At 31.8% G+C, this 51,451-nt stretch overlaps 4 long non-coding RNA genes across 5 annotated transcripts; 3 read left to right on the top strand and 1 right to left on the bottom strand.

Annotated features, from left to right (window-relative positions):
- Nucleotides 1-18,945: 18,945 nt before the first annotated feature.
- LOC127711818 (uncharacterized) lies at nucleotides 18,946-22,932 on the bottom strand. The gene is made up of 2 exons (XR_007986892.1): nucleotides 22,086-22,932; nucleotides 18,946-19,487 (listed from the first exon to the last, which is right to left on the bottom strand). It is a non-coding gene; the product is annotated as an uncharacterized LOC127711818 (long non-coding RNA).
- A 16,763-nt stretch (nucleotides 22,933-39,695) lies between these two features.
- Nucleotides 39,696-41,993, top strand: LOC127711817 (uncharacterized). Its single transcript, XR_007986891.1, has 3 exons — nucleotides 39,696-39,754; nucleotides 40,118-40,181; nucleotides 40,440-41,993. It is a non-coding gene; the product is annotated as an uncharacterized LOC127711817 (long non-coding RNA).
- An 87-nt stretch (nucleotides 41,994-42,080) lies between these two features.
- LOC127711821 (uncharacterized) lies at nucleotides 42,081-43,960 on the top strand. Its single transcript, XR_007986896.1, has 3 exons — nucleotides 42,081-42,150; nucleotides 42,865-42,928; nucleotides 43,873-43,960. It is a non-coding gene; the product is annotated as an uncharacterized LOC127711821 (long non-coding RNA).
- A 1-nt stretch (nucleotide 43,961) lies between these two features.
- On the top strand, nucleotides 43,962-51,239 carry LOC127711819 (uncharacterized). 2 transcript variants are annotated; one of them, XR_007986894.1, is made up of 5 exons: nucleotides 43,962-45,434; nucleotides 46,879-46,948; nucleotides 47,768-47,818; nucleotides 48,175-49,248; nucleotides 49,379-51,239. It is a non-coding gene; the product is annotated as an uncharacterized LOC127711819 (long non-coding RNA). The 2 variants fall into 2 exon arrangements; XR_007986893.1 differs by having other exon boundaries at nucleotides 48,175-51,239.
- The last annotated feature ends 212 nt before the right edge of the window (nucleotides 51,240-51,451 follow it).

The raw sequence follows: 51,451 nt of genomic DNA, 5'->3' as shown, positions 1-51,451 counted from the left end.
TTGACTTAAAATGTAAGGTTTGAATCAATATACATGTATGATATCTGTATATATAAAAAAAAAGATGTGGTATGATTGCCAATAAGACAACTCTTCACAAGAGACCAAATAACACAGAAATTAACAACTAAAGGTCACCGTACGGCCTTCAACAATGAGCAAAGCCCATACCGCATAGTCAGCTATAAAAGGCCCCGAAATGACAAATGTAAAACAATTCAAAAGAGAAAACTAACCGCCTAATTAATGTACAAAAAAATGAGCGAAAAACAAATATGTAACACAGCAACAAACGACAACCACTTAATTACAGGCTCCTGACTTGGGACAGGCACATACATACATAATGTGGCGGGGTTGAACATGTTAGCGTGATCCCAACCCTCCCCTAACATGGGACAGTGGTGTAACAGTACAACATAAGAACAAACTATAATCAAAGTACTGAAGTACTGAACATCGGATGACCACAAGTTGTTGAGGATGGTCAAAAGCACTTGTCTCAGAAAAAAACAACATATCTCTTTACCTAAAACTGAGGTTAATGTACAGAGATATATTTTTTTCTGAGACAAGTTCGTGCGTGGATGATGAATAAATGACAGGAAATTCAACTTCACCGTAATAACTATTATATTGTAGTGATACAAATCAGTATACACTGAGTTGTTGTTTATATTATATTAAAATAACAGTAACATATATATATGATTTGAATCCATTTGTATATCATTCTATTCTACTATTCTAAAAATAGTGCAATGCAAGTGCATGGTGGACACTTTTCTGTAAAAATTCGATTTTTCTAAGATTGGATACGAGTAGGCATTCATATTTTCCCGCAAAATCAATTACAGAGTTACCGGTCCTTGACGGTATTTTCACAAAACGTTCTTTGAGATATTCTTCCGCATGCTTTAACACAATTTTTCGGTACGTGTGCATTGATATTATCAATGATTTTTTACTTATATATATATATCTAACTACAAAACATTTTCATATTATTAATTTATGTTGTAAACAAAAATATTTTTATCAGTATTCATTGAAGAGATGTATTTATATCAAACGATAAGGAATGTTATTTTGCACTCGTTTATGTGCGCGTATTTATCATGTTTATAGATCGGTTACAAACCCAAAACTAATTTACATAATGGAAATCTAGGCGATAGCAATACATCGGGATGACCTCAAGGTCATCGCGATGTAAAAATCAGTTGAAAAAGGCTAAACTCATCAGATGGTACAAATAGAAATACAACTGACAAAAACACAGAGTGGACGTGCCTGGGTACTTGTACATCATCCCAACAACAAAAAGACACGAAGTATAGATTTGAGAGTACTCGCAGTTACTGACAGCTAGTTCAAAGCCAATAAGTACATGTTATCTGGTTGTGGATATATAGATATAGAAAAATATCAGCCCGCGAGCCAGAATATGAAGCTAAATGTCGAGTGAGCGTAGCGAACGAGCCATTTAGCTTCATATTCTGTCGAGCGGGCTGATATTTATCAATATCTATACAATCCACATTCAGATAACATTTTTATCATCTTTCAAAGCAATGTTTTTGATCAAAATTTCCTTTTCTAATAATTTCGCGGGAATTGTTATTACCGGGGAGTCTCTGTTATTACTAGGCAACACACGTCATCGACATATTACACCGCGGAACACCTTGCGGCCAAAATACGCAGGGTAAAATATTCCCATTAACTACATGAAGAAAAATGTTTTTTGTACATTATAATGCATATATGGATGTATAATATTTGAAGATGATACAAAAAAAGAAGAAACAAGGCTTAATGATAGATTGAAAGATCGAAGTATTTCATATCACCAGACGAAGAAAATTTCTACTCGCTGACTGCTGAACAACTTCTAAGCATACGCTGCACACAAAAAAATCCAGAAATATCGCATCAAAATGTTGTTTGTATCAAGTCTGAGACTACATAAATATTAAGGAGTTCATGTAAGGTCACAGAGTTCAATTTAAAAAAAAAGTAGTCCCGGCAGACGTTATTAAGAATCCGGTGGGACACGTTTTTACATAAAAATTGCACAATGAAAAAATTGGTATGCAAGTGTAATTTATTTGGTCAAGTCATCTTTGTAAGTGACATGATATCATTACAATGATGGAATAAATGTTGGGAGAATTTGTTGATATTTCCTCCTCAAGTTGCATGAGTTGATAATGTCTCCTCAGAGCACGCGCTATCGTGATACGAGTTTTACGGATACGTTGAAGAAACACATATAGCCGTAGGGAAGGATGATAACAACTAATAAACACAATCATGCATCTAAGACTAGATTATCAATCAGTACACATCCAACATCCAATGGAATTAGTGTAAAGACGTCATAAACAGTAAGAGAAAAACATGACCTTGTGCAATGCCAAGATACAGGTACCGACAGATTGTAGATCCATGAAAGTGCATATGTATATAACATTAATATTTAGTTTGCTTTTAATTCATCGATAACAAAATCAATATTAAAACCAATAAAAACAATATACAAAGATCTAATTACAGTGTTGGATTGGTAACCTTTTAGAATAAGTTTATTTAAAGGATTGATAAGTTTACCAGGATCGTTTCTAAATTTCCGGGCACGGCAAACAACATCTCTGTAAAAATGAGGATGTGCTATCCCGTTTGAAATAAGTTTTCTATAGATACAACCAAACTTCAAAACCAAATCTTTATATCTATGGAAGAATTTAGTAAAGGTTCTAAGTAATTTGTGGTAACAAAATCCCTGACATTAAAATCTAAAACGTCACAACAGACACGGGCATAGCGAACGAGTTGTGAAATATAAACACCGTAAGATTGTGCGAAAGGAACATCACCATCCAAAAAAGGAAAATTAACAATAGGGAACGAAAAATCGTCCCTTTTGTCGTAAATTTTAGTGTGGAGTTTCCCGTGTAAAACTGAAATATCTAAATCTAAGAAAGGACAGTTATTACTGTTTACATTTGATTTATTTAAAGTAAGTTCCTTTGGGTAAATTTCGGCAGTATATATAGAAAATTCTTGATTATTTAAAGAAAAAATATCATCAAGATAACGGTAAGTGTTGTTGAATTTATCAATTAAATGCAATTTAGACGGGTCTATACTGAGTTTGGTCATAAACTGTGATTCATAACAGTACTAAAACAAGTCTGCTATTAAAGGAGCGCAATTAGTGCCCATAGGAATACCTACAACCTGTCGATAAACTTTGTTGCCGAAACGTACATAAATATTATCAAGGAGAAAATTAACAGCTTCAATCATCTCATCACACCTCCAGTAAGTATATCTAGCATATTTATTTTTCTCATTAGAGAAGAAGGCTTTCGGCTGTTCGGTGTGAGCCAAGGCTCCGTGTTGAAGACCGTACTTTGACCTATAATGGTTTACTTTTTTAAATTTTGACTTGGATGGAGAGTTGTTTCTTATATCTATTTAAATGAGTTGCAGCAAATATATTTGCATTCAGATAGTCTTCTTGTAAAGTTTTTATCATGCAATTACATTAAGACTTGCTTCAAGCGCATGCATATCGAACAAATCAGAAAGAATTTTCCATGAGAAGGAGTCAAAAGAATATTAATATTAAGGCAAGGAAAAGTTACGAATAGGTCAATAGGGCCGGACACCTTGTCCTTTTGTCATACATGATGGTATAATGCTAATATTGGGGTCTTAAAAGGGACAACGATCACAAAGAAGAAGCTGATGTTTCCAAATCATCAATGTTATAATTTATTTTGTTAATTCTTTATGATGTTGTAGCTAATTTGAAAACAACTGTATTAATTTTTTAAGGTGATGTAAAAACTCATTTTTTAACTATAAAAAAATTCCAAAAAGTTGTGCCAAACACGGCTACGGCAATCTATATATGAGGGTAGAAATACCTCAGCGTTTCGAATAATTCAACATTTTACATTTTACATAAAGAGAACACATCAACTATATTTCATATCAACACAAAAGTGCTGACTATGGGCTAGTGATACCCTGGGGGACCAAACGTCCAGCTGACTATGGGCTAGTGATACCCTGGTGGACCAAACGTCCAGCTGCCGTCAAATCGATCCAGTAGTTATAAAAACTCGTCAAAGATATCAGGCTTATAATATTGTACGCGAGACTCGCGTTTCGTCTACATAGGGCACAGCAGCGCTCGATTATAAGCAGTTGATAGGCCAAATGAAATACGACGCTGTAAAATTTGTTCCAAATACGGCTACTATACTAAGGCAATCTTTTATACCTAAGGAAAGAAAAACCCTAAGTGTTTCGAAAAACTCCACATTTTATATACAGTAATTTTACAATAAAACAACATATCAATGATATTTCATATCAACACACACGTGATGATTACTGGGCTAGCGATACCATCAGAGACGAAACGTCCACCAAGCAGAAGCATTGACTCAGCGGTTGTAAACACTCATCAAAGATTCCAGGCTTTTAATTATATACGCCAAACGCGCGTTTCGTCTACATAAGACTCATCAGCGGCGCTCGAATTATAAGAGGTTGATATGCCAAATCTAATATGAAGTTGTAAAGCATTACTTACCGAAAATTTCGTTTTTGTTTGTTTTGTTCATGTATATCATCCCTCGAGAATATCGATCTCTGACACTATGTCGCTTTTGTAATCATCTTTTAGAATGATACATTTCCCCTTACCACATTACTGTACATATATGAATATATTATTTATAGAATGAAAATCATTTTGTTTCAGGGAAGAATGGAAGAAACAATTCTACCCAAATGATTTAAAAGCTGTTGCTGTCAATCCTTTATTGATTTATCCGTCATGGTGGTTCGGGGAGACCAAATATATATCGGACACTGAAGACTCTCGCAAACTTGCTTTTTCCTGGGAAACTTAATACTTTGTGTATGAAATTGCAATTTCTTCGAGGTTTTCAATCAAATGTTTCTACTATTAACAATTTTTGTTAATTTCTCTGTCACTGAAGTACGCAAAATCGTTATCCTGTTACAACAATTTATAGAATTACCTTTTACTTCATTTTGTATAATCACTGATCAACCAGTTCCAATTTGGATAGGAAGCATCAGGATGATAGAGTATTCTATAGTCAGGCTAATTTTGAAATGTGGTATGAGATAAAATCTTTTAATACAATGATAAAACCTAAAATTTATCTTGTTTTTCTATTTTCTATTTCGACATTTATCCAGATTTATATGTATTTTGGAGAGCTTTGAAATATGATTAGATCGCGACTTTAATTAAAGTTTATACATCATAAACTCAACCATAACTTCCGCTTGAAAAGGCCTCCTTCTGATATAGAACATCAAAATACATCAAACCAATCAAAAAATCATATAAATGTTACAACAAAATTTGTCGTTAAGAAATCAGTTTTTTTTTTTTTTTTTAATTTTGTCTCTGAAAGTTGCTTAAAGCTTTTATGTACCTGTATTATGATAAGGAAACACCGCAAAACCAACAAAATAGCGACAGTTCGAGATCTTGTGAGAATGCTAATTCGTCAAGTCTTCTACAAAGATTTTGACGTGAGTGAATAAATATCTTGGGAGGAGGGATAAGAGTATTATTCTTATCTAATTTAACCGACAACTAAAGTAGTAACGTCATTAAGGTGGTACCCAACACCTTGACTAATATTAATTTGGCTCGTTTAATTTTCATAAAATTTTGACAAAATGTTTACTTTGACCCTTTGACAAAAATATAAAAATTTCAAAAAATTTGAACCAACCACTTTATCAGAAAAATTTCATTGGTTATATAGCAGTTTGACAAACACTAATTTTGATCATTGAGAAGCTTAATATTTCCTTAACAATACAACGTAATTAAAACGTTTAGTTGATTTTTACAGAGTTATCTCCCTGTAGTGTTAGGTACCACCTTAAGAAGCCTTTTATGCATAGATTTTTGGGAAATTTTGTATACACCAAAAACATTCAAAACCTACGTCCTTTGAATACTTCAAGAATGGCTCCTTAATTTTTGTCTTATTATTTTCTGTCATATAGCCTCAATGACGTCATAAGAATAAGGATTTTGTTCACATTTTTGAAGTTTTCTGGCAATTTAATTTTAGATATTGTCATATTTGTACAGTTAACGCCAAACATCATAATTTTGATATGTTTCTGACATCTTTGTTACTTCACAAATGCCATTAAGGCACTGAAATAGCCAAAAAGTATCATATTACGATGAAATTACATGATTCCTAGAGATTAGGACGATTGTACGTTAATGTCTTTAAGATGTCGATTTATAAGAAACAGCTAAGGTTTTACTACACTATTAATAAATATCTTTAAGCATATAAGACACACATTTTGCAATTTTTGGTTTTTAATGCTCTTCAAATTCGTATATGATTTTGGTATTCCAGCTGTTTTGATTCGAGTGCAGCTCGGATTTGTCTTATGTATACGACACGCGTATCTGGTGTACCAAATTATTATAAAAATAAAAATAAGAAGATGTGGTATGGTTGCCAATGGGACAATGTTCCACCCGAGACAAAATAGCATAAAATTTAACAAATATAGGTCACCGTATTGTCTTTAAGCGTGAGGAAAAGCCATACCAAAAGCTATAGGCGTAAAAGGTGCCGACAAAATTAAACAATTAAATGAGAAAACTAACAGCCTGATTTCTGAAGAATAAAAAATAAACGAAAAAACAAACATGATATACAGAAACAAACGACAACCTCGGAATTACAGGCTCCTGACTTGGGAAGGGCACATTAGTGTAACAGCACAACATATGAACATACAATAGAAATCAGTTGAAAAGGGCTTGAATTATCTGATGGACAACAAAAACACACACAAAAATAATTAAAAAATGCAGACACAAAGTACCGATCCGGGAGTACTCGCAGTTACTGAAAGCAAGGTCAAAGCCAATAACAACTAATATACAAACCATTTTTTCGAAGACTAAAATGTCAATCAGTGCACGTCCAATGGATTTAGTGTGAAGACGCCATATATAGTCATTATTTTGTGCAATGATAAATTATAAGTATCGACAGAATATAGGACTGTAAATGTTCATATAATGATCATACTGGTATCTCCAATGAGGTTACGCAATTTCTATTCCTAATAATAATAGCGCTCGTCCTACCATCTTCTTCAGAGGATGGTTCAGTTATTGGAAAGAAAATGCTGGTTCATCTAATATATATATATATATACATATAAAAACAATTGATTTAATAACGGCTCAAAAAAATTGTTAGAAGATGCCAATTAAGAGGACATTCAAACTCATAAGTCAAAATAAACCGACAACGACACTGCAAAAAACCAAGGACGACAAAACACAAACAATTTTACAAACCACTACATATGAAACTAAAAAGACTGAGTAACAGCACCAAAGAATTGGGTATGCTATCGTGTGATCCGGAAGGGTATGAAAATCATGTTCCACTATAGTGACATTAGTCATGTTTCTTCTAGAAAATACGATGATTAAGTTATATTAATTGATTAGGGATCACGCAAATGAGAATTGTTGATTGACTCTTATCTAAACCTGAAACATCACCAAATTTAACTTATGGCACGCCGCTCTCGTCAAAGTGTTGTTGATTTTTCTGAACAAAAAGTGCATACCTAAATGCAAAATAAACACAGCTAGAATATAAAATATACACAACTAGATTTGAAAATCAACCCATAGATTTCGAGGATTATGAATCTTAACTATATTATGTATATTGAAAGAAATATTGAAGGTTAAAGTGGGTGATGATTCACCGTTCATGTTTGTGTTTAGCTATTCATCGTGGGAAATGTCAACACACAATGTTTCCCCTTTCACAAAATGTCTTATACTGAATTTAATCATATTAAATTGTCAATTTAAGTGAACATATTTTGAAAAAAAAATGACATTCTTACGTTTTGGGCGTAAAGAACTCCTGATGACATGCGTCATCTGGTTATTTCTTTAAAAGAGAGGCGAAAGATATCAAAGGGACATTCAAACTCTTAAATCGAAAATAAACTGACAACGCCATGGCTAAAAAAGAGAGAGACAAACAGAAAAATATTAGTACACAAAAAAAACAACATAGAAATCTAAAGACTGAGCAACACGAACCCCGCCAAAAGCTGGGGGTGATCTCATGTGCTCGGGAAGGGTAAGCAGATCCTGCTCAACATGTGACACCCGTCGTATTGCTCATGTTAGTACAAACTCTGTAATAAATCTAATTCGGTAGGTCACATTCGGGAAAAAGGGGGCGGGATTGTAGCTACGGCAATTGGAACATACCGGGGTATCCGCTATCATCTGTGAAACGGATATACCATAACGGTCAACCAACTCGTGATGGCGTCCGTAAAATTTATGAAGGGGTGATTTCAACTTCACCACTTGGAACTCTTGGTTTAATAGCTTCCTTGTGAGCAGCAACCCTCATTCAAGGAAAGCATGATGGGAAATACAAGCCCTGGAATGTCGTATTTATGGGAGTTATATACTTCGTATGGAGGCACTGCTGGAATGTTGCTACATAGAAATGGAAGGTTCACAATTGGGGAGCTGAAATCATCTCTTTTGTCGTAAAGTTTTGTTTTCAACCGACCATCATTGTCAATTTCTAGGTGCAAGTCAAGATATGAGGCAGACTTTGATAAGTATTTAGTATGACGATAAATTTTCATTTCTGTACTCGTACTGTGAACAACAAATGTATTAATTTGGTAAAAACATGTTTCTGTACTTCTAACAACAAAATTATTATATCTAAATTTATCTGTGTACGTTATTTTATTTAACGCCATTTTGTCCCAGGGTAGAGTTGTCTTTTTGACACTGTTGCTACGTCTGTTTTATTAATATTGTATTTATATTGTGTCATAGATCAAACTTATTCGTTCAATGTATGTTTACTTGTTTTTGTTTATATGTCTTTTTGATCGAGTTGAGCCATTTCAATTGATATTTTATAGTGTGTCTTTTTATGTTGTAATGCTACACTACTATCTCAGGTTAAGGTGAAGGTTGGCGCCTGGTAAAACGTTTAAACCCGGTGCATCTGTATGCACCTGTCCTAAGTCAGGAGCCTGTTGTTCAGTGGTTGTCGTTTGTTGATTTGGTTCATAAGTGTTTCTCGTTTCTCGTTTTTTTTATATAGATTAGACCGTTGGTTTTCCTGTTTGAATTGTTTTACACTAGTCATTTTTTGGGCCCTTTATAGCTTGCTGTTCGGTATGAGCCAAGGCGCCGTGTTGAAGGCCGTAGTTTGACCTATAATTGTTTACTTTTCATACATTGTGACTTGGATGGAGAGTTGTCTCATTGGCACTCATACCACATCTTCTTATTTATATTAATTGTATCTGGTGTATCCTTTATCCCAAGTTTTATGGGATTGATGCGCTCTACATATATAGTCACCAAATTTTGAATTATTTAGTGAGAGAACATCATCTATACAGCGGAAAGTAAAGTTAAAGGATACTGCTAACTTCTTTTCTTTCTTCCTAATAAGTTCCTGTATGAAGTCAGTCTCAAATGAATAAAGGAACAAGTCGGCTAGAAGAGGAGCACAGTTGGTTCCCATGGGAATGCCGATTATTTGTTGACAAACACGTCCTCCAAACGTTACAAAAATATGTTGTCAATCAAGAAATCAAGCATTTTGATAATGTCAGTTTCAGCGAATTTTTTGTTTGAATCAGAGTGATTTTTTACAAAGTAAGATTTATCCCTCCCTAAGACAAGATACTTGTATCTACGTTGGCCATTCTTTTTAATGAAACAAAGCAGGACCAACTTTTTCAATTTGTCTTTTAGTTTGGAATGGGGAATACTTTTGTAAAGTGTAGAAAAGGGCAAATGTTTAATACTATTGCAAGATGAAAGAGTCTTAGATTGTATGTACTCTAAAAGATCTTTGGATTTTTTTAGTATCCACATCTGATTCACGCCACATCTAGAATAGGTAGTTTCACAATAACTTTGAAGCCAGGCTTTGATTGCTGATAAAATTGATGTTAATAGTTTAGAAAGAGGTTTCGTGGAACACTTGGAAGACCCAGCAATATAACGCTGCTTGTAAGGACACTTATGAAGTTTAGGTATCCAATACAGTGATGGAAGATCCAGTTCTTCATCTTTGGTTGAAATTCCAAAGGAACATAGAACAGACCTAAGATTATCCAGGATTCCATCCTTGGTAAGTGTCGTTGGGGTATATGTTTGTCAAGTGAATTGTCAATACCTAATTTATATATCAAGCAGTTTATGTAATGTGATTTACACACAAAAACGATGTTGTTTGGGGCTTTATCTGTGGGGACAACAACATATTTGTCATTGGAGGTAGGAAATGAGGTGGAAAGAGGATAATATTTTACCCAAGAATGATATCATAATTTTCTTTTCGAGGCCGTAAGTGGAAGTCAATTTAATTGTCTCTGGTTAGATGACCTTGTTTTCAGCGAATTAAAAGTTAATATTTTTTTTTATTATGTGAATCCTCCTGTTTTCCCAATGTCTATATAGGCTGCATATTTAGACATAGCAGATGCATCTCTTATATGTTATCAGTTCATTACAAATTGTCGTCCACTGTATAGTTTCATTGAATGGGAGCGTCTTTGTCAAGTACATTTCAAACTTGCGTTTAGTCTATGCTTAATTATTTGCCAAACCGATGCAATTTTACTCCATATGTTACAATACCGTTTCAAATGAAATAATTATTTTGATAAACTCTCCATTTTACAATGTCTTGATTGTTTGACACCACTTTGAATTTGATGCGACCGTCATACAAGTGAGAGGTTTAGCGCTATAAAACCAGGTTCAATCCACCATTTTCTACATTTGAAAATGCCTGTACCAAGTCAGGAATATGACAGTTGTTGTCCATTCGTTTGATGTGTTTTATAATTTGATTTTGCCATTTGATTAGGGACTTTCCGTTTTGAATTTTCCTCGGAGTTCAGTATTTTTGTGATTTTACTTTTTTCCACGAGTTGTCGCTAATGCAAAACGCTGTAACGTGTTGGCATATAGCATTCCATATATACTAGATATTCATACAAGTGTAGTACGAAGTACATATACAATATTAGGTCAATGTCAGAAAAATATATATTGTATGAGGCTGAGAAACTGGGGAAGGACAAGGTTTTACCTAGGCCTTCCCCAGTTTAGTTCATGTCAATTATTTTTAGTGGTTTTATTTAAATCTTTACTTCCCAATGATATAATTATGGAAATGATTTTTTTTTTAATGAATCAGGCCTTTAGTTTTCTCGTTTGAATTAAATTGTTTTACATTTGTCATTTCAGGGTCTTTTATAGCTGACTATGCGGTATGGGTTTAGATCATTGTTGAAGGCCGAACGGTGACCTATAGGTGTTAATCTCTATGTCATTTGGTCTCTGGTGGAGAGTGGTCTCATTGGCAATTATACCACATCTTCTTATTTCTATATTTTTTTAATTAACTTTTAAAGCTTAAGGTCAATGCAAAAATTAGTAAATGTCCAATCACACGTTTACTTCTTACATTGACTACGAAAACGCCTGGAAAGTTACAATTTTACCGATGTGATATGATGTGGCTGTTTTCACAATAGAATGGTAAGTGTACTGCAGAGTTTTTGTCAAAGCATAATGCACCCTATTGGTTAACTGGGATGTTTAAGGTATCGAAATATCGTGATCCCTCACACTTATAACGTCCGGCAGTAAAAACCTTGCAGTAAATTTGTCAGTGTGTACGGCCAGAATTGGTACGTAAATTAATCTGATGTTTGGTGTAAGTACAGTGTAAAGCTCCGCTATGCACGCTAAACAACCCTTGCAAATATTCTCTTGGAGTGTCCGTAGGTGGTATGTTGCAAGGCAAAATGTATGCCCCCCCCCTATCTTACTCTAATGAATTACTCTCATGTTCAGCGACAGTCCAAATATTCCCACCTGTTAGCTCGATCGATCTGGTATCAGGCCCCGATTCGCTCCAAGAACACGTTCGCACCCTACACGTTAGCACCAAACACGTTGGCCTCCTGGATTCGTTCGCACGGCTATTTTTTTCAAATACAGGTTGAAATTTTAGATGTTTTTATTAAAGATGTATATTCAAATATTTATAATTTATTCTCGTCCTAGATTTGGATGAACGACTTGATTTAAAGCATACCCAAGAATGAAAGACACTAATGGCCGATTACCCTTATCAGCGACACCCGGGGTGCAATGTTTTTAATGATGTTCGATTAACATAGTTAAAGTAATGGGAAAATTAATGGGTACCCTTCATTAATTCTTCATATTATTTTTATTAATCATCTGAATTCTTATTAACACACACGACCGAATTCTACATAGATTTACCTTTCTGGTGGTATAAAAAAATCAGTTTATCTTATCTCATTGTTAGGTCTCCGATTTTTTTAAATTTCATTATCTAAATTCCCTTACTCAAATCAGTAAATAACGATGAATTACCTCAAAAGAAACGAGACAGCAGTAACTAAAAAAGTTGAAGCACACTTAATATGCAAAGGAAATACTATTAACACATACTGTTGAATACTCCTGTCAAAAAGCTATATTTCGATGTCAGAAAAGTCGGTTTAAATTAAGAAATTCTTAGGTCACCGGCGTTTTGAAAAGTTGTCTTTGAAAAAAATAACCAACACAAATGTAATATACGAAAACAACGTACATTAGCGAGATCATACTGTTATACATGTAAAATAAATTCCAGTTGTTCTTAAATAAATGAAATAATACATAATAAGTTCAAATTCAAAGTGTTCACTGCTGCTATTTTTTATTGTTCAAATAGAAACGATAAATATTGAATACAAAATATTTGGCGAAACGTATTTAATGATAAATGATAAAGTATTATACATTTACATTTAAATAATAATAAACGATTCGCTGTTCAATTTTTTTTGTTCACCCGTACAACATTTTTCCATCATTTGTATTTCGATAATATTTAAAGAAAATGAAAAGGTGGTATATTAAAAAAGCTCGAAATTGATATATGGTCAAATGAATTTTATTATCAGCAGGCACCCTGTCTCTTGATTGTCTTTCCTATCTCCAATTACGATGTCTTATATATGCTCAACAGGATGCCACTGTTTGTTTTATTAAATTGAATCTGAAACAATACAACTTGTGTTAATTGGTGACATGTATGTACATGTAATGAATGTATGCACGGTTTGTTATGGGAGTATCATCCTGTAATGACATTACATCAATGTGGTGGAACTCAGTATTAAAACAAATTTGAGAACTCGAAATTTAATGCAAAAAATCTTTCAAATCACTCTTTTTTAGGGAATCGTGTTCCTCGCTCTTTAGTTTGACCATGGAAGTAAATTGATTAGTGTTATCTTGTATAGATAGTTTAATTTGCTGCTTTTATTTTTTTATTTCTTCTTTTAATTTGTCATTTTCTATATATATGTTATTTTTACTTAATGGTGCAATACAAAACACATGTAAGTTGACTCTCGGTCATTTTAGAAATACACTGTTTTAAATGTTCTTGTGTGAAAAAATGTAACGCTTACAACACATTGAATGTTGGTTTCTGTTATAATGATGAATGTGTTGTCATTGTAAATGAATAGACAAGTTTTAATCTTATGCACAGCAAAAGAGGCCCTTCTTCGTTGATATGTTGGGTTTTCCTTGTATTTCAAAACACCTTTTGTCTGGTGCATATGCCACGACTCATAAAATCTAACTTATATTTATTAATTTATTTTGTCCGACGAATTTGTGTCCCTGACTTTAAATTTCTGAATTATAGGCAACAAACATAAGTTAAAAAAAAACAGTGTAAAGTTTTGAGATTTATTACGTATGTTGATTTAAGGAACCGCATTTCATAATAATCGAATTATCCTGCGACTGATATGATTATATAATATCTGGTAAACTATGCTTGCCAATGAGAGAGAACTTTTCAATAAACATGGCGTTGAATGTTGAGTTTTAGCAAAGCGAGCTAAATGACATCAAATTGACCAGTGTTGTACACGATATAAATCAATGGCAATATTTTTATACAAAAAAAAACGAAAAACAGACACGATAATAAGCAAACAAAAAAACAGGCTCCGGATTTGGACAGGTATATTAAGTATACATGTATAAGCAGCAAATTGAATGTATTAGCTGGATCCAAACCCATTTCTAAGGTGGAACGGGATTTTACGGCACAAAATAAAATGGTAAGCAAGTAGATTTTGTCTTATATATATTTGGTAGGAATAAAACTTTCACATTTTATGAAACAAAATATCGTACTTGCTCTGAAATATGTATTTTAAAAAGAAAAATATGTAAAATTATTGAGGGATTCTAGTTGAAATATTACCTCTACCAATAAACACCCTAGAAGTGTCATCCATTTGTAGTAGTTTGGCCTTTCACACTGGTAAAAATGAAAGCTAATACCATCCAGAGGTGAACTATTGAAATAAAAAACATTCCTTATCTCCCTACTTTATATTTAACACCACTCTCAGCATGCCATAATTGTCCTGATTTACAATAAAAAGAAAATATTATCCTCCACACACATGGTAATGAAAATACTGAGATATAATTTACAATTCAGTTGAAATAATGATTAGCATAAAAAAAGTTCTAAGGTTCACGAATTGACTTTTTAAAAAAAAAAAAAAAGCAACTTGTTACTTTTATTTGTCATGACCCTCATACAGTGTGTTGAAGTCGAGCACATTTGCAATGTTAATTAAATCTAAAAAAAAAAATCACAGAATCATGTTAACTATTCAACTTAAGGTGGCTCGGCCCTTTAACAGTGCGCATATTTTAACGCATGTTACTAACGACGAGCGCCTTGGAAACGGTCGCTTTGAGGGGTTTTCTCAAAAATAGTTATGACGACATTGGAACGCGGGCGTGTATGAAAGCACCCTTTCCCGATGTCAACAAACCATGCAAAACGTTCTACAAAAGCCACAAAACAGGAAGTACGTACGGTCAGGACTACAGAGTGGTTTGTTCATTTTTCACATAAAAAGGAAAGAATTATACATGATATATTAAAGCATAACATTAAAAAAAAGAAAATATAAATATTGACTTGTACGACGTACGCCGGTACGGTATTTGGTGCGTTCGCTCCAAAAACACATTCTCACCCTACACGTTCGCCCCTTGGATGCGTTCGCACCCTATTTTCATTTAAATACTGGTTGAATATATCAAAAGATGTCTTTTAGATGTATTAGTATATATATATGAAAATATTTTGCCAATGACGCAATGTTTAACCGTAAACAAAGGATAGCGATGTAAACAACTGCATGTCACCTTTATAGTATATTATAATGTATTATATATGTCTCTGGTATGCTATAGTATAAAGGCATCGGGGTTCATCTGCACGCTATAAAAAATAAATAAATAAAAAATAATAAATAAGCTTTATTTAGAGTCGGCAAAGTATACAAACAGAGTCAACATAAGCTCTAATGAGCTTTTAACCGTTTTATCCGTTTGGCGTTTTATAACATTTTGTTACTGTCATATATAAATCTCTTTTTTACTTGAAATATCTTCATTTCCAAGTATTGGTAGGATCTTATTCCGGAGTATGTGAAATATTTTCCCACTGCAAAATTTTGATAATATATATACTAGTAGTTACGTAATTTTATTTGCCAAAATTTTTTGAACATAACAATTCCGGAGTATGGGAAATATTTTCCCACTGCAAAATTTTGATAATATATATAGTTACGTATTTTTTATTTGCCAAAATTTTTTGAACATAACAATTCCGGTGTATGGGAAATAATTTAACACTGCAAAACTTTGATAATAGTTAAGTATTTTTTATTTTCCAAAAATTTGTTTGGACATTACAATTTTCAAATAAAGACTAAATACTTGACAGTCACACATAACATTTGTATTTAAAGATTTATATACTTTATCAAATAATGGGCACGAAAATATCTAACAAATTTTCTCGTATCATGATTCTATGAAATTTGGAACTCTAGTACTATAACATGAGACCTCGGGGCCAATGTTTTCTATTTATAATATTTTCCTTTTACTTATTTTGCTATTTGTTAATTTTCTATTTTCTGTTGTATCTATCAATATGCCAACAGAGTTCGCATTAAGAAAGAGGAAATATCAGCGTAAAAACTAAAATAATTGATTAAGAATGAGTTATTATAATAGACTAACGGAACTCGAGCAACACATTTTTTGTTTTACGCAGAAAAAAAACCGGACATTTCAATAATTTGCAGTTTTCAACCTTTGATCATGTAGATGAAAATTGGTCAATAGCAACCGGGACCTTACTAGTATTCCGGCCTTATATATCGGTATATGTTATTATCCCTAAATACCACATGCTTTGCGGCGCAAAATATTTGGCTTGACCAAGTCGGGATTTTGTCTAGGACACACATCCGCAGTCTACCGGGCAGTTCCAAACACTACCAGTTAAAGACATTATATATACACAAAATCTATACTACTTACTAGGTTCAGGAAAAGTTGGGATTGTAATTTTAAAACTCCGCCCAGTACACAGGGACGCTATAATAGTCGGTGATATTGGCAAACTTTAACTTCTGTCTTACTTTTTGACATGCGTTTTTTTCAAAAGGGAAGCTAATAAGGAAAGTTCTTGATTTAAAAATATTAAAGTGGAGTGTGTCATTGCGGCAAGAAATATGCATGACAACTTTTTTAATGATGTGTGAACACTGGTTTGACCCACCTGCTAGCTGCAAAGAAACGTAATTATCGGCCTATGATGATAATATGGAGATGCAATTTTTTTTAATATTGACTTTTAAATTTGAACTTTGGTGGATAGTTGTCTCATTGGCAATCATACCACATCTCCTTATTTTCATATCGTAGGGTATAGAAATATGACTTCCCTAATCTGACAGATAATCCCTTGCTATGACAGGGTGTTCATACAGCTGGATGTATAAATACCTCCGGCGGGGGGTCACTTCAATACTTAATTGATAGGGGTGCCGCTGGGGCCCACCTTTTTCAAAAAATTATATTTCAAAAATGTATACCTTTTCATATATTGAGTAGGTAAAAATGTAACCTTTTCCCAATAATGCTTGGGTTTCATGTAGTGTAATGTAAGACTAGAATACCAAAGTGTTAAAAGAGAAAATTTGGTTGATAAAATCACACCCGGGAACACCAAGAAAGATGACAGACGAAGAAGTTATGGAAACTTTATTGACCTTTTCATATATTTTTGATAGTTTTCCCGACCTTTTCAAGCTTGAAAAGGTGACCTATTCCAGCGGCACGTCCCATCACCTTGAATATAGGAAGTGCCCCCTCCCCCACCCCCACCCGAGATAAATACGCAGCCTCGTATGGTAAAAAGGAGGAATTTTGTCCATACCAAGCATGCATTGTCCATTCATTTTCTAGCGGCAGTCCATATAGTTTTTGTGTTAACAAGAGTGCACAAGCTGAAATGTCTCACCTGCTTTACTAATCATCATTCATGATTGGTTTTATGTTGATATTCCTCAAGATAAAGTTTCACTACAAGTATCAGAAAAAATTAATATTATCAATGATCATGAAAATGATCAGATAAACCAATCCAAGCCAGCCTTACACAGTGGCGGAGCCAGAATTTTTCATGAAAGTGGGGGGGGGGGGCTGACTGCCTAAGAGAGGCCTGCTCCAGTCATGCTTCCGTGATTCCCTATATAATCAACCAATTGGCCCTCCCCCTAAATCCGCCTCTGTTACAATCACCCCATCAACCAAATATTTTAAACATATATATAGTATGCCAGTAACGGACAAAACCATGAACATAAGGTTAAGTTCAGATAGACCCTGCAAGACAGGCATATTTGTTTTTCGTTCATTATTTTGTACATAAATATGCCGTTAGTTTTCTCATTTGAATTGTTTTAAATTGTACATTTGTCATTTGGAGGCCTTTTATACCCAACTATGCAGTATAGGTTTTACTCATTGTCGAAGGTCGTATGGTGACATTTAGTTGTTTATTTCTGTGTCATTTGGTCTCTTGTGGAGTGTCTCATTTACAATCATATCACATAGTTTTACTTTATATTTCAATATATACATTTAATAATCATACCATACACCAAATATAATAACCCATTGATTACACAATGTAGCATGTTAAAAGAGGACTTACCATTGACCAATGAACCATGCAAATGTGGTCAATGACAACTGCCAGACAGACATGTACTCCTTACATTTGTGAATCATTGCATACATATAGTTTATCTACTACATGTACTTTTAGTATTAGAAAAAACAGACAAAAACACAAAAACATGACATTGACAAATGACCTATTGCTAACAGTATCTGATAAACAACCCTAATCAGGTAACTTTAACCTTGATCACTGTTCCTTTTGGTTGTTTTGTTTGGTTGCTGTCTCATTGAACAAAACTGTATTTTATTTCTCCTTTTATCAGTTTATCCAGAAATTATAACTTTTGAAATAGGAACTGAATAGCATATGGATGGAAAACAAATGCCAAATGATGTAAAATAATTCCAGTGGCCATTTAGGTCAGGGGTTGGTGAGGTAAAAGATGAGGCAAAGGCATGTGCATTTACCACAACTGCCACTTGGTATTATGATTTCCAAAATTTACAAATCTCATAGCTTCCTTCTGTATTAAAGACAACTGCATATATTGCAGTTTGCATATCATGAATTGTGTTTGCAGCAAAATTCACTACAGACAGCAAAAAAAAAAAAAATTAATTCAGCTCTGTTAAAATTCATTTGTTGAAACACTTTTGATTTTTATTCCTAAAATGTCTATGAGATCAAATTTATAAAACATTTATTAGCATTGTTAATTTCAATATACTAGTAATTGTTGACATGTATACATCATGTACATGAACAATCATTAGCTGATCAGCTCTATATTTTCATTATTTTTATATCAATATTCTTCATCAGTGTTTTTTATAAGACTCAATAATCTGTATTCATCATTGGGACGGGTAGGAAAAGTAGGTCCTTTTGATCTTGGATTTTGACAGCACTAAAGCATATAGTTCCAAATTATAGTTGATCTTGGCTTCTTAAGTGGATTCTGACAACACTTTGCATATAGACACCAAGTGTAGATGATCTTGGGTTCTCTCATATGGATTCTGCAAGTACTTTAATTATACATGTAGTTCCTGGCTTCTAATATTGTTCTTAAGTTTCTGCACTTTACATATAGTTCCCAATTGCAAGACAAGATGATACTGGCTTCTTGTGTAAATTCTGTCAGTTCTTTGCCAATAGTTTCCAGGTAAAGTTGAACATTCCAGGATCTTTCACAACAAATCATTCCTTCCTCTTACATGTACTTGAAGCCTGAAATTAAATGTCAGAGTAATTCTGTCAGAAAATCAACCATGATTGACATTTAAAAGCATAATGTAGTTCATATTTTAAATAAATGGGGAATGTGTCCATGGGACACAGATGATGCCCCCACTTGCATATAAAGTTATAAAGGATCATAACTAAAGAATGGTAAGAGTGACACTACCCAAAGTTTTACTTGATCTGAATTTTGTTGTAATAAGTAATGTGTATAAGTTTCATAATATTTGGATGAGGCAAACTAAAGTTAGAGAACGGAAACAAAAAATTCAGCAATTTTTCCATTTGTAAAGGGGCATAACTCAAGAACAGTAAAAGTGACACCACAAAAAAAAATTCAAACTTGATCTGTGTTTGTTGGTAATAAGCATTGTATATAAGTTTCATTCATAACATTTGGTTGAGGCAAACTGAAGTTAGAGAACGGACACCAATTTTGGGACATACGTACAGACAGACAAGGGTAAAACTTAATGCCCACTCCACTACGGCGTAAAAAAATGATGAATTTGTGGCAACAATAATGAGCAAACAAAATAAAATTACATGCACAGCAAGAGTAAATAGTGATTTTGTTTTTATATATATGTTGAATACAGACTTCTCGGGGCATGCTGTTTCGATGCCAGGGACAAGTTATTTCTATGCCTAAAAATTCTAAAATGCAGCTGAGCTACATTTGTACTCCTCGTCAACCAAATTATGCTGAGGTGTCTTGTAACCTGTTTGGAATATGGGATATACAAATTTTGTGTTTAAAAATACTAAGCACTAAACAATAATGAATTTTTCAACTCAAATGTATGTGTTATTTGGTAAACAAGATAAGCCCTACATGTATGTTTAAACCTGATACTTGACGTTATGAAATTTTTTATACAAAAGAGAGACAGGGGGTGGGGGTGTTTAATTGTAAACAAATTGTGATCAAGACGAATCCATCAATAAAATGTATTGCCTCGTACTGTAGTGGTTATAATTTACAAATCAGGCCATTTATACTCTCAAGAAAACAAAATCGAACCCCTTGAGCGGGTTGACAGGGATAAGGGAACATGGGAATGAGGGATCAGAATTTGTGATTTCACGACAATGGAATGAATTTTGTGTACTGTCATTCTTATTGAGAATGCTTATCGGAGTCAAAAATTTAGAGTTCTCAATATCTGAAGCTGAATTATGATATTGTTGAGCTTCGAAGTTATTTTGTGTGCAAATATTTTCATCCGAAACGTCATTGGATTTGTGTGCTGTTTGAACAAAAATTTCATTTTCATAATTTTGGATTGGACTAACTGCTGATTCAGTTGCGCTTAATTCAGGTAAGCCTTTATTCCTTGTATTCATATCAACCATTTCAACACATTTTGGTTTGTTTGTTTCTTGATTTTCGACTGTATTTGGTTTGTTACTTTCCGGGTTTAGTTCAAAATAACTAGGACTAAAAAGTCGCCTAAAACTAGACCCGACGGAGTCAAAAACCCTCCTTGCGGAAGCCATTTGTGTAAATTTTCAAAATAAAATCTTCACAATTCAAATTTCCTTATTGAAATTTATATATTTGTTGTTGTTTTGCTTTTAAAATCGTAAATTTATCCCGGACGAGCCCCCAATTTGTAACAGATTAGTGTTAACCTGTTCCAGTTTGCCTAAAGTTTTCCCAGGTTCTCTAATAAAATGACGATTATTAAAGTATATATGTTTATTACGTGCTGTTAACATGTATTTAGTTCACATTTACAGTATTAAAGTCATACATATCAACTATCAAGAATACGATGGTCAAGTTTACGTTAGTCCTTACCTGGGTAGTAAGATATGTTTTAGATAAAAAATGTAGAATATATAATAAAGTCAACTATCAACTGGCGTTCTAATCCCAAAAGTGCACTCCCCCAAACCCTAGAGCTTACGTATTTCTATCCCCAATTGACGTCATAGGCCCGGCCGGGCTACCGGGACACCGGAAGTGGCCCGGCGGGGGGAAGAAAATGGCCGGAACTACAAGAATTATTAATAAAACGGAGATAGAATAAAAGAAAAGAAAAGTTAACCAAACCCCTGAAATGTTTAAGGACTAACAGCAAAATGACTACCGTCACACAGGTATAAACACCATATAGAGGGTTTGTTCCCAACCTGTTTTACTGGTCATTACAGACGCTAACGATAAATATTTAACTTCATTTGACCCTAACGTGGCTACGAAATTAGATTTTACGAATGACGATATAAAATCAAGACTCATTTGACGCTAACGGTAGCGCAGATCATGACATGAGATGCTGAAAATGACCACCCCCTCCTCTTTTGACTGTTTGACAGGGATATTTTTTCAAAACAGGCTATACATGTTCACAACTTGCCAGTTAACAGGTTAAGGGTCAAGTAAACACATAAATAAGATACCAACCATAACGATTATACATAGAACAGAAATTTAGCCCATGCAAGGTTTCAGCCGCAGTGATTTTCTACAGTAGCGAGTATTTTGAGATAACCCCCCACTTTGTAATTTTCGTGATACTGATAACATTTGGCTGTCTAATATATTAAAATATATGTTTTCTTATGTAATGACTCTACCTTCATCGTTGTCTATTCGCCACTATGTCTGTTATTCATGCACATGGTCGTATTTATCAGTGCAGTATGCTGCTCAGCAATGGCGACCCTGAAATTTCTGTTGTCCGATTATGGCGCCAGATTAGAGGGAAGCAACTCGCGCCAGAAAAATTACCGTATTTCACCAAAATAATCAAAATTTCGCTTTTTTATAACAAACAGTAAAATATTCATCACATTTATATACAGCTTTCGTCCATTGATATAATTACAAACATTATTTATTTAAAGACATCAATAAAAAAATCACAATAAAGTAATTAATGGAGTGCATTGAAATCAGACCTCATGGGGTAGAGGGGCTAAACAAAAGCTCGTAACTTTTTTAAAAGCCTGGTGACCCCCATTTTATTTTACCTTAAAATGTTCGAAAAGTTCATAGCTTTGACATATCCGTTTTTAAAAAAAATCTACCGGGGAAATTTTACGAAAAATCGATTTAACCAATATTTTTAGCCTTAAACTGAAATTAAAAAATGCCAAATTTAGACATAAATCTGAAAATAAAATGATTTTTAAGTCTAAAACAACCAAGGGGAACGTTTACATTTCACATTTAATTGTTTTTTCACATAGTAATCATACTGACATGGTTCTAAAAGTCTTTGAATTTGATGTAGTCGTTATTGTTGAAAGGGTGTAAAAGTTTGGAAATAGGGTCAAAATCGCACATTTCGCTTACATTTGAGGGGAAAACGAGCCTGGTGACCCCCTTTTTTCTTTGCATTTTTGGATTCAGCATAAAAAAATCTACAAAATAAGTGAAAATAAAAAAATTCTACCGGGGGTCCTTATTGGGGTGAGCCACCTTAAGTTCTTTATTTTGATTAATTTTTAAATTCATGACTAATGGTGCTTGATTTAAAAAAAAATACAGATATATAACAAATGAATTAGTATTTTATCATTTTATATATGTTGTAGCAGGGGTGGATCCAGCCATTTTTAAAAGGGGGTTCCAACCCAGGATAAAAGGGGGTGGGGTCCAAAAAAAGGGAAGGTCCAACCCCTGGATCCCCCCTCTGGATCCGCAACTGTGTACACAAAGGTCTAATGAATAAATACAAACAAACAGGTTATTCATGGGAGATGGGGTTTGTGATGATGATGATGATGATGATGATGATGATTTTTGACATATATTGCCTCAAACACAGATTGTAGTTTATTTTCGTTACGTTGACAACAGTCAGTTTTTACTAATCCATTTTGTCATAACCGCTATAGGGTATAAGATGAATATACTTAAGACAAAAATTTCATGAAATATTTAGAATTACATATAATAAAATGAATAAAAAACACATAGGACTCACATAGGCACAAGTGATGCTGAGGTGAAAGTGTAAAGAAAATAATAATATTGAAAGTAGATCTGTCAGTCAGTCTGTCTGTCTATTCATCAGTCCTGTTCTTGCCATCCCACCCCTCTGAAACCATATCAAAATCAAACTGTGTAGGTTACTGTTAAGGACATTGTAAATAGATGTGCAAAATGACAGGAAATTATGATTCAATTTTATTCTTCTTAGAGTTATGCCCCTTTGAACTTAGAATTTTGGTCTAAATATACAACTGCAACAGTTAGTTGTAGCAACTCATCTGAATCCACATAACAGAATTTCATGAAACTTTGTAGTTAAATATGACATAATATGTAGATGTGTATATCTACAAGAACTTATCTTTTGTAGGAGTTATGAGTCTTTGAACTTAGGATTCTGGTGAGATTTTGTTTGTTCGGTGACAATGTGGGGGCATGGGGTACATGAGCATGCTTGCTACGATTCTTTAAGTTTCAAAATTGAAATAACAGCTTGAATGAATAAGTTTAAAAAGAAATGTGGAGTATATGCCAATGAGACACATCATAACAAAACAAAAACAATAGGAAGAGATCTTGATATGATCTTCAACAGATGCCTATATAATGTCAAAATCATTAATGTGACTATAAGAGCAAAAAAATTCTTCAAATTGATTTCGACAGTGTCTGTTACTCAATTAGAAATAAAATCGGTGACATTTCAAGATTGTTACAAAAAACCTGTATCCAAGACTGCAATGGAAATGACTGTAACAGAGATCTTCATTCAAGAGTCTTACTCTTTTAATCTTTTACTTTACACCATTTATGGGTGAAAATAAGAATTTTGTTTAAAAGAAGAAACCATAGGTTTTAAAATTACACGATATTTCTCTATAACACATCCCAAACATCCACTTTTATTCTAAAATGTGGGATGAATTAGAAATTGACCAACACTATCATGAGGTGCATCAAATTTATATAAGATTTTTTTCTGCAAGCAACCAATAACAACTTTGTTTCTCTATTGGAAATAACTATTCAAAGAACTGATTATGGTCCCACACAACAGTCACAGATTTGGTGGATATTATAATGGATCATAATGTCTCTACTGTAGATGAACAGCTTACACGTATCTAATATAGTAATATGTGTCTGTCCGTCTGTGTCAGGTTACTTTTATACTATTCAACTTACGTTAACCAAACTTGGTATGCAGTTGCATCATGGACTTCAAGGATGTGTCATATCCAAAAGTCATGTCACTCATAATTTTTGTACCATAGAACTTAGGTAGACCAATTTTGTTATGCTGATACAACATGGAGATTCATGGGGGTGTATCATTTACCAAAGTAAGGTCACTCTGACTTTGAAATTGTCCTATTACCCCCGTGATAGTAAAACGTTTTCTGATTTGTGTTTGATGTATAACTATTCTTCTTTATCACATTATTCTGATCTTGATATTAACACCAAAACACCAAAAATCAATCAATCAAACTTATTAAAATATGCTGAATCTACTCTTGTATTCAGATTTTGGGCCCCGTTTTAAATTGGTCCACATTGGGGTCTAAAGTGTCATCAAAAATTGCATTGTTGAGGTTCTTTGATATGCTGAATTTAACTGTGTATTTGGATTTTTTTTTTATTTTAGCCACATTTTACTATGGGTCAACATAAGGGCCCAAAGGGTCCAAAATTAACTTTGTTCATATTGTAAAAACGTTTTTTTTTTTAACTGAGTTAACCCAAATATCAGTGTTTAGATATGCACTCATTTAAATGCTTTAGACAATATCATGCAGAATTTTCAAAAATTATACAGGTTATTGGAGCCTCATGTTTTTAGGTTTTACTGTTCATTTTCCATATAGGGGAATGCTTTATTATCTGAACAAAATTCTGTTACATATTTTGTGAAACACCTTGTGTCAGGTTTCATTTATTATATTTTTCTACCCAGCCAGTTACTCAAGTATGAAGTGAGTAGATTTCAAGTGAAAAGATTTTTACCTGTACGTATGATCATGTGACTTACAGGTTAGGATTTGAATTCAAATTAGTTTGATCTTTACTTGGACAAAGACTTGCATTATTTCCTTAGAATTTTTGAAGACATGAAAAAGTTTAAAGTTTCATGAAGAGTTTAAGGTATTTAATGTAGTAATAATTATTTACTTTAAGGATTATGTACCCTTCTGTTGATCCAACATGTTCAATGCTAAACATATGGAAATTTTATAGAAAATCCACAGCCTTTCCCCTTGTAATCTAATATTTGACAATTCGGTGCTTGGTTGATAGACGATAATTGCATGCAGTGCTAGCAATGATTTCCTTAAAACAAAATTATAAATTAAGATATTGGTTAAAACAAATGTAAATACGGACCTATTCAAGTACACCTTCTAGGGTGCGCTAGACTTTAATGACTCATCACGAGTTTTTGGGAATTAAAAGGTTATTTAGGACTTTTTGTAAACAATAAACGCTAGCACACCATGGACAAACAAGTAAGTAATCTATGTTTTGAATTTTATAACGAAAATCTCAGTATTAAAGTCTGTGGATTTTCTACAAAAATCTGGTTTTATTTGTCTCAAAATCCCCATTTTCTATCGAATGCAATGAAACTATAAATATTAATGCTTTGTTCGAAGTTTATCCTTGGTGTATGTACAAAATGGCCAATCTCTACTGTACATTATATTTGCTGTTTTGATATTATTGCAGTTTGAAAATTTTCGAATTCAGATGGCTACAGAAGGGGCCATAAACCTTAATGTATTCTGTTCTGGATTTCAAACTTTTAGTTCCAGAAAATTACTTTTAAAGAATTAAAGATTTCACAAATTTTTCATACATAATAAGTTTGGATGGGAAACACAATGATGACTCTTAACCATTTCTTCATGTTGGTTTATTTATTTGAGAAGTATAACATTTTTTCATTGACTTGTTTTAATGTTAAATGTTTCTTTTCAGTTCTTGGATTCTAGGAACTTAAAGTCATCTAAATTGGTATTAGATGGGAAAACCAGACACTATACGCCATTATATAGATTTTCAACAATGCTAGACTCAGAGTATATACAGTCAGGACAAAAGTGAGTTCCCACTGAAAAAACGTCATATCATTTCAACTAAAATCAATATTTTTCAAAGAAATTGTACTTTCAGTAGCTATTTAAAATGCCACAAAGGTCAGTAAAAGACATTTGATTAAACAAGGAGGTTATAAACACCATCTCCTTGAGTTTACTAATATAATAAATTGGGACCATGGTATCTATTTGGAAAGCTTATTATATGTAATTTCCTTTGGTTTTAGTTCATCATAATCATTTGGCAAAGTTGGCAGTGTTTACGCAACAAATGTAATTTTCCTTTTCAAAATCTAAGGACTATGGGTAATCTCATTGGTTGTACACCAAAAAAAAACAACGTTATATCATTGATTAATTTCCATTTTTAAGATTTTTTTAAACCAATCATAATGTTTTTGTGTATGCTTTTGAAAATATTACAGCAAATTGATCACAGAAAAACCAGTGCAGCTGAAAAAGGCATATATATATGGAAAAGTAAATTGAATTTTGTATTTCAGAGAATTTAAAAGACTATCCACAACATTCTCATTTTGATGAATTGTTAAACCACAGAAACTTAAAGAAGACCTACAGAAAACCTAGGCTGTATAGGATATACAACAATATAAAAGAATCGGCCAGTTGCTTTCATCTATAAGGTTTGTATTGGTTGAATATTACATTTCCCTTCATCAATTTTCAACATTTAAATGATTTTTTTTTTAAGTACAATATTAATTACCTTGCTTATTAAAAAGGCTTTGAAAGGCATAAACATGTTGAAAATATACTGCACAGCCCTGTGTTTTGAACTTTGTAAAGAATAATAGTGCATATGAACTTAAGATTCAAGGATATGATTTTTGTCTCACTTGACATTAAAAAAGCGAGACATAGGTATGCTGTTTTCATCGGCGGCGATGTCAACAATGTATTAGTTTGTGATAAGGTTAGTTTATGGTGAACCACTAGTGGTAGGTTAATGATAATAGGTCTGCAGTTGTATAACCATTGGCAAATATCATTTCCATGGAGACTATTTGGCCCTGCCCCCTTAGTTATGGTCTATTGACTTTGTAATTTTTGCTTAGTTTTCATGTATTAGTTTGTGATTAGGTTAGTTTATGGGGAACCACTAGTGGTAGGTTAATGATAATAGGTCTGCAGTTGTATAAGCAATGGCATATCTCATTTCCATGGAGATTATTTGGCCCTGCCCCCTCAGTCATGGTCTATTGACTTTGAATATTTTGCTTAGTTTTCATGTATTAGTTTGTGATTAGGTCTGTTTATGGGGAACCACTAGTGGTAGGTCAATGATATTTGGTATGCAGTTGTATTAGCATTGGCACATCTCATTACCATGGAGATTATTTGACCCCACCCCCTCAGTTATGGTTTATTGACTTTGAATATTTTGCTTAGTTTTCATGTATTAGTTTGTGATTAGGTCTGTTTATGGGGAACCACTAGTGGTAGGTCAATGATATTTGGTATGCAGTTGTATTAGCATTGACACATCTCATTACCATGGAGATTATTTGACCCCACCCCCTCAGTTATGGTTTTTTGACTGAATATTTTGCTTAGTTTACATGTATTTGTTTTTGTAAGTTTGTTTAAAGGAAACTACTTATGATAAGTCAATGGTATTTGGTATGCAGTTGTATTAGCTTTAGTACATCTCATTTCCATGGAAATTGCTTTGCCAATTGTAACTTCAGTCAGGGTTCATTTACTTTGAATAATTGCAAAACTTACATGTTAAAGTGTTGCTATTTTAATTTCAACATTTGCATTATTGAAATTACAAAAAAGCGAGACATTTTTCTGTGATAACAGTTTATTGCATTGTCTATATTTACAGAGGTTCAACCTATAAGCTAACAAATCTGAACAGAAAGAAAAAACAAATGACTGGGTTTGACAGTATAAATAATACTGGTATTAATAAGATGATGTGGTATGATTGCTATTGAGACAATTTCTGTTTATAAACAGCCATAGGTCATGGAACAATAACCATAATCAAAGTTAATGATACTTGCATGCAAAAAATATTTTGATCGGTTATTTTTACAGGACAATATAAATATCTTTTGAGATAAATTATACATGAACTGTAAATTCAGAAATTGTTGTGTGCATTTATTATTGCGAATTTGTCATTTTAGACTAAAATGCAACTTTATTTTTTGTGATATTAAGAAAATCCTGTATAATAAAAACATTGCAATAATTTCTAAATTTACAGTATTAGAATTTAAGTGAAAGATAGCAATGATTAAAGGAGATGCATCAAAGAAAACATATGACCATGATGACTGTCTTAGATTGAAATTTTTTAAAGAACCAGAAATAATATAAGTTTCCACCCTTTCAATTATTATATACAAAACCGATATTTTTCAGGAACCCAAAAGTTGAGCAATGACCTTGAAGAGTAAGCAATGTGTACAGTAAGATATCCATCTTTGTAGTTACCAAAGAGTGTGGTAAGAACCTCGTCTATAATTATACATGGTAAGTATTTTTTTGTTGGTTAAAAATTATGCATCAGGACACTATAATTTTTTTCTTAGATCCTCATTAGGAAAAAAAGGGATGCAGGTATACATCAATGAAGCAGCAACCCAACCAAAGTATTTTTTTCATATCTCAAAGCCCACCCTTAGAAATGAATTGAAGAATGCTAAAATTTTTAGACCTGTTGATATGAAAACTTGTGCAATGCCTAAATCAAATTACATAATTTCAAGCAGAATTATTTTTTTGAATGGCTTCAAAGATTAGATTTGCTAATTTATGTTCTTTTAAACAAAACTACCAGATGCAACTAAACATCTATGAGATGACACCAAGAGAAAAAATTCAATCCTGTTATTTTTTTAAAAACTTTATCATTGGCCTTTAACATTGTTAATTTATCAATTGCTCTGGTACTTTAATTTATTCAAATTTTTACAAGCGAATGGAAGTTGTTTTGATGAAAATCACCTTTTATCAATGGGAGGTAACTTTGATAGCTTTTTCTTATGTGTTTTTAAATGAAGCAAAATTTCATTTTTAAAAGAAACTGAATTTCTTCTCTCAATTGTTCCTATTTGTAATGTCTTTTATATTCATAATTGAAAACTGAAGATAAAGAATTACAGAAATTGGTTATATAACATAACCCTTTGCCATGCTTACATCAACACATTTTTTTTTCATTTTCCACAAAAATAAGGCAGTGATGTAGGATGTCATTCTAACAAAACATATCAGCATGGAGACCCACATCATCACACTAACATGTCAAAAGTGTATCCTACTTCATAAATTTATTATGCAAATATTATTTAATAATGTTAATATACAAGTTTGTGAAAAAGAATTTTTATTTAAAAGATTTTACTCATTTCTACTCTGTAGAGACTATTTCACCAGCACTTTGACTGATGCACAGAGACTTCTGACAAATAAGTACCGGTACTCAATAGAGTTGAATGTACTTTTGGCGACCGGGTTTGAGGACGTGGAAAGCACTCTATCATTGTTGGTAGTTTTAAGTGCTTTTGATCTCTTAGATGAGGTCTCACATAGAAACATATGTTCCTTAGTTTCATATAAATGTTCAGGGCATAATATAACTGCCAGACATCTGATTGACTTTGACTTTGACTTATTTTTAGTGTCTGCAGAGTTTAAATGAGTTTGATAAAAACCCAGCTTATCTATTCCAAGTGTTGAGAAGATTTGATTTCAATATTCCATTAATTTATATTTTTTACTTTTGATAGCAAGGCTGAGGGTTTATGCACTAGAGTAATCTTTTTTGGACAAAGAGGTTGTCACTGTTCCTCAACAAAAAATTAACGAACAAATTTGTAAAGCTAAGCTAGAGACACGCTTAGGCAAGACTATCTTTTTCTTTGAGGTTGAAATGGTTATAAAAAACGTTTAATTATATTGTGTATTTTAGCCAGCTTCCACTCTTTTTTTAAAGTTTGAAAAAAAAAACATTTAAAATATTTATCCCTTAAAGGGTAACAGGATTTTTTTTAAACATTAATTAAAATGAAATAATGAAGTAATAATTTGATTTAAGCAGCCACTTGGGTAAATTTTGTAAAATTGAGCTTAAAAACATAGCTGATATATTATTGTTTTCCAAGACGAAAATTGAACCTCATTTTGGTCTGTATTGCATGCAACATTTAATTTGACCAATAGTAGTCAATGGGATGGTTGCACATATGTACAGTATGGTCAGATCTTTAAAGTAAAGAAATGTCAAAATTTAATAAAAAGGAAGCAACCACAAAAAACAGCATCCCTGACTAATTTGGTCCCAATAAAATATTCTTTCACAGGTAAAACTAAAATTTTTATGCTTCATTTTTTGACTAGCTTGAGAGAAATTTTCTTCAAAAGTAAAAATCTTATATTATTTTTTGACAGCAGTCTTATTCCCTGCAAATTTTATGGTAAAGTGAGGTAAAAAAAAACTATATGCAGGGTTCGACATTAACTTTTATACCAACTTGTCCAGTTGGGCAAGTGCCCTATTACTTTTACTTGTCCGAAAGTGAAATCTACATGCCCAAACTTTTACATGCTATTTTTGTGGTTGTAATGTAGTACATGCAGATAAAATATAGTTATCATGTATATGGGGTGTAAATTGATTATGGAGTATGAAAATATACTATGAGGCATATATGAGCCGAGGAGGGAGGGAAAAGATCGATGAATATACGGGAATTGGATCATTTACATAGAGATACTTATTTCATAATAATTTATCTAAGAAATGCCATTTCAAATAACCCTTCTTGATAAACTGACAACAACTGACAAATTTGTTAAAGTTTAATTTCATTTTCTCTTTCAAGCTTTTACGTTTTTCCATCTTAGGGAAATACACATCCGATGTCAAATTATAAAGTTAGAACAACGAAAATAGACCTCCGCTTTCCATTGGTCGGTGGGAATAACACGTGCGTCGGAAACGCCCGAGTGGTGTCCCGATGGATAACGATAATGACGAAGCAACGCCGCGGCCGCCTGATTGGCCAATATTTTTAAACGTGATCTATTTTTGGTAAAATGGGGAATTCAGTGCGAACAATTGACAAAATATACGCATTGAAGGGGGGTTAATACCACTTTACTCGACCGTGCGGTGTTATCACTGAGTAATCTATGGACAAAACAACAGACACTTTTAATTTTGTGAAATTTTAATCATATAACACTTTTTTTTTCATTGCCCGATCGGACAACCAAGATGATGTTTTTACTTGTCCGAATACGGCATTAGCTTGCCCCGGGCAATCGGACAACCGTAAGTGTCGGACCCTGATATGATAATCTTCTTTTTTTTATATGTTTATGTGTAATACATATTGTATACTTATTGACTGTGTATGAATGTAGTAGTAAGTTTATTGTCCCTCATGGTGCAACTATTGTCCTGAGGCGTAGCCGAGGTCAATAGTATATCCAAAGGGAAAATAAACTTACTTTTCCAAAAATATCCAGTCCGTAAGTGTTTTATTATATCAAAAAAAGACAACAGACAAAAAATGGCTGTGATAAATCAACTATCGTAATATGTAAAGAAGAAACCCAACCATAACGTTTACTTCATAAATATTCTGAAATGCTAAGGCTACATCTTGCACTGACGTCAACCCTAGATACAATAGGTAAAAATTACTGTCCCCGATATTTTCAAAATCCTCCATTATAGCTGCATTGGAAATCCCGCGAAATATAATGAAGCTTGCAGTCAAGTAGTTTCAACAAGGTCCAATAGTTCAAAGCTTGTAAGTCAAAATATTGTGTACTTATTTTATATAGAAAATGATAATTGAGGTATAATAAATATTTAAATTTCATTTCAGGGGGCAAAGTTACTTCAAAGAATTGAAATAAGGTTGGTTGATCCATTTTATTTTATGTTTTTATGTGTAATGTTTTATATGTATTTCTATTTCATTTTAAGGTTTACCACAGACATTTAATTTATGAATTTTATTTTTGTTACAGATGCAGCTGGGAGGATGTTTCAGTCATAGACCTTGGATAGACTCCGTTGTAGCAGACTAGGGAGAGTAGCATATAGTTCTCGTAACGCTATACAATAGTAACAAGATCATTCTACTCTGAGATTGTTAAAGGGCCTGTTTGATAGAAGTGACGCCAACGTTCTCCAAAACTACTAATTTATGAATTTTATTTTTGTTACAGATGCAGCTGGGAGGATGTTTCAGTCATAGACCTTGGATAGACTCCGTTGTAGCAGACTAGGGAGAGTAGCATATAGTTCTCGTAACGCTATACAATAGTAACAAGATCATTCTACTCTGAGATTGTTAAAGGGCCTGTTTGATAGAAGTGACGCCAACGTTCTCCAACACTACTAATTTATGAATTTTATTTTTGTTACAGATGCAGCTGGGAGGATGTTTCAGTCATAGACCTTGGATAGACTCCGTTGTAGCAGACTAGGGAGAGTAGCATATAGTTCTCGTAACGCTATACAATAGTAACAAGATCATTCTACTCTGAGATTGTTAAAGGGCCTGTTTGATAGAAGTGACGCCAACATTCCCCAACACTACTAATTTGTAAATTTAATGTTTTTTACAGATGGGGACCAGAGGCAGATTCAGTCATAAACCTTGAATATGGCTTATTAGAGATCTGCTTCGATGGAATTGACAACAATTTTCTCAAACACATCACTAATCTTTATTATCTGTTTCCATTACAGAGTTTATACAGAGAATATAGGTATACCGTATTTTTAATTTTTTTTTGGTCCTATGTAAGTTTGTCATAAAGAAATAGTATGTGGTATTAATGTCAATGGGATAAAACACACAGACGAAAATAAGTTAAATACCTTTATAAGTATGGATGAAGAAAGACAGACTACCCCATAACCAAAAGAAAGGACAGACAAAAATATACAAAACAATACACAAACTAAAAAATGTACAACACCAACCCAATCAAAGACCAAGCTGAACTCAGGTGATCCAGGAAGTTGGAACCAAAAGAAATGACAGACAAAAGTCTACAAAACACTAAACTGAAAACTAAAAATGTACAACATCAAGCCAACCAGAGACCAGGGGACCCAGGACAGAAGTACTACTAGGATGGGTTTTTTACTACCAGGACAGGACAGAAGTGGGTAAGTAATTGATATGTTAACAAATTTACAAATTGACAAAGTCAAGGGTGTTTTTTTCATTCATTCTTTCTTCAATTCTAAATTTTAAATGTGACAAGATAAAAATGGCACATAATTTTCAAATATAGTTTTTTAGAATTATTATTCTTTGCTGTTATTTTGAAGTATCTTCATGTTTGACAAAATTTTAACTTCAATTTAACTTAAAAAAAATATGCTCCAAAATTTATTAAATTGATACACTTTTTTTCACAGAAAATATTGGTTATCTATTTTAACATTCATGTGAGTCAAGTAAAGATAATGATGACTCAGTCTTACTCCATGAAAACACTGGTATCTTGCATTATGAGGGGCTTTAGCAAGAGTGCTACCAAAATGTGTGTAAAAGAATAAAGCTTTCACTCGCTGAGTCAGAAAAATTACTAATTCCAGAGTTCTGATAAGGGTGAATCAAATTCCCACGAAAAATAAAGTCCTTATACTGAATTCCCTTTGGCTTCAAAAATAAATAACCTTGAAGTCTGTAAAAAATCCTTATGCCCCTCCATAATGATAGAAAATTTAAAAATTTCACTGAGTGAAGGGGAGGTAACTCATATGAAATGAATTTACAAATTTGAAAGAATTTAAACTACATGATCCAATTGAGCTATACATTTGTAAAGTAAGACCCAGGGACCATGCTCAGAGAAGTCATTTGTGTATATTAGTTTACATTAGGGAAGAGTCAGTACAATGTGTGGATACAGCCATTTTGAAAAGGGGGGTTCCAAACCTAGGAACACCATGAAACGTTCACATATTAAAAAAAAGAGGAATCAGAATAAAAGGAGGGATTCCAACCCCCAGACTCAAAATTTAGATATTTATGTGAAGTATTTATCAATTGAAAAAATATTTCATATTTTTACTCTTAATATGTACCGGTATTTAGAAACAAAATTTGAATGCAGTAATTTTTTAAATATCTCAACTTTAAATTATGCATCTATTAATGTGCAACAACATAAGAAGCAAAATATAGAAGTTGGAGATTAACCCAGGGTATAACGCCTTCTTTATATTTGGGGTGTTAACTTAATATTAACAGTTATCAATACAGAGATGATGATAGTTGCAATAACTTCAGATGAGGTTTATCCTGGTTATGATTAATTTCTCTGTATTTTCACCATTACAGACTGTCATTTGATCCAACGATTGAAAGTTTTTTTTAACATTGTCTTAAAGGTCTATCAGTGCTTTTGCTTTGTGGTGAAAAAAAAAGTAAAATCACAAAAATACTGAACGCTGAGGAAAAGTCAAATCAGAAAGTCCCTAAACAAATGGCAAAATCAAAAGATAATGAGTAAATGCATTTTTTTGGGTTCTTCGTTAAAAAAAAAAGATGTCATTTAAATTAAAATTTCAGATTTATAATGAAAATTTTCCTAAGACATTTAAATTAAAATTTAAGATTTATAGTGAAATAATAATTTTCCTAAAATTTTTACATTTTCAAAGCATTGTAGTTGTCAGATTATAGAATAACATAGTACTTGAAATTGATTTAAACTCGTAGTCTAGTGCATGCAAAGTTCCGAAGCAAAACATTCTTTATCTTCAGAGTTTTGGTGTAGACTTAACAAATATCAAATGATCATTTCAGAAATACATTATGCTTGGAGCGCTGCGTGTCTTTACTAACATATAACAAAGTTGCTTATTGGTGTTTAAGTAGTAAGGTTGGTTATATCTTCTGTTTATTTCAGTTGTTCTTTGGATGGTTCTTTGGTTTTGAGGTATTTAGGGTGTGGTGTTTACCATTCGAAGGAATCTATATATATGTAATTCTGAAATGAAAAATATTTGATATTTCTAGTCATAAAAAAAATAATCAAATGTTTGAGCATAAAGCTGCTTTGAACTTTGAATCTGTACGATTTTCATACTTTCTTTAATTTCTTATTTTCAAAATTGAAAATGAATATCTTCAATCAAAATCAAAATCTAAATTGTATTTGACATATTATGATGTATTGGAAATGGAAAACTAGATAACATATTCTCGTAAATTAAGTTGAATTCAGGGGGAGTGGAAAATGATCCCAAAAGTTTTTTAAATATACTTTATCTTCTTTAAAATTGTTTCTGGGTATCTACATCTTTAAAGCACTGATCGCTATTAAGATAATATAGAAGTAAAAATACATTTTTATAACAGTCAAGCCATAACGAAAATTCTGCCATACAAAAAAGAATTTGGATGTTTAATCTACATTTATTATAGAGTTATAAACAATCGCAAAGGTTATTAATTCTTACTTGACTGAAAGCTTGTACAAGTCTTAATATTTGGTGAACAATAATAAATTTCTATGATATATATATTATTATCACTATTTTACTGAATTTTCCTTTGATCTTACTGATAATTTCCTTTCTCAGCATAGTAGAAAGATATGGAAAGTATCTCTAGAAACTAAGGCTGCACGTGCCATTGTCAATGTAAATTTCAACGTCGTCATAAGCAAAATAGCGATAAACAGATTATCATTGGTCATCTCAACTTGATTGTTTTTCTCACTTTCGCCGTACCGGCTCAAGGGAGAATCAATCTCGTTGAGATGACCAATGATATTTATAATGATTTCCAATACCCTAAAAACTTCATTTTGAGTTATCTGAAATTATCATCATCTCCAAGTGAAGAGTTATCTAACTTATCAATCCCGATATCTTACAGTAGTTATCTCCCTTTGCTTCAAGCTTCTCAACCTTGGGTTAATTTTCAACTCTCACCTTCAGCACTAGGTTTTCATCCACAGATTCCAGACATTTAATGATAACTTCATTATTATGAGACCATAATTGACAACTGGTATTAATGTTTTAATTTTACTTGTTAGTCCCATTTAACAATTGCTCATCGTAATTTGTAAAATTAAATTGTCTTGAGTTTAAGCATTTCTTTGTAAAAATTTCCTGTTTTAATAATAGAAAATTAATCTTTTTAACTTCCCAAGCCATTCTGTGATCAATATATTAAAGGATAATTTTGTCCAGCTTCTTGAAATAAGTTTTCTTTTTTGCAATCAAAAGTATTGACAGCTGAGCAGGATCATTTCAAGATCACAAAAAAGGAGCTGAAAACTGGTCAATTTTATTCTATTTATCATGTGTACATGAAAAGGAGTAGATTGTACAACACAAAAATTTCAAATTTCAAATCATAAGTTTGTTGAAATATAGCTCATTTTATACAATTTAGATCTTTTATTGAAAAAGGTATTAGACTGATCTTAACCCTATCATACCATTTGAATTACAACATAAATTAATTTGCTCCTTGGTATCAAACCATTCTATCTTTTTCAAATTTGGTAATTACAATATAGGTAAAGCACTTGCCATCATAAAATACTTTAAAAAAATAAAATAAGTAAAACCCAATTATCAATAACTGACTGCAGCTATTCTTCATTGGATCCTTTTTGAAACTCATGGCCAGACAAAGAGTAATCTAAGAGCTTGACTCTTTAACAGGGATCCAACTTTAGCCTCATTAGTTCAAAGGAGTTTTCCATTAGTCCATAATAATTAAGAAATAATTGTTGCAAGCTATACTTTATTGTAGTTTTAACATGGGTAGGCATTATATACGTGATTATTTTTGCCTGAGCGATAGCTTACAATCAGTTCTGTTAACCAAGCAGTTTTAGATTTATATTAGACCCTGTTTCAGACTTTGGGGATTTAATCACTAAAAAAGTTAAAGATAACCAGACTATTTTAGATTTAACTGGTAATCTGCTTTCTTTTCCCGGTAGCAAAAAAGAGCTGATTCCTGTAAGTCTCTATATTGGCTGCTTCTGATTCTTATCCATTTAAGGAACCAATGATTCCGGAGAGTGAAGTAACCTTGCCTCAGTCCATTATTGTCAAGATATCAGTGATTTTCCTTTTTTTCTGACAAAAGTCATTGGAAGTAATCTTACATAAAACAAATTTTGATATAACTTATATATATATATATATATAAATCAAAAATGCTATCATAAATAATCTGGGAACAAAAAATTTTACTTTTTCAATTGTAAATTTTGCTACTATTTTTCTTTCAAGTATAAAACTAAAGTAAAAAGTAAAAATCTATTTTATTGAAGCATTACGTGCCATTTGAGTTTTGAAATTAATTTAAATTATAAAGTATTGAAATTAATTTTTATTATAAAGAATCAGTATTTATATCATTTCTTTGAGTTCTTAATTTTTTCTTTCTAAATTTTGTTATTAAATCTAAAGATTTCATACTTGATACATGTAATATCATTTTGCATCATATTTGTATTTTTTCATTTCAGCTTCTTTTGTACCACTGAAACTTCACAGAATAATTGCATACATTTTGAAGTTATGTACCTGCTTATATGAAATTGTTTGAGGAATTTCCCCCCATTTTTCCCTTAATTCTGATCTTGATGATTGTTTTCCAAAATTTTCAAAGATGGTACTGATTTTGTGTAATCAACTCCTGCAGTTTTCAATCTCAATCTTTTTAACTTCACACAATGATTGTACAAATATTTAAGTTGTCCACTTGGTACTATGGAATTGTTTGATAATATTTTTCCTGACTTGGAAACTAAGTAATTTTTCATCAAAGGTAAAATAAATAGTTTTTAACCCATATCTTTTGGAATTCACAGAGAGTTTGCAAATCTATAGAGGCTTTTACAAATTTTTGGACTATACATGACTACTATGTACATGTGTAGTAAACCTTGAAAATGAGATATTTTTTATTAAACTATGCTTCAAAATATTTTAAAAAAATGTGGATTTATATGTGTTTATTATACTATTACTACACTGTACTTTTTTTCTTACATTTGTATAAGTATTTTCATATCAGATGTCTGGTAACTTATATAAAAGCTATTATCTAGAGCTCTGTAAATAAAAAAAAATGTAAACATAGTTCTAAAATATACTTTTAATGAGTGGAAGAAATTGTGGGGTACAGAATACATTTCGTAAATTATCAAAATACAAGTAACCTGTTTAAAAGCATGTCTGGTATTTTTACAGTACTTTTTAAATGAATTTAATAAATTATTTGTATTTTAAATTGAGAATTTCTTCAGTTTCCATGATTGGAAAAATAATGTGAGATGCCTTGGAACATTCTGGTGACTATTGTACATTTTATAATGTACAATGGAAAGGACATTTCATTACTTAGAGAAAATGGATTCAGTGGACTGATTAGCATAAAAAACTATGATGGAAAACCTTTGAAATCAGCCAGGATAGCAGCTCCAAGGAAGATGGTCAAATAAATCTTCAACCAAGTCTGAGGCTTTTACCAAGAAATTAAGAAGGCAAGTTTATTTAAGCCAAATATTTGTATATATTTCCAGAAATATTGGACAAGAAGTGCATATTAAGACAACACGCCAGCACCCTTCTGATCTTCTGCATGCAAAACACCATTGATGTATTATTTTTAAATAGTTTTATAATTTAAGTTACCATTTTCTTGAAGATTTTCGATCAAAATATTTAAAACTTCAAGGGGAGACAAGTACAATTAACAGCGAGATTTGTTCATTCAATGGGATATAACTCTTAAATTTTTGTGCAGTTAAATTCAAACAAAAACCTTTGACTTGTTTTATTTTTATTATGTCAAGTTTTCTGTTTAGTCAGGTTAATAGTTACTCCTTGCTCTAGCTCAATGACATTTTGTATTTATTTGCATTACTAGCAAATTATCAAATTATTTAGCAATGTTGCTAATCATCAGATGTTTTTCATTTTCCGCTGCTAGGCGAGACATCTCTGTCAACAGTTTATCTTACAAACTTGTGTTGATACTATTGTGTACATTTTGTAAGAAATCAGAATATTATATAGTGACTTTATATTTATAGAGAAATGGATTTGTAAAATATATAATGTGTCTTTTTTAATTCTTTTTAGGATCTTCTGTGATATGTTTTCATGGTGTGGGAATAAGACTTGGTGGTCTAATACAGCTAATACGAAGGTATGTACCAGTATGTTAGTCCTGTTTTGAAAAAAGAAAAAGTATTATAAAATGTATTTGGAAATAGCATGTGCTCTAAGCGTGAATGTTTGTAGGAGTTTGGTAAGAAGTCTTTGCTTTCTTTAATTGCCTTTTAAGGAGTAAATTTAATTATCTGATTTGATTATGTAAAAGTTTGTTGGGATGCTGGTTTGCTGTTCTCAACTTCCATTACATATTTATAGACTTTTATTTAATTTGCCACTGGACATTTAGCAACCAACAATCGAATGAATCAATCATTCAAAATATGGAATATACATACAGTATATCAAAAATGATCCTTTTAAACAATTTTGAATGACTAATCATTTTATTTTTCAGGTTAGCATCACAGCTTGTCTGTAAAGATTGAAGCTGGGAGTGGGCATTGGAGCTGACTTTTATGGTAAGAACCAATACAAAAAAAAACAATATGTAAAAAAAGAAATATGTTAGACATCTACCATTGACTTGTTTTTCATCCATTTCTGCTAATAAAGACTGGTAGTTCAAAAAATATATCAGCAAATCACTTTTAAACAAAGTAAGAGAAAGTTTTATGAATCATGATTATAATGACCAGTTATTTATTATTTTGCATTTGATATTGTTTCAATTTTCAGATTTTGACAATTACGTTTAATTCTGTATATTTCTTTTTCAGGTAACTGTGGCTGCATAAAAGGGCTATGTGATTTTACTGTAACAGTAAAGAATGTAATTCAGACTATTTTTGTGTATGTTTGAGAAAATGTTTATAATTTTTACGAAAAGAAAAAAAAAATTATGTACAGGTTCTCCATTTTCAACAAGATTGGAAGTTGTAGGTTGATAGGTCTTTGAAATTTCAAAAATTACTTTCTATTTTCTGTTCATACTCATGTCTAGGCAAAACACTTCCAGTAGTTTAAGAATGGAGAATCTAAAAAAAAAGAAAAAAAAGAAAAGAAAAAAAAGAAAAAGAAAAAAATGTTCGATTATTGAAATGTTTTTTATTTTTGCAAATTGTAATATATTTTTTCACCTTTGTGTCATTTTTAGCTGAGTTTATAACACAGGGTATATTATTTTAAGAATATCTTACAAGAAGCATAGTTGAAGAATATCTTGATGAAAGTAGATTGATTGATTTTTGGTATTTAACACCACTTTCAGCATGATTTGCTATATCTTGGCTGCCAGTTTTTATTTGTGGAGACAGCCTGGTGAAAACATCCCCTTCAACAGAGAAACTAGCAACTCTAGTCAATTAAGCTTAAGATTGACGTTAAACACACCTACCATGTGAGGGTTCAGAGTGTTGACAGGCTAGTGATACAGTAGTTTTTGACCATTCAGCCACCATTACTCCATCCGCACTAAATATGTTATTGAAATGTGTTGAATTTTTGTAATTTAATTATTTTTTTATTTTGATTACCGGTATACTATTTATGTTTTTTTGTTATATATAACAAAGATGTGGAGTTCTAACGGTGAAATTTAGGTCAAAGGGAGGTAATTTATTATACTGTGTTTAACTTCAAATACTTGAAATTCCCTCAATGTTAGATTTTTATTTACTTGGATACTCACATTTATGCACTTTTTTACATATCAGATGTTTTCTAGATAATAGAAATTTAGGGTGGGAAAAATTATGTGTCACTTAAAATAATTATGTGAAATTTTTTCAAAAAGTTTATTAATTGAAAGTGCATCTGATATTTTTTATGTATGTTACTTTATTTTCTAAAAACAAATGGACACAACATAGATTGACAATAAGATATCGAGAAGAACCACCTTGTCAGCCAGGATAGCAGCTCTTAGGAAGATGGTCAATTAAATCTTCAACCAAGTCTGACTCTTTACCATGAAAATAGAAAAGGCAAGTTTATTTTAGCCAGATCTTTTAAGATAACAGACCCTTCTGAAATATTGCATTTAAAACACCATTGATGAATTAATTTACCAGTTTAGTTTTTAAAGATACAAGATACATGAACAAGATTTTCTATTAAAATATCAATAGTAAATCCTAAAAATAGTCATTAAACTTCAAGAAAAGACCAGTACAATTTAAAACAATTTTGCATTCAATGGGAGATAACTTTGTAAAATATTCAGATATTTTTTGTGCAGTTAAATTTAAATCTGACGTTTTTTTACTTTTCTATCTTTTATATTGATTTAAAAAAAAATGATTTTATACAATTGTCTACCTGCAATAAGAAATCAGAACAATATTTAGTAAATTTTAGGTTATCGGTAACACATAAATTGATTTACAAAATGTATAATGTGTTGATTATAATTTTATTTCAGGTTCTTTCTGAGACATGTTTTCATGGTGTGGGAATAAGACTTGGTGGTCTTGTACAGCTAATACAAAGGTATGTACCAGTATGTTAGTCCTGTTTTGGAAAACTCAAATGTATTATAAATATTTTATGGAAAAACAAGATTTGAACGCTTAAAAGATTTTTTACAGGAATCTACTCTTATTATTATATCAGTAACCAAATAAGAGTAAAGTTTAGGATCTGAATTGTTAACATAAAAATGTGTTGGCTTGTTGGATTGCTGTCTCATCCATGTGTTCTTGACATATATAACACATTTTAAGACTATTTCTATTTAATGATTTGCCACTGGACCTTAAGCAACCAACAACCAATCATTCAATCTATTCAATATACAACAAAGAACCTTTTAAACAGTTTTTATACAGCCGTTAAGGGATGTATTATGGTATACCATTGTCCGTCCATCCGTCGTCAACATGTCGGACATTAACTCAAAAACGCTTTAACAAATTTGCATAAAATTTTGGTGAATTGTTTATATCTATTGACGTGAGCTCCCTTTCGTTTTTTATAAATTTTAGATTTTACGTTTCCGAGTTACGGGGTTTTATTCATTAAAAAAAGGGGGATTTTCCAGTTTTTCGGACAATAACTCAAGAATGCTTTCACCAACTTGCAAGAAATTGTGGTGAATTGTTTATATCTATTGACATGAGCTCCCTTTCGATTTTTAAAAATTTTAGATTTATTACGTTTCCGAGTTACAGGGTTTTATTAATGAATTATCATTTTATATTTCAGGTTAGCATCACAGCTTGTCTATAAGGATTGAAGCTGGGAGTGGGCATTGGAGCTGACTTTTATGGTAAGAATCAATACATATATTTATGAACTTTTCATCCGAGAGCATTTTAAAGCCCAAGGTTTTTGTTAGGCACAGATGTTAATCTTACATATTAATGTCTTCTTTACTTATAGTTGAATAAGGGGCCTCGGTGGCTGAGTGGTCTAAGTAGTTACTACTGTAATCACTAGCCAGTCAACACTGAGGTTGTGAGTTCGAACCCCGCTTGTGCGGGTGCACTCGACTCCAATCTTAATTGACTAGGATTGTCAGTTTTTCTATCGAAGGTCGGTGGTTTTCTCCGGGCACTCCGGCTTCCTCCACCAATAAAAACTGGCCGCCACGAAATAGCCCAAAAGCGGTGCTTAAAAGTGGCGTTAAAACACCAAAAATCAAATCAAAATCAAATATAGTTGAATAAACAATTTAGAAGGAGATATAAAGATATATAAGGGAAGTCAAAAAGTATAATGTATAATGCGAATTCTTGGGATTTCAGTTTTTTTATCTATAGTTGTCCCCATATATGAAAATATGTAATTGTGGTATGTATGCCAATGAGACAGCTATCAACCAGAGACCAAATGATATGGATGCAACTAAATGTCACCCTATGCCTTCATCAATGAGCAAAACCTATATTGTATAGTTAGCTATAAAGGTTCAACATGACTAAATGTTAAAAAATTCAATCAAGTATGTTAATAGCCTGATATACTATATATAGCTATAAAACAATGTTAAAAAGATATTTGTCAAGACATCAGCCAATGGCTTGTTTTTCATCCTTTTATTGCTAAGAAATACTGGTACTTTAAAATTTATGTCAACAAATCACTTTTAATTTATAACAAAGAAAAAGAAATGTTGTTCTATACATTATAATTGTAATGCTCAGTTAATTATAATTGTTTTGCATTAAATATTATTTCAATGTTCATGAGTAATGTCTATTTCTTTTTCAGATAACTGCGGCTGCATAAAATGGTTGTGTGATATAACTGCAACAGTAAAGAATGTAATTCAGACTATTTTTGTGTATGCTTAAAAAAAAAAATATGTAAAGATTCTCCATTTTCAACAAGATTGGAAGTTGTAGGTTAACTTGTATTTGACATTACAAAAATTCTATCTATTTTCCGTTTATACTCATGTCTAGTCAAAACACTTCCAGCAGTTTAAGAATGGATAATCTAAAAGAAAAAGAAAGAAAAAAGAAAAAAAAATGTTCAATTATTGAAATGTATTTTTTTTTTGCAAATTGTAATGTATATATTTTTGCCATCTTTTTGTTATTTTAGGATTTGAGATACTTTCAAATTTTACACGTTACTTTATACATATTGTTAATGCAATTAGATCTGCCGATGTGAATATTCCCACTAAATTTCTTAGCAAAAATTTTAATTATTTTTGTTTTTTGTTAGCAACGTTTCAAAATACCTTACCATAGCAAATGCCTCTCTAGTGTAAACTGAAAAGATGAATAATGGTCTGCAGTAAATATATCCCCTTACAACCTTTTCTTTCATGTTAATTTTAATATCTTTAAGATAATGTGACAAGGGTGCTCTAATGCAGAGGAATTTATGAAGTTAAGAAGTTAGAAATATATTTTTTGCACTTTTTTTGTCATTTTTAGCTGATTTTGGTTTGTAACCAAGGTGATATTTTTTAAAGAATAATTTTACAAAAGGCATAGTTGAAGAACATCTTGTTGAAATTGGATTGGTTGATTTTTGGTGTTAAACACCACTTTAACATGATTTACTATAATTTTGGCTGTAAATTTTTATTTGTGGAGACAGCCAAAGTGCCTGGTGAAAACATCACCTTCATCAGGGAAACGGGCAAACCCTAGTCAAATTAAGAATGAAGTTACACATTTCATGTGAGGGTTCTCAGTGTTGACAGGCTAGTGATGCAGTAGTTGAACTACTTATAGGACCACTCTGCCACCATAAGTCGATCAGTACGAAATATTTTATTGAAATGTGTTAGATTTTTGTTATCAATCTATTTTTTAATTTTAATTGTACTATTTTATTTATTTTGTTTGATATAACAAGGATGTGGAGTCCGAACAGGGTGAAATTTGGGTCAAAGGGAGGCAATTTATTATACCCCTGTTTAACTCCACATACTTGAAATTCCCTCAATGTTAGGATTTTCATCCACTTGGATATTCATGTTTGTACATTTTTTTTTAATATCAGATGTATACTAGCTAATATTGACTATTATTTAGAGCTCTGTAATAAAAAAAAATAAATGTAAGCAGAGCTCTAGATAATAAGTATGCAGGGTAGGAGAAATCTTGGGTCATTAACAATTGATTTGCTGAAATTTTCAAGAAAGGGGATTTATTGGAAATGCATCTGATATATTTAATATATAAAACTATATTTAAAAAAAAAAGATGTTAAGATGATGAGGAGAGCCACCTTGTCAGCCGGGAGAGCAGCTCTAAGGGAGATGGTCTTTTTAATCTTCACCAAGTCTGAGGCTTTACCATGAAAAATATGTGGTAAGTTTATATATTCCACAAGTTTTATGGTAATAATATATATATAGGCATTTAAAATTATTTTTTAAAGGTTCTTTTCTATCAGTGTTTGATTTTTAGAGTATCTAGTCTTACATTTGTTTTCTGTCTGGTATCGAGTGAGCTGTGTTGGATAGAAACCAACTGTATGCAAGTTATTATCAATGAATTTGTAAACTTATTTGGGTCGAACAAATTTTTATTCAAGTCTGTAACTGTTTGAATATTGAATTGATATAGAATCATTTTCATAAAAGTGTGGACAAGACGATTTCTTGGCGCTCTTATGTTATCGTTTGACTGGGTCAGATAAGGTGAAAGTTTGTCTGTAACGCCCACTTGTCACATTGAATGTGTTATAGACATTTAAACGGGGGTCGCCAAAGGTTCTAAATGCCTACATCAAATAGTAGGAATTACTAGCAGAGGACTAAACCTTGTGTGTTGATTTAAATGTTGAATAATTATTTTCTTTTTTTCTTCTCTTGTGCCTACATGTACTTTGCTCTTTTATTCTTTTTAAATCCCTATTGGAAGGCCTCTGACAGACTGAGTGAGCGTAAAATCACTGTTATCGATAGCCAATGGCAAACAAGTTAAAGGTACTGTAAATTCAGAAATTATTGCGTGCAATTATTAATAAATAAATTTGGTGTATTTACTGTCTTCTGATTGGTTAAAAGTATTACTTTATATTCATACGCCAACATCCGTGTATGTATGTTATGGTTAATATAAATAATATAAAAAGTTCTTTTGAGCCTTATTTTTGATAGAAATTTATTTATAATGAATGACTATAATTTATTTTGAATTTATTGAACCATAAAATTAATTTTTGACTCTCCTCATTTTACATAATCCACTTCTCGGATTATTCAATGTGAAGAGTCAAAAACTAATTTTATGGTTCAATAAATTCAAAATAAATAATAACCATTCATTAATTGCGATTTTGTAATTTTAGACTAAAATGCGATTTTAATTTTTGCGATATTGAGAAAAATCCTGTTTAATTCATATAAAAAATTTCAAATGCTAGTTTAAATTATTGCCAATACAACCATGTTGCATTTTTCGCAATAAAAACATTGCAATAGTTTCTGAATTTACAGTAATTGAGTTAGTATTATTACCAACATAAGTATTGGGGTTGTCTACGCTGTTATGAAAATGATTTTAAGAACCATCAAAAGAGAACAAAACCATCCGATTTTGTAATTGAATATTCCAAAATCATTGTCATACATATACGTGCACTTGCACAAGGTCAATTTCTATCTCTAGCAGTTTAAAGTTTATATAGTGAAGATGATAATGTATAACAGGTTTAAATAAATGAAACATAGCATTATTTTGTTAGTCTTCTTAGAGACAGATTGATCAGTAAAACAAGTAATTATTTTTTTATTTTTTTTATTTTTAGGTTGTTATAATGATGATGTTTTCATGGTGTTGGGAGTAAGACTTGGATGTCTGATATTGTTAACATGTTGGTAGGTAATCAAGCATCTTTTTAGTACTTGAGTTTATAATTCAGAATACCAAATATTTTTTCCATGATTTTTGTTGAGCCTTCGACTTTTGTTGAAAAAGCAAGACATAGCGATCCTACATTCCGTCGGCGGCGGTGTCCACAAATATTCACTCTGTGGTTAAAATTTTTCAAATTTAAATAACTTTCTTAAACTATCCTGGATTTCTACCAAACTAGGACAGAAGCTTGTTTATGATCATAAGATAGTATCCAGAAGTAAATTTTGTAAAAAAAAAATTCCATTTTTTCAGTAATTTACCTCTAAATGGACTTAGTTTTTCTGCCAGGAAACAATATTACATTCACTCTGTGGTTAAAGTTTTTAAAATTTTAATAACTTTCTTAAACTATCCTGGATTTGTACCAAACTTGGACAGAAGCTTGTTTATGATCAAAAGCTAGTATCTAGAAGGAAATTTTGTTCCTGTTTTTCCGTATTTTACTTATAAATGGACAAGTTTTTCTTCCAGTTAACATTACATACAGTCTGCAGTTAAAGTTTTTAAAACATTTATTAGATTCATAAACTATCCTGGATTTTTACTTAACTTGGACAGAAGCTTCTTACAATCAAAAGAAAGTATCGAGAGGAATATTTTAATTTTTTTTTTCCTCATTTTTGTTGAGCCTGCGATTAATAGCAAAAATAAACGAGACACTGGGTTCCGCGGAACCCTTACGAATTTTTTGTTATCCTAGTGCAATTTTAAATTTAAGTACATGTGTAATAATTTTTTTTTAGGAAAGTTCAGTATAACTGACTGCTTTTATATTCCAGGTTAGCATCAGGTTTCCATTGGATTACTTGCTGGGATAAAGCTGTTATAAGGTGAGAACTTATTCATCAACATACAACTTTAATGTGTTTATGTTATAGTGTGATGAATGTCACTAAATAGATTTTAATATATATATTTTTTTTTAATTTACAATAAAAAAAAATCAGTATTCAATCTTTTCATTTTAAAATAATGTACCCTTTAAAGCAGATACTAGATCTGAAGAAGATATATGAAGGGGAGATAACAATAAAATCGGATATTTTTGATACTATATATTTTTGAGTAATCAATATAAGTAATAAACAAATTGTTTAACATACACTGATGTCTGTTTCTACATTCCCGTTAGATTATTTTAAAATTAAGAATCAACAATTGAAATTTAACTTTGTTTCTTTTTCAGTCGAAAGAGTTGCTGTTGTTGCCTTCCTTGTATTGTAAAATCCTCAGACTACAATCCTGCAAACCATTGGATGAACTTTTGCTATCTTTTGTAAAAAAAATCAGCAGATATTTGTCTTATAAGCAGAATGAATTATAAATGCAATTAATTTTTAATGCTTTATTATTCAAATTATAATATTTCATTATTTTTTCTTGCATTCAGTTATTGTTTTGTGATTGAAGAAATATAAAAAAAAACTGTGAAATTATTGTTATTTGAGAGGTCCCAAAGGTATGATGTATGGTTTCACAAGATACCCATAAGACTTGCTTCAGTTTACATATATTTTTTAAGTTATGTACACTGGTTAAGAATTATAAGTCCTTTGTGAAATGATTTTTTCTGGTTAGAAACCTATTAAGTAGGACTTTGATGGCCAAACACTAAAAGGGAATAAAACAAATCCCCTATTAAACAATTTAAGTACTGAGTTTTTGGTGCAATATGAACTAGAAATAAAAATGTTTAGTTAGATGGTTTGTTTTGACTCTGCATTCTTTACATTCATACAAATTAATGGCTGTCAGTTTTATTTATTGGTTTTGTTTATATATTATAAATGCATTATTCAGCATCTGAGACCACTCAAGTGAAAATAATTACATAGTTTTTGCAGTTTGTCATATTTTCTCATTTTTGTGTGATTGATTTCTATATTTTTTCTCATTTATGATTATTTATATTTTAATGTTTGATTTTTGAGACTTGTACTCAGCTTCTAAACAATTACCTCCCCCCTCCACATGTATAACCAGGATCCTGTAAAAGAAGTTTTGATTTTGCAGGATGGATGGATAATTAAAAATGCAAGATTTTTTTAATGTGCTAGTTCATAATGTAAAAGTCTGCACAAGACATCTAACCCTACCTGAACACATTATTCTGACTTCCAGCTGACCAGTCTTAATGCTCCTACTCCTAATTGCTGAATGCTTAGCAGGGGAGCATCAAATACCAATTTTCAATTCTTTGATATGACCCAGGGCAGGACCAAATCCCATGCCCATCTGCACTCATGTTGAGCATAAAAAGGTTATGTTGTCTCCTCTTTGGTCGGGTTGTTGTCTCTTTGACATATTCCCCATTTCCATTCTCAATTTTATTAAAGAAGATTTGTCTGTCTGTCCATCATCATCTCTCATCCACAGCTTATAAACTATAGGAAGGTTTTCATTTAAACTTTCAGATTATCTTCTGTATCTAATGGCTGTGTGTATTTTATTTTATTATAATGAAATTTTGGGGTTCTCAATTGTAATGAATGGACCTAAGTATTTGAAAAAAAAAGGGAAATAAGCTTCTCATACCACCATTTTATCATGTGAAGGATAGGTTGGTTCAAATATATTTGTTTTTAATCATGTTTTTAGTAGTTGGATCTCATTAGGACAAAATTTTAATGACTTAAATTCAAAATAAATTTGGGGTTCACACTGATATATATTACCACTGTAGCTTTAATGTAAATTTTATAAGGCTTTGCTATAACAAGATTTGTGTTTTATCTTGTTTTATCTGATTTTAGTGGTTTTTATGTGATTTTATTTGTTTTTACTGTCAAATCTTGTTATACCAAGCCTTAGTATGATTGAGTTTATATATTTTGATTATACATGCAATTCAAAATATAAATTTACATAATGAGATCAGACATTTATTATGCTTTTAACTCTTCTTAGTGGATAAAATAGAAAAATGAATGAACATAAATATTGAAGTGGTCGTTGAAGATTGACCAAATTACAAGATTTATAAATGCAGAATCTTGCTCCAACTAAATCTATGTTCTTATCAGCTGAACCAACCTATCCTTCAATATGAGTAATTAAATTTTATAAATGGAAAAGTCCATTCTTCGATTTGGGAACCTTTGGATGTGAAAAAAATATACACAATGCCAACAGATACTGAAGATTATTTGAAAGTTTAGGCAAAAACAATTCAATCCTTTAATTGTGATTGGAAGTTGTAGACGGATGAGCAAACAGATGATATACTTGCTTACTATGGTACATTTCCTAAAGGATAAATATGGACTATGGGTATGGGTTTTGCTCATGGTTGAAGGCTGTAGGTGACTGATAGTTGTTAAATTCTATGTCATTTGGTCTCTGGTGGAGAGTTGTCTCGTTGGCAATCATATCTCCTCTTTTTATTTTATATGAAATAATTACTTATTACTTCCTGGGCAAAAAGTTCTGGTTCCAAGAAAATAATAAAAAAAAATACTTATATCATACATGTATTGTTAAATAACTATCCTACTTTGATATAAAGAATTGACTTTGGTTAGAAATTGGGAGGAATTATAAAGAAACTTTATATACAATATAAGAGCTTGGGGTTATAAATTAATGTTTAATGAAATGCAGTTAACTATTTCCTTGGTGATCTAATAATTTTTGCACAGATCATGATATTAGTTTATTTAAATAACCCAGTAAATAAATTGAGTACACCTCATTTATAAATGAATTTGATTCATGTATTTTTATGCATTTTTTATCTTAGTATTTACCATTGTATTCCTTGTTATATTTGTAAATGCCTCTTCGTATGTGAAAAACTGAGGATTCATATATTTTATGGAATTATATAAATTTATTTTAAGTTTGGTATTTAAAAGTATTGGAAAGCACCAAGTTTAATATTGAGCAAAAAAAATATTCCTTTAAGACCTAAGGATATTAAAATTTAAGACATGTATCTCAGAACAGAATTGATTTTCTAAATTCTATTTAAACAGCTAGTCTGGGAACTGGTATCAAGAAACTAAAAAGAATCCTCAGCTCTGTCAGTTATTTTGTATAATTGTAATATTTAACCAATGATACCTTATCCATGATGCAGATCCTTTTCCTCCTTTTACTTATAAAGGGACTAAAAACTTTATTATTACAATTTCTTTGTTATTTGTACACACTTGATGGAGCAGAATGGGTCTGGTTTCATTTGGGTATTTTATATCATGATGCATGATAATGATATAAATAAATAGGTAAATAAAAATTTAATTGAGAAAACCTATCTTATATTTTATTTTAGTCTGAATGACAAATAAAGGGAGAAGAGGGTTCTGTGGTCAAGGGTAACACACAGCTGATTTATTGTATGGTATGGACGAAGTTGAAAAAGCGAGACTTGGGCATGCTTTTTCCATAAGCAGCAGCTTCAACAATGTATTTGATTGTGATAAGTTCAAGTTAAAGAAAACATCTAGTGGTGGGTCAATGAT

This window comes from Mytilus californianus, unplaced genomic scaffold (genome assembly GCF_021869535.1).
Source record: "Mytilus californianus isolate M0D057914Y unplaced genomic scaffold, xbMytCali1.0.p SCAF_8, whole genome shotgun sequence".
Lineage (NCBI taxonomy): Eukaryota > Metazoa > Mollusca > Bivalvia > Mytilida > Mytilidae > Mytilus > Mytilus californianus.
The sequence above is the reverse complement of the archived record's forward strand: the minus strand, read 5'-3'. Positions and strand labels throughout refer to the sequence as shown.